This window comes from Cinclus cinclus, chromosome 18, assembly GCF_963662255.1.
Source record: "Cinclus cinclus chromosome 18, bCinCin1.1, whole genome shotgun sequence".
NCBI classification, from domain to species: Eukaryota; Metazoa; Chordata; class Aves; order Passeriformes; family Cinclidae; genus Cinclus; species Cinclus cinclus.
The window spans coordinates 7995442-8066404 of NC_085063.1; the positions used below are offsets into that span (position 1 = coordinate 7995442).

Genomic DNA, 70963 nt, shown 5'->3' on the forward strand with positions numbered 1-70963 from the left:
TTGCCCACATACATTTGCCATTCACAGGGCGTGGGTTGGGGTTGGCAGAATTTGATGGCGAGGTGGCTGATCCCAGCAGGGGAGGACATCTCCATCACTCACCCACCCTCTCAGGAGTCTGATTTTAACACCACCAAACAGCCACAGCACCAGCCCCAGCCCGACCCACCTCCTGCCATTGAGGGCACTCGATGTAGGGGTTTGAGGAAAGCACCCATGCCAGGCAGGAGCTGCAGGGACACCCTGGGGACTGCCAGCTCCATTATCCTCAGCCTCCAGGGACAGCAAGAGGGACACTGTGAGTGACAGCTCCAAGCCCAGCTGGTCTCCACCGCTCCCACACAACTCAGGGTGGGGGAGTCAGAAGCCAGTCAGGGCAGAAATGGCAAAAGACATGGAATTTTCTCATTTATTTTCCTGTTTAAGTTACTTTCCAGCTTTATCAGAGGCTTGATTCCCTTGCCTTGTGTTATAAATGAGAAACAAAAAAGTCTCAATAGTTATCAAAATTTAGATTGCTTTATTTGATATAGACAAAGCAAGCAGCTCTGGGGAACTCCATACTCCATCCAACCTTGGTTTGCAGCCTCTTCTTATAGTATGGGTTCTCGTTGCAATTTTTAACTTTGCCAGGTAAGCAGTGGTGGTCGAATAAACATCAGTAAAGTCTTTGGGTGATAGTCAGTCTCACAGATAACCATCTGGTCTTGGTAGATAAAAACCGGCAAAAGTCAGGAAGTCTGGTCTTTGTAGATAGGCAGCATTGATCAAACGAAGGCTAAAAGTCTGATTTTGCAAAATCTGTCAGATTATCTATCGGAAAGTCTGATTATCTATCTATTATCTATCTATCGGAAAGTCTGATTTGCAAACTGGTAGTAGATACAACTTATTTAGAAAACATAACGTTCATAACAGGGGGATTTAAAACAGAATTATTTAATCATATATTTTCCTCTATGTAGTGTCCATGCTTCACTTCAGACTTTAGTATTCTGGTTTATACAAACCCCAATACTTGTATGCTTGTATGATTAACACGAATCTTTTATCAATTATCACACCTTGTATTTTAATTCTGCCTCTTCCGAGCTTCCAAGCAGAGCCGAGAGTGAGGGCAGCACCGGGAGCTGCGCGCAGTTCGTGCACCCTCTACGGGCAAAGGCTCCGGCTCTGCCGCCTCCTCTGCCCTCCCCTGCCCGGCTCAGGAACCTCTCCTGCTCTGCAAACCTGCGGGATTTCCAGCCAGCCACCAGATCCCACACAGAGCTTCCTCCTTTCGAGAGCCCGACCGGTTGAAATTTTAATAACATCACCAAAACTAGTCCAGGCTCAGTTTGGAAGCGGGGGTTTGTTCACAAGTATCGTGCTCTTCCCCTTCCAAGTGCAGTTCCTCTCCCTTTCCTGGCTGATCGTGGGTGCTGGTGTAAGGATGTCAATCCCAAAGGAGCCCCATTGGTTCCTGTCTTCCAGAGTGGCACTGGTGACTCACAATCACTCAAAACTCTTTTACTTCACTCCTTTACAGCCCAACCTGAGCCCACCTCACCGTGAGGCAAGTTGAGCAAATTAAGGATGAAAATGTATCAGTGACTCACACTGGCCTTTCCTATTAAAATGGCCCATTTTAACCTTATAATGATAAAAATAACCAGAACCTCAAAAGGATATCACTACACAAAACCTCCTTAAGCTTCCATGTTAAATGAATGGATTTTCAGAAAAGGGTTTTTATTTTGCTATAACAACCTCTTTTCTGATTTTTCAGACTAGTCACTAAATATAAGCTAGAATTACTCAGCTTCATTCCTACTATTGTTGGATTTATTGCCATGTTTTTTCTTGGCTCACTGGAATATATCATAAGGTTTGGGGGTAAAACAGAGGCTCCGTCCCCCCCAAGCTCACAGTATCTTGTAACACTTTTTGAACTCTTTTTCTTTACCTGACCTTATCCTGAATTTCAAGCCTGGTTTTGTTCAGCTTCTCCTAAGGTGAGACCTTATGCTGGTCTGTGGGCACTTCTGCTTTAACCCACACAGCAGATCCTTCTATAGTCATGGTGCTGCAGGAAAAATGGAAAGGTGCTTCAATTTTGAAAGCTGGCTAGTGGATTGAGGATTTAAAGCACCGTATGTGAGTTTCATATTTTCCACTATAAATAAGGACTTGCAAACCAGGGAAAAACATTGTGGCACAGATTACTGGACTGCCAGTATCAGGCAGCACTGTTACCCAAGAGCCCAGGGCAAAAGGGAAGGGAAAGGTGTCTGAGAGTCCGTGGCTGCAACACGTGAGGCTGTACTGATCTGAAAGAGCCATGCTGGGAAATCAGCTTTTTCCACAGAAATTCCTGCTGGCACTTGCACGTGGGCTGGCACGCACAGGTTACCGTATCGGGAAGAATTCTTTAAGTTTCCAGCAAGTGTATGGGGAGGTTTTGGAATAGTGACAGGAGATTTTTGTCCCCTTTAGTGCTTGCGGAACCTCAAGAAGTGGTTCCTGAGGCTTGTCCCACCCATCCTGCAGCTGCCAGCTCCTTCCTGGCAGACGGTGTTTCCTCCAAAAAAAATCCTTGTGCTAGGACACCCCCACGGACACTCCTGGCCATAAGGGTACTTTTGTTCTGGTGCCCTCAAGACTTAATACCTTTGTGAGATCAAATGTGCTTTTTTGACAATCTGGTGCGTCTTACACAACGAGGGGATAATACACACCTAAATAAATCCCTATGGAGTGTGTGATCACATTATCTGTGCCTGGCTCTGGACAGAGCCTTGCACAACCAGCACTAGCAGGCTCCATGTGGGACTTGCTGCCAGCGGGAGCTGCCCCTAAGGGCTCCAAAGGAGAGGGAGATATCAGCAAGAGCTGTACCAGCACTGCATCACAAGCTCCCCTCTGCCCCCCACCAGTTGGGCATGAGAGATGGGCTGCAGCAGGGCACCCACGTGCACCCAGCCCAGTGCCCCTCTGAGAGGCTGGTTCACACCTGGTGCCACAGGCTGAGCTTCAGAAATGCCCTCTTGGGGTACCAGTTTGTCCTCTGAAGGCACAGCCTCCCCACCCATCTGTGTGCTGTGTGACACAGGGGCATGGAGCAGGCAGGTGTAGGGAGTCAGGAACACATATAAATAAATATCCAGAGAGGAAAATACTGTGACAGTGAGAGATTTTATTGCAAGAGCAACACGAGAGCAGCCTTTGTGCCTAAGAGCTCTGCTTCCTGGCTATGGATGTTAGAAGTGGCCACAGGAACCCCCAGACATCACCAGCTGAGCAGCTTTCCCCACCCTGATGCTGGCCAGAGGCTGCTGCCTGTCCTGCTCAGACCACAGCCACAGCAGAGGGCAGTTCTTGAGAGAAAGGAAGAGGGAGAGAATGGAGCAGAGCAGGGCTTGGGGTGCATGTGCTGCCTCAGAAAGGGAGCAGCATCGAGGCTCCTCTAGAGCAGGATTTTCCTAGAGTGCTCTGGCCAGAAAACTCGTCCACCTAGAAGAAGCAGAACAAAAACTACTCAGTTTTCTCATTCAGGCTTTCACCAGCTTTTTTCTGCATCACAGGTGAGGTTTTCCTGTGGGTCCACACTAGCAGAGGGAAACTGGGAGCAGCCCATGGGAAATGGGGTTGGCCAAGGTGGTGCAGGGCTGAGGGATCTGCGTGTCCCAGCCATGGGTGGGCACATTCCCACTCCCCAGGACACAGCACAGTGGGAAAACTCAATCCTTACATCAGTGATATCAACTTCAGCATTCCTGAGGTTGGTGTTGAGGACGTTGGGCAGTGGGACTGACACACTGAAGGCATCTGCAAAAACAGGTGTAAGAATCTCATCACAGGGATGAAACCTGGCATGAAGGCAGCAAGGGGAGGGAGAGAGCCTCAAATCCTTCTGAGTCTGAGATGAGAGAGGACCTTGACCCCCCATACCTTTAACAGAAGGTACATATACAGCTGTGAGGACCTTCTTGAGCCATTCTGCAAGCGAGGAGGCCTGCAGGGAAGAGGATGTGTCAGTAGCAGAAGAGAGCAATAGCTATTAGGCCATGTCAGTTGAATTTGCTATGAAATACAAGAACTAGGAAGCTTCCTTGAGTGAAACACTCCCAGGACTGAGGGTGGATATGTTGTTTGGGTAATTTCTGTTTAATTATTCCTCCCGCATTCCCAGCACCCCCACTGTGTTGTCAACAAGTGAGGGGAGACACCCAGGTGTCACTGCTGTAGGGCACAGGGGGTCTGCAGGGCAGAGGGCAACTGCCCTCTGCCAAGAGAAGTAGAAGGGTGAAAACTGAAGAATTAGGTTTTGGTTTTCCTCCCCTACACAGAGCCTCTGGCCATTGCATCACTCACTGCAGCACCTCGATCCAGTGCTTGCACTTACGGTGGGAGCGTCAAGACTCGGGGGGAACCGTGTCAGGTTGATGCTACAAAAGATAAAAACAAGAGTTGGGGAGTGTTGGTGCAGCCTCCTTCAAGCCTTTTCTTGGTCTGGAAGTTTTCTCACCCTCATAAAGATACAGGAGTTTAAAATGAGAACAACATTTTTACAACTCTCTCATCATGTCAACGGTGCAATTGATCTAAAGTTGGGGCTGGGAGAAGACAGGAGGGCTCCAGCAGCCCCTGACATCTTCATCATGTTTACATCCCTGTCCCCCACCAGTCCCATTTGTCCCCAGAGCTCCCCCACCCACAGAGCTGGGCTCTACCTGTCAAGAGCCAGGGAGGTTTGCAGTTTGCCATCAGAGACTGATGGGGTGATGTTCAGAACAATGTCCTGGAAATGGAACAGTGAAAGAAATGAGGTTATTCCCCTGCACAGCTCCCAAGACTGAAAAGTGTATTTGTAAATTACCCATTCTGAGAAAAAACACTTGTCTGTACCGAGAAGCCACATTTTTGTGACAGATGGCATCATGTATCTCTCTCCCCAGGGCTCGCCTTCCTGTCTTTATTTTGTGTTATTCCGGAAACATTTCACTTACACTTTATGCTTGGTTATGAGCTTGTTTAAAGGACTGGGGCATCACTGTTTTGATGATGCAGTAAATACAAAAGTACAAATATTGCAGGGCCAAGGGTAGGGCAAACCAAGGGGATGCCAGCAGTCATCCAGCCTCAGCCACTGCCCTGTTACAGGCATCTCATCCCCCGGGAGCTCACTCACCACATCGAGGGAGAACAGGAGCCCCTGGGGGGTCTGCAGGGCAGGACTGGCAACATCGATAGTGGCTTTGAGGGTGACAGTGGCTCTTCCATCCTTCACAGTCACTACTGGCTCGTTGTTTACTCGGACACGCAGCTCCAGTGGTAGAGAGCCAGGGAGGACCCGGGTGAGCTGCGGGGGCAGAGGAGGTCAGGGCAGGGGTGGGGTGAGTGATGGGGTTGGAATCAATGCACATGGAGAAGGTGACTGACCTGGGGGATGAAGGGGAAGAGGGCAGACATGGTCAGCAAGCTGCTCTGGGGAACCTGTGGGAACAGCACTGGTGACATCTCTGCCCAGGAAGGGTTGTGCAAAGCCCACACTGGGCTCAGCTGGACCCCACAAACACAAGCAGGCAAAGGTGGGCACCCTTGGGTCACCCAAGAGCAAGCAGGACACTGACCTGGCCTTGCAGAGGGGAATTGCTACCCATCAAGCTGGTGATGTTGAGGTTGAGGGCTCCCTGCCCCTGGACCTGCTCCAGCAGGGCGCTGAGGGTGTCCTGGGAGAGGCTGAGCTGGGCTGGGCTGCCGGTGGCCAGCTGCAGGCTGGCAGTGAGTGGTGCTCCCTGCATGGGGGACATCATGCCAGCCCCGGCATTCTCAGAGAGGAGCTGCAGGGGACAGAGCAGGGAGGGACATTGGTGGAGCTCAGAGGATTGCACTGGGCACCCTGCCTGCCTGGGGACCTCCTGGAGAGGCTCACATGAGGTTTGTCAGCACTTAAATGATGACAGTACTTAAATGATGACAGAACTCAAATGATGACAGCACTTAAATGCTCCAGGCTGCTCTGGCACAGGCAAGGGCTGCATCTGCTACACCTTCCCCACTGAAACATTGCCACATATCCTGATTGGAAAGACACATTGCTGATATTTTATGCATGATTCTGGTCCCTGTCAATTACCGAACTTTGACAAACCACTTAGAAACAGAACATACCTGTGAGCAGCGATTGTTGCTCCTGTATGAAATGAAACTGTTCTGATTAAAAACTACAAAAGTGCTACAATTATGCTTAATTAAGTAGCATCAAACCACTCTTGCTCATGCCACCATGAAGGATTAACAGGCAAAACATAAGGTAGAGACCCAGCAATGGCAATAGCAGGGATGTGGCTGGGGCAGACTCATCAGAACCTTCCTGTGAACACGTGTCTGAAGGCAACTGAAATCTGAGTAGCCTTTGACAAACAGCCACCATGAATCCCCCAAAATCAGAGGTTTTGGGACCAGGGAACACAGCAGAACTTACATTCAGATCCATCTGGATGGCATCACCACTGAGGATGGAGAAGGAGGGCAGGTCCCCCAGAGCCCCAAGTGGGAGCACCTCTGTGAACACAGGGAAGAAAGCTCTTCAGCTGCAATGGCAGGTGATGCTCCCAAATCCCATGGTCCCAGGAGTTACTGGAACCAGCAGCAGCTCCTGGTCAGAGTGTTCCCATCTAGAAAAAAACCACTAGAAAACAATAGATTGCAGCAAAAATGTTTCTAAAAACAACCATTCCTGTGATGGGTTTCTGGAGGAAGAGCTGGCTGGGACAGGGAAACCAAATATTGGGTTTGAGCTGGGAGTGTTGGTTTTAGAGAATCGCTAAAATATATGTATTCACCTAATGTAAAAAACCAAGCAATGCTGAGGGCAGGATGTCACGGGGAGGAGGGGAACATCAGGTGTCAACACTTACGGTTCCTGGAGCCGAGCAGGGAGCTCAACACCTTGAGCCTGGCGTTGATGATGTTGCAGCCCTGGGGAAGCAGAGGGGAGTGAAAAGGTCTGGGACCCACTGCACCAGTGGGTGACAGGGCACTGACAGAGCCAGTGACAGTGGGCTCTGCTGGGCTGCACATGTGGGCAGAGCTGCTGCAGGCAGTGCTGGGGAGCACACCCCATCACACAGGGCTCAGCATCTCGTGGGTGAGCAGCCCCTCTGAGCCACTGTGGGTCTCACATGGGTTAGTGCCTGCTAAACCGGCACCTGATTCTGTTTACCAGCAGAGCCTGGCACGAGTGATGGTGCTGGTGCCTTCCAGCAGGACAGGCTGACCGCCCTGCTGAACTTCCAGCTGTGCAAATATCCACATCCATGGGGCAGCCTGGCCTTCTGCCTGCCCTGCCCGTGCTGCCTGCCCACCCGGAGCTGTGCTGGGGGTGTCACATGAAGGCGGCTCTGCAGACTCACCAGATCCTGCAGGACATCACTAAGGAGGCGTTTCAAAGGCTCATCCAGAACTGGCACTCTGGGTCTGGTAACAGGAAAATAGGAAATAGCAAGTGACCAATGTTAATCCTGGAAAGTAAGAGGGACAAGAGAAACAGGAGGCCTCTCTTGGATTGTTCATACTCAGTGCTGAAATATTGCCATTCCCAAGCCCTCTGAATCCTGCCCAGTGCTAGGTTTGCCACACCCAGAAATGTTCTTTTCTTAGCCCAAATTTTAGGAAAAGGTCAAGAGTTCCCCTCTGAGCCTGACAGCTGGATCACCTTCAAGGCACCAGGCAGAAAAGTGCTGCCATCAATGACCAACAGCACCAAGGTGTCCCACAGCCACAAGAGCCACAGGCTGGTCATGGGCCACCCACTCACATGAATGCTACCTCACACCTGATTCATACCTCACATAGGTGTTTATGTCAAGAGTCTTGCAGTTCAGAGTGTTCTGGTGAGCCGTCCACGTGTCCTGGACCAGCATGGTTGCATCTACTTCCACCTGCTCACAGAGTGGTTGGCCCGGCACGCTGCCCAGGGGAAGCACAACAGGCAGTTCAGGACACTTGTTGACCATCTTCTTTCCCAAGAGATGGTGACCCCCTGCCCCAGGACATGCTGTACCTGCTCTCTACCAGCAGCTGCGTGTTGAAGTCCACCTGGTGCCCAAAGCCTGGCAGGGAGCGCAGACTGATTTTGGGGAGGGTGTTGTTCGCAATTCTCAGTCTGGATAGTTGAAACAAGGAAAAGGCAGAGAGCAGCACATTTGTACATCCCTGTAACCTGAGCCCCCAGCACTGCAGCTGGGCTCCTGGGGTCCTCTTCCCCCTGGGTTATCAGGCACCTTCACCAGCCAGGAGCAGTTTGTGGCACATACAAGGCAGAGGCAAAATGTCCCAGCAGATGAAGCCCCATTTATGAACCCACCCCAGGAGGCCCCAGGAGGAGCCTGTGTGTGCAGGCTCCAGAACAGGACCTCCTTTCCCCAGCATGGCTCAGACACCAGGCTGTTCAAGGACACTATTTCCCAGTCGCACTCACCCCATGAGTTCTTCACCATTTCTGCCAAGAAGGTTGCCAACGAGACCGTTTTTGCCAAGGAGACCATTTTTGCCAATGAGAAGCTCAAGGACGGTGTCAAGGAGAGAATCAATAAGGCCATCTTTGCCAAGGAGACCACCGAGGATACCATCTTGGTCAAGGAGACCACCAACTACACTGTCCTTGCCAAGGAGACCACCTAGGAGACCATCTCCACCAAGGAGGCCACCAAGGAGACTACCAACAGCACCATCTTCTCCAAGGAGGCCACCAAGGAGACCATCTCCACCAAGGAGACCACCAACAGCACCATCTCCTCCAAGGAGGCCACCAAGGAGACCATCTCCACCAAGGAGACCACCAACTGCTCCATCTTTGCCGAGGAGGCCTCCAACAACTCCATCTTTTCCAAGGAGATTGCCTACAGGGCCATCTTTGCCAAGGAGACTGCCAACAGTACCGTCTTTGCCCAGGAGACCCCCAACGACTCCATCCTTGTCAAGGAGACCGCCAAGAAGATTGCCACCAAGGAGACCACTTGGAGCTCTCTGGGGAATACCTTTAGCTGGGGTATCTCTCAAACCTGAAGAGCAGGAGCAGATGTCACTGTGAGCTGCATGGACTGAGCACACATGGTGTGCCAGCCTGGCTCTTCCCTCCCCTCCCTCGTCCCTTTTCATACAAAAGAAGTGGTGGCACCAGCCATGGTAAAATAACTGAAGTGCCATTCTCAAAGTGCTTTATAAATGTAAATTACCAGCATTGCCACTAGTGCTGGGCAGATCTGCACCAGCTTCTGATTTTCTGAGCATGGTCGAGAGACAAAAAGAGAAGAACTGGCCTCAAAAGAAGGATAAATCCTGTCTCTTCCATACACTTACCATTCATATCTGGTCTGGAAACCAAGGACGAGAGTCCAAGACCTTTTGAGGGGATCAGCAGGCTGTTGAGGAGGAGAACAGTCCACAACACTGACATCTTTGGTCCTGATAACTGTGGGAAGTGATTGTCATGAGTGCAGTGCTGGGAGAATGAGCACCAGCTCATGGAGGGATGAAAGAGAAGAGAGGGAGGAGAAAGGAGGGAGGAAGGAGAAAGAAGGAATGCCTGTCAGGGAAAACAAAATCAGGGGGGTGCTGGCACCTGTCCTGCCTCCTCATCACACTGGTGATGATGGACAGTAACCCTCCTGGTGGCACTTTCCTGCAGGAGGAACCAGAATGTCAGCACCAGTTAGTCCAAAGACTGATGGCCAGAGCAGCCAAGGGGAAAGGGAAAGGTTGTTGGGATGTCCCTGCTGTGACCCCTGCAGTGCTGGTGAGCAACATGACTGAGCTGCATGATCTGGGATGCATCCATTCTGGATGGGCATTTCTCCAAGAAACAAATCCCGCATGCCACAGAATGGGGAAACAAGGCATTTCTGACAGCATGTTTGTCTCTAGAAGGAAAGCAACAAAATCAACAGAGTACAAATGCACCAATGTATCTAGCAACCTCCAGAGTGAATGTCATGATTCCTGCAGAAATGTCAGAATCTGATGCTTGCCTCTGCATGGAAACACCTGATAGAATTGTAAGAAAGAGAAAGTAAGCTTTAACATTTCAGTGTCATTGAAATATTTCTGTGGGACCTACAACTTGAAGAAGCTTCTTTTTTTGTTTGTTTTAAAGAACCAAGGTGGACTTCATTGTTCAAAATCTATTTAAATGTAAATAATTCATCAAAAAGGGATCAAAACAAGTGTGAGAGGTCTAATTCACATTAGCTAGAAATATATGGCAGATAATCAGGTTATACCAAAGATAATTTAAGTGATAATTGTTTATGAAAACCCTGAAATACCCTTTCTTATGCAAGGACTAGAAATCCAATGAACCCGCGCATCTCTTCTGGAGAAACTTGTACTGAAAGGCACAATTTACTTCTCAGAGCATAATTCAGGCAAGCAGCAGGCAAGAATAATAATTTTTGTTAAAAGGCCAACACTCCCAAAGGAACACTGAGGGTTTGCAGAGGCAGAAGCAAGGAACACACTTTTTGAGGAATAAGTTTACTCTTACCTGAACAAACTCTCTCCAGTCAATGTCCCTGTCTTCTGAATATCACTGGGGTCTAGGATGTTCATATATAGAGCTTCACAGCAGGAAAAAGGCAGGTGATGTCATTTGGGACATCCAAAATAATTGGTGGGGAGCAAAACAAACAAAGTCTTGTTTCTGGTGACTTCCACTGCAAATATTTCCTTGGAGATATTAGGAGTTAGGTAAATCATTGAGCAACAACCTGTAGGCGCAGACTCAGCCAGCTCTGGGTGCCTGGTTTGGTACATCATCCTTTCAGCCTGTCAGGATGCAGACGTGGCTGAAATGTCATGCCCTGGTAAAATACCTTTCTTTTAAATATTTTTGCTAAATAAAATTGATGTTCTGACTGAAAATGTGTTTAAAAAACTGGCCACCCCTCTCTGTTCATACCTCTGTAATCTCAGGGCTGCAGTACTGAGCAATAAGCCCTTGTGTGGGGATGTGCCACACGTTGTGATAAACGAAGGACCAGGCATCACCTTTTCCAGTGTAAAGACAGACTGTGGAGATAGTAACAGAGCCAAGTGTTCCCCATCCAGGCCACCAGGACATGCCCAGAATTCCCATCCAAGTTGCCTACAGCCTGATCAGACATGACAGCCTCACAGATACCCTGAACTGACAGACTCTTGGGAGAGACACCACCTAACTGGGAAATGCTGCCCTTATCTAACCAGCATGGAATTGCTTCTGAATCCACCACCTCTGCTCAAAGTGCTCCAGAGGGCTGGAGGTGAGATGTGCTTTAACAAGAAGGCACTGTTGAGAGGCTGATGTCATTGACCTGGAAGCTCTCAGGCCAGAGTTTGTTGGTTTGGGGTATTTTTGAAGTTCTGGAAGGATTGTTGATCCCATTGGAAGTGTTGGGCACACCTTCCTGTCATACCAGCCCATGAAACAGATGTGCTGCAGCTGCCCAGGAAACACATCTCTGCCTCCTCCCTGCAGCTCTCTCCAGGTCCCTGCCCTGACTGCTGCCCAGGAGACACAGACATTGCAGCAGCTCTTTGGGAAATGAAAACAAAAAAGGAGAAGAAACCTTCCCCCATGGGCCCCAGACCAAACGTGGTCCCCATGCATGGAGCACATCCCGACAAGCACAGCAGAAGCTATCTGTGCTGAAGGGAGAAGGCACCAGCTGAGGGGACTGGGGTGAACTCTTCACTCTCTGATGTCCTCATTGACAACAGGAGTGGATGGCTGCTCCCCAGCTCTGCTGAAAAATAATCCAGAAAAATTGCTTGCTCAGTGTTAATACTTTCTGTAAACTTAGAAATAAATATTTCCAGCAGATTAGCCAGCTTTGGACACACATTATTTCCAGCTTTGAAAAAATACCTTAGTTAAAGGCCAAGGAAGGGCTGGCAAAGATGTCAAAGCGCTAAAGGAGTTGTCACTCTCCTTGCAACCTGATCAGCCAGGAGCTCTGGAGCACAAAGCCCGGCTGTCATGGTGAGATCATGACCTTTGATAAGATGGACGAGGGTGTTAACAAGATGGTATTAAGTTATCATCCATCCTGAATCGCTTCCTACTCCAGGAGCCACTGTCCAAAACCTGAATTACCATGAAGACAGCCCCGATACTGGTCAGTGCACAGGGAAGGGGCAGGGTGGCAGCTCTGGGAATAGCTCCTGTGCAGTGACCTTTCAGGCATGACAGTAACTTGGCCTCTCCCCAGCAGCTGCTGAATGCAGAGGTCTCTGACCATTGGATATTTTGGGAAAACTGAAGCAGATTCCCATAAAGAGAATGAAATGGTGATGTCTGGGTCTCGCTAAAGTGACTTTCAAAGCCCCAAGAGCACAAAGCCAAATTGCTGAGTGAGGACAGAAACATGGAGGAAACCAGAACAGATTTGGCCAAAGGGAGAAGAATAGGACTTAGGGTGTGAACAGACATGTTTGCCTCAGTTCTCTGTGCTTGGATCACCTGAAGTGAAGCTATCAGGCAAACAGTAAGGGGCACATATTCCCAAAAAGAGTCTGAGGCCTTGACATTAGCAGGCTCCAGTCAGAGCAGGCTAGGGCAAATGTCCTAGCAATAGTTGGAAAATGAGGTGGATCTGCTCTGCTCTCCCACTGATGGCGTCATTCAGACATGACCTGTCTGCCTGAGGAAATGAAGGTGTGACCTGCCATCCCTCTGGGACCACTAAAAGACTGGTACATCCCTGCTGCTTAGGGATCAGGGCTTCTGGGTCCATTAGGGCTCCAGGGAACAGCACTGGACAGGGCTGCACATCCACCCCAGGTCACCACTACCAGGGACATGATAGTGCGCCTTGGCAGCAGAGCTGCTTCATGAAAAATTAACCAGGTGCTCCCTGGGATTCCCAGCCTGGAATCTTCAGGGAAAGCTGGGGACAGATATTTGGATTCATTTTTTTTTTTTTGCTCTGCTCAAAAGATTGAGACTCAAACCATTTAATTTGCTTGTGAGCTAACACAAGAACAATAAGGGAAATCTGGGCCAGGCTTGTAGTGACACGAAGAGAGGCATCACAAACCCCAGTTTTCATGGAGAGCTGGTTTTACAGCTCCTTCCTCACTGTTAAGAACTTCCAAGGGGAATGATTCCTTACACAGGATGCAGAACAAATCCCTGTGGAAAACAAACAGGGTTCTCAGAGCCTGCCTCCCCAGCAGGTTTTCCTGGGAGTAATTTCCTAAAAACACAACAGCCTTTCCAAAGATATCCTCAATTCAGTGCCAGCTTCCTGTCACCTGGAAAAGATGTTCAAATCATGTCAGCTCGATGAATTCAGGATCAAAGCTGTTTATTGACTTACTAATGACAAGAAATTATCCAGGAGTCAGTGAGTTACACACTCAGGATCAATATCAGTGAAGCTGTTGATAAATACCAACACCAGCCTGAACCTAACTCCTTCTGGGGTCCTAATCCCTGGGCACACTCCCCACCCCTCACAGTGTGTGCACCCTGGGAGCAGGGGGTCACTTTCTTGCACCCCTGTCTTTTGGGAAGTGTGGATGATGCATCCTGGCAGTGCAAATGTGATTTATTTAGGGATCAGCTCTTTCAGGACACTCAGCCTCTGCCCAGCCATGCCCAGCTGGCTCGAACAGTGCACAGCAGGACAGTCTCACTATGGGGTCATGAGGTCTCTTTATTTCAGTCTGTGGAGTCAAATTCTTGGAAAGCCAAAGAGAGGAAGAGACACGCCAGGAACTCCAGCACACCCTGCTGCTCCCTCCCCCATCCATTCCTGAGTCCTGGCCACAGTGGGGATTGGGGACTGCAGCCACAGGGTCCCCATCCCTCAGGTCTCAATGACAGGCATGTCCAGCATCAGCACATTCTGTGGATTTAACAGCAAAAAGCGCCTGGGTGGGATTTAACAGCTGATTCTATGTGTGTGATGGACTAATGGCACAAAATCCAGAGGTGGCCCAGGGTATGGCAAAACCAGCACAGCAGCACCCTTACCTTCCCCCAGTGATGTTGTAGGTGCTGCCAAGCAGGTCAGACAGGATCCCTGGACACAGCACCCCTGAAACCAGGAGGAGACACTGTCAGAGACATCTCAGATGTGGTGGGCACTGCCAGCATCTCCAGCATTTCCTTGCCTACCAAAAGATTTTTTGAATACTCAGAGAGAAAATCAACAGGGTGGGAATCCTTGGGTTTTTGTATTTTAGTGTAGTCTCTGCTTTTGGCATACATCCCACACGAATTAAGTAGATAAATGGATGCTGCAAGGTGGGGAATTTTGCTGCCTTTTCAGCTGGGTTTAGGCATGATTAAGGGAGATGTGTTGGTTCTTGGAGATTTCAGAAAGGCAAAGAACTGTGATAGCAAGGGGGTTTGATTCTGAGGACAGGAAGAACGCTCCAAGAGGCTTCAGAGAAGCTGTCTGCATCCTTTGCAGTAGCTCTGTCCATGCAGGCAGGTCCCTCCTCCCTCTGAAGGACTGGGCAGGCAGAACCCAACTGGAGGCACTGCCCAACACTTCCCCCCTCCAGGTCCACTGCAATGGGATGCTTGGCAAATGACTGTCCTAGAACCCCTGGCGGTCCTGGGGACAGGAGGAATGTGCCAGGTTCCCACCCCACAGGTGCCACCAGGAGAGTTACTGGTAGCCAAAACACTCCCACAAATGCACATTTTACATTGGGAGCAGGGATCACTTCTGAGCATTTGTGCCTGTGGGGAAATGGTTTAGGAGGCTGATGTATCATTTGTTATTCCTTGAAATAACATTTTTATTTTCAGGATACACTTCTGGTGGGAGCAGAGCTTTGAGGCTTCCAGACCAGTGTAGATCCCACCCACAAATATCAGGAGCCTCCACTGTTGGTTACAAAAACGAGGGCTTGCCTCAGTTTTCTCTGTTCCTGGCTGAACTGGGTTATTCTGGATTAAACCTGCTGTAAACTGAGTGAAGAGCAGGGCCAGATCCCCACAGGTATCTGACTAAAATGGACTGACTTTATGACATGTTGGGGGGCTGCAAGTCTGCCCTTTGACAAGACTTTGGGAATCGGGTGCTTAACACAAAGGGCAGCTCTGTCCAAGCATCACATCCCTACCTGCCAGGCTGGGACAAGGAGGCTTCCAGCAGCATCAGTTCGTTTGCTGCATGAACCCAGGGATGGCTGGAAATTCTGCTTTTCACCTGTCTGAAAGCTCCTTTGTGTGGCAAAACTGTGAAATCTGTTACAGTGCACTGAGAAGAAGGAGGAGGTGGAGGAGGTGGAGGAGGAGAGGGAGGAGGAAATGATCTCTGGGAAACAAGGATGGGAGGAGGATGGGACTTAGCAGAGCTGGCAGCACTTTCTGAAGGGTGCTGTGAAGGACCTTGCTCATGACTTGGTTGAATGCTGGGCAGGGAGAACACGTAACCCTCAGAGCCCTCATGCACCCAGCAATAATTATTTATTGAAGATCAAAAGGTGGTAATGTCACTCACTAAAGAAATTGATCTGGTATGGATTAGGGCAAAATTTGCCTCATGTCTAATAAAATGTGTTTTCTGTCATTGCAGATCTTTTCTCAAGAATGCCATCTTCTGGTTTTAAATGAAGCTGAAGATTTTCATCCCTAAAAGAAGCTCTGACAGTCTGGGTGTACAAAGCAGACAAATATGCACATTGCATGGAATAGCACAACTAGAGCGTGTCTGAATTTGTCCATAAAGCCTTTGTTTAGTGGAGAAAAAGAACTGCAAGAAGTATTTGTGTCCTGTAGAAATCCAAACCTGAAGACTACAACATCTGAGAGTGCTGTTACCTGTCCCTGAGGAATTGTCAATCCCAGTAAACCAGCAATGTGTCCTTTGGGACTTACCTGCTGGGGGGGTAGGTTCTAACACTGCCAAAGGTGATGTGGGAGTTCCTGGGGTGCCCATGGTGTCCTGCCCCAGCCACCCTCCAACCATCAGGTTTGCAACCAGAGTGATTTCCATGTTTCCTTCTGTAAAGCTGCTCAGAGCAAAGCCCAGAGATGAGCAAGCCCCCCCCAGATCCCCCAGCCATGCTCCCTGTGGGCACTAGCTCCCATTTACCTTTTCCCAGTGATTTTCATTTGGACTAAGACATGAAGAGCCCTGAGCCAGGGGAGAGCACCAGAAAGATCACCAGGAAACAGAAACTTTTCCCCTTTAGCCTGAAGGAAAGACAGAGGAAAAGAACTGGGTGAAGGGGAATAGGCCCTGATGCCTGGGATTTGATGTTTACAGCAAAGTCACCTCTTGCTGATATTTTCATTACCTTTTTCTTCCCCTTCTTGTTCAAACTTTCCATTTAAATCTACTTTTAAATTTAGAACCATGTTTCCTCCCAATGAAAAATCACACCATCTAACTCTGAAAAAAAATCAGTAAAAATTTGTTTTGGCATTCAAAACATCTCCAGCATGGATCTGGGGGATGGAGGGCTGACTCTGATCCCCCAGAAATTCGGGGGTTTCACTGGGACATCATGGACAAAAGCTGTCCACACACTGCAGAGCTCTTCACCTGTCCCAGACGGTGCTGAGGCAGGAGCTGAAGCGCTTCGTTGCCTTTAAGTTACAGTTTCTCCATGTGTTTGTAGACACAACCATGCAGAAAATCACCAGCTTTAATATCCCACTTGTTAGTGGGGAGTGATTCGTGGCTGCCTCCGGGCTGACACTTCCCAACCTCCCACTTTTATTTGCTTGTCCCCGGTTCCGGGCTCGCAGCGTGAAGCTGCGGCTCATCACTCACCCCGAGATGCTTTTCATGGGCTTGGGTGTTAGGCTTTTTTTTTTCACGGCTTCCTCTGCCTTTTTCTGCAGAGCATCACTCCCATTTAGAGCTACTGGAGAATTTGCAGAATATGAGGAGTTCAGCACGAACCCCCCAGGGAAGAGCCTGTGCTGGAGGGTGAGGTGTTGCAGGGCTACCTCTGTATCATATTAAACATCTTTATTAACATATCCCATCCCAACACACCCAGGACCCCTGCTCATCTTCTGCAGAGAGGTAAGGAACTGTCAGCCTATAAAACCTGACTGAGAAAGAGGAGAACCAAAAGAAATAAAGGGCTGGGTGATATTGTTATGTGAGCTGGTCCCTGAGGGTTTCCAACATCTGCCAATACAAATAATTTCACTGATCAATCTGAAAGTCTGGCTAAGCTCTCAGTCTTGGGTCCCAAATGAGAGCTCCCAGCCATCAGCCATCAAACTTGTGCACCAAGTCTGAAGGACAAACCTCATCTGCTTAATGACATGGTACAGACAGAAGTGGGAGTGAGAAGAAACCAAAGGTGGGCAGTGGTAAATTCTGCTCTTGGAGAAACACATGTAATTGTGACTCTTGGAGGAGCAGCTCCCCAGAGGCTCATGGGCTTGTGCAAACACTGGGGGACAACATGGGCTCAGCTGGGGGATAACCCAGTGAAAATTGTGTTAACCTCAGTAATATTCCTTCTGATTTCAGGCAGGGTTAGAGTGAGGATGGGAAGAACCTTCACCCACCCAGATAATGGGTTCTTCAGCCCCAACCCTGTCCTAATTCCACGTGGGAGATCCACACATCCCAGCAGACTGCAAATAGGCTGCACAGAACCCTCCTCCAGGCTGCTGCTATCCCTTTGGCTGCCCCTTTGACTTGTGGCCACCACTGTGTCCTCCCCATCCCCTCCTGGGTACCCCACCCAGCAGAACCCCGCTCTGGGAGCTCAGCCTAGTGAGGTAATGCAGCACAAAGTAATTTATTTCCTCTCTTCATTTCTGTATAAAACTTGTCATGAGGTTTAATCTGTCATTACCTCCCTCCCAGAGCTGTGCTTGGTGGCCTGCTGCTAAACCCAGACAAGGAGATTTACATCTTATCTAACAGGAGTGTAAGATTTATGGATAACTCCCAACGAGGAGCACATCAGGCCAGACAGACACTTTTGTGCTAGTAACTTGATCAGTCATTATGCTGTGAGTTGACATCTAATTAAGCCTCCACAGGCATCATCAGGTCCAGAACAGCTCTTCAGGAAGAGAAAATCCTCCTCCAAGCACCGTGGTGGCAGCTTATCCCCAACCCTTGCACTGCTGGAAGAGATAATAATGCTCCCCAGAAAATCCCCAGTCTCAGGGAGAGCTGGTGATATCACCTGTACTGGAAAAAGGAACCACAGGGGTAAATTCCCAACTGCTGCTCTATAACACAGCAAAGACTCATTTCTCAGAGGCTTTCCTAGGCTGTATCCATGTCCCTACCAATGTCTGATCTCACAAAACACCTCCAATGGCTACAGGGGACTCATCTGAGGGTTACAAACTTCTCAGTGGATTTGCTTTTCTGAACACATTTCTTGCCTCTCAGTGGGCTGCCTACATCAGTGTGGAAGTGTAAATCCTCCTCTCCCTTGGCAGGCTGCTCCATCTTCATATTTCCTCTTGACACTGCTTCCAGGATGCCTTGGATGGAAATGCACAGCATGGCTGGAATGCTGCTTTTCTTGGCATTTCCCTGTCAGGCTGAGCAGGAAAGTAACACAGTGCTGGGGAGAGCCAAGGGCTCTGAATGTGTCAAGATGCACCTGGAAGCAGCACCAGTACCTCACGTCACCGATGACAAAGGACAAAGGCTGCTGCCCAGGCTGCAGGTGTTTCAACAAGCCCTGAACACCTCAACCTGCTGCCAAGGCACTCAGACCAAAATGGGCAACTCAACCCTCTCTGGGAGACTGGTCATGCTGAGGTCACAAGATTGGGGAGGGTTGGAGGAGGTCATAACACAAAGGGGACCTGGTAAAGCCATGCAGGGTGTTTTCAGGTAGTCCATGCTCTGTCCTCCAGGCCAAAAGGAAGCCAGAAGAAAATGATGGACACCAAACACAGGAAGGAGAGGAACTTCTACTCCTTCCCATGAAGGGTTTCACTGTTTGTAGAGATGTTATCAAAGAGGGTGGATGCCACTGACTGTTTTTTTCAGCCAGTTGTAATAAATATTCCCAGTGGCATTTGGTAGGGAATGGGTTTAAGAGAGGAAGGGATTATTGCACATGGGCCATTTCAGATCTTCTGTCTGGTCTCACTGAACCCAATAGAAACATTTCTGTTACCCTCAAAAGACTTACCCAGCCCTGATGGAACCAGAGAATGTCCTTAATAAATTGCCAGGATCTCCTTCAGGTCATCATGATCCTAGTCTCATCCTTTCTGGTCTGAGCTGCCCAGCCAGGAGAGTGACACAAACCACAGCAGCTTCTCATAGAATCCTGAAATAGTCTGGGTTGTGAGGGACCTTAAAGCTCATCCTCTTCCAAACCCCTGCCATGGGAAAGGACACCTTCCTCTAGACTTTTCCAAGTCTCATCCAGCCTGGCCTTGAACACTTCCAGGGATGGGGCAGCCACAGCTTCTCTGGGCAGCCTGTGCCAGGGCCTCACCACCCTCACAGGGAAGAATTCCTTCCTAATCTCTAACATAACCCTGCATTCTGTCAGTTCAAAGCCATTGCCCCTTGTCCTGTCATTCCATCACCTAGTCACAAGTCCCTCTGCAGCTCTCTCGGAGCCCCTTTAGGCACTGGAAGGGGTTCAAAGGTCTCCCTGGAGCCTTCTCTTCTCCAGGCTGAACAATCTGAGCTGTCTCAGTGTGTCCATAGCAGAGGTGGACACTGAGCTGCTGTCCCTGTGGTGTTCAGAAGAAAGGGTGGCTGCAGAGCAAAGAAATCCACGTTTGCTTTCCAACAATGTTTGATTTCTTGGCACCCTCCACCCAGAGGCCTTTCTTTGTGCTCCTCAGGAACACCACAGGGAAGGCAAGCTGCCCCAGCACCTGCTGTTCAATCCTTCACCTCATCAGGTCAATGGCCAAAGTAATCAGTTCTATGGGGAAACAATAAAAATGGTACAGAAAACAAAGTGTCCCCCCAGTGTCCTGGTTCCCAGCCCCCCTAGCCAATTCCTGCCCCATCAGCTTTGCTTGGGAGGGTATATAAAACCAGCAGAATGTCTCGGTGTGGCTACAGCAAGACACAGACTGAGTCAGAAGAATGGGAAGACCAGCCAGGAGAGGTAAAGATGCTTTTGCAAACTGAATAACTTGATACAGGCATTGCTCCTACTTTTGTGTGTCTCCATAAGGGTCAGCACTCACCAGAAGTGACATTTTCTGGAAAGACTGAGATAAATATATATGTTTTCTGTAGGTTAAACTTTCTGAATTACTTGTTTTCATAACATTGTAAGAGCATTACAGACATTATAAACGATTCTCAAATGTTTTTCAGAGACAGATAACTAACATTTTCACCTTTTCATTTGACTTTGTAACTCCTCCATAACTTCCATTCCTTCCTCCATTAATTTTAGCTTGTGTTTATTTGCTGTTTTTATTCCAGTTGTGGCCATTCTGTGCTCCTCAGTAAGTGAGATATCGCTGCAGGCACTGTTCTAGCTCACAAGATTGCAGAGGCTCTTCAAAGCTGAGCCTTCTGCCAGTGCTTTTAAGACACCACACAAGAGCTGTGGGTTGTATTGCACCAAAGATGACAAGCTCCACACCACAACCCCAGTCAAGGAGCAGATCTGTGGCTCCATGCCTCAGTGGCCAGGCAAGGGCCATGTTGTTCCAACCAAGCTGCTGTGGGTGCCCTCTTCCTCCCCCCCTCCTCTTCCTCTTCTTTCTCCTCCTCCTCCAGGTGCCAGCATGGTGATGCTCCGCCACCTGAGCATCTTCCTGAGCCTCCTGGTCCCAGCTCACACCACCAGGTCACCAGACTGCGGTGGCATCCTCACCCCCTCTGGACTGAGATACCGTAAGTGCAGACCCACATCTCCCCTGCCAGCAGCAGGGAGGTGAGGCAGTGACATCTTCCACTCTGGTGGTGAAACACCAAACACTGGCACCAGAATCTCATGCCACTACTCAGCTTACCTGCCTCACCCCCAGCCCATTGTTAGCAGCAGGGGCTAGTAAGGGATGAAAATGGGTTTCAGTCTGTCCATCAGGACATGAGCTCCAGAGGCTCTCATAAAACATCTGCCCTGTTTCACAGTTGCTGAAGTTTCAAAGCCACATGCAGAGTCAGTCCTCAGGAAGGACCTCATGGCCCCGCCAGCGCCAGACCCATCTCCTACCTCTCCAAGCAGGTGAGTTGTCCTCTCCTGCCCAGGCTTTGCTGCCACACCCCTGGTTCACACTGGTGTTTGAATATTGTCACAAAAGGCATTTTGCCAGTGAGAACAAAAATCCTCCTGCAGACCAGGAGGTTTAGGAATGATGTCCTGGCTCCTTTGTTGGTGTCCAGCAGTAGCAGAACCAATGCTGCTCTTAAGGCGTGGATTTATCTGTGCAGATCTCATGAATTTTGGGGTTTCTTAGAGTCTGTGCTGGTCTTCCAACACCTTCCCTTCTGCTCCAGCAGGAACCAAATTATCTCTGTCAAAGTTGACAAATTTTCCCTGACCCTGATCCCCGACACTGGGATGCGGCTGAGCATCGAGGTGGATCTTGGCATCACATCTACCCCGTGAGTGCCAGGGCTGTCAGGCTGGACCCAGCCCAAGCTCCTGGCTGAAGTGACAAGGCACCTGCAGAAGCAAGGGTAGCCTGGGGGGAGTGTGGCCAGGAGCATCCCCCAGCTCCAGCCTCCTCCTCTCTTCCCTGGCATAGCTCAACCACCAAGGAGATGAGGCTGTCCATCCTGGCAGACCTCCATGTGGAGATGAACCCCGAAGAGAACCTGGAACTGGTCACCTCTGACTGCAAACCCACCCTGGAGGAGGTGCAGAGCACCGAGGAGATGGACAGGTCAGCCCCACAGTTTTACTCCTTGTGGGATTTGGGTAATGGGTGAAAGAAGAGACTGAGGCACAGGTGTTTCTAGGCAGGAAGGATTGAGACTTACTGCCCTCAAAGCTAACAAAGGACAACAGTAAATCTTTATCGTCATGGGAGGAACTTTGCTCTACTTTTGGAGTGGTTTCCCTATTTTAAGAGAATTTTGGTTTACAACAAGGGAGTGGTACTTTTAGAGTTGTGCAATTCGAATGCTTTTAATGCACGTCCAGTGGCAATTCTCCAGTGGTTTGAGATTCAGAATAGTAATCACAGTTTAACAGATGATAGAAACAATGGTAATTCTGTCTCTGGATGCCTTTTGTGTCAGATAAAGACACTCACCCACCTTTGGCTGATCTGGTTTTCTCCTGACTTCTGTTCTGTTTTTTTTACACAGCAAGTCCTCGGGATCAGATATCGACAAGCAGATCAACACTGAAAAAGTAAGATAAAATTTGTAAAGGCATAAGACAGCATTTTACAGATCTGTAAGAATTAGAGCACTTTATGTCTACCTGGTGCTTTTCCGGATTTCCCCACTGCTCCATGCTCACAGGACACTGCCATCATCCCCTGGCTCCTGTTAGCAGCCAATGGCAACACCCACCTCAGAGGCTTTCCAGGGCCACCCAATGCCAACAGAGCCCCTCTCTTTTTGTTCTTTATCCCATAGATTTGCCTGGAAGTCTTCAAATTGCTGCTTTTTCCAAATGAACGGCTGATGTCTCTGGCAGGTGGGCAGCTGGCTTTCAGTTCCATTGTGGACTGAGGGTGTCAAGGAGCATTTTGGAGCAGATTATGAGGTGGGACAAATTCCTACCCTGCAGCAGTATAGGCTCTGCTGCCATCATCTCCCTGGGGACCTGCTCTCTCTGCCCAGCTCTTTCCCTGTCTTTTTTACTCTGGAAAGCCAGACACTTCTTAGAGCCTGTCACTCCTTCCCTCCTCTTCCTGAGCATCCCTGTGCTCCATTTGCAGCTCCATTCCCCATCACACCAAGCTGCCAAGTCCAGTACCTGCCCCTGGCTGCCCCCATGTACTCCGAGCAGGGGATCATCATCTCTTTGCAAGTAAGTCCTCACTTTCCAGATCTTACAGCCCAGCTCCAGTCCTTGGAAGAACTGTTTCTACTGAATGCTACAGCCTTACAGGGACAATTGCAATTAATTTTCTCTTTGTCTGTGTCCCTACAGACAACTTTCCAAGTGGCAGGGACAGTGATCCCCCTGCCAGTCAGCCCTGTGCCTTTCAGCATGCCCGAGCCAGCAAGATCCAGCCCTTCCCACCTCATCCTGGCCTTCTCCGAGCACTTCTACACCAGCTTATTCTCTGCCTTGGAAGAGTCTGGGGCTCTCAACGTGAGTCTCCTGGTGAGTGGAACAAGGGAGGAAGGAAAGAGTGGAAGATATACACTTGGTGGGACAGCCCTGCCCCAGGAACGTCGTGGAAGAACCACAGGCCCTATATAGAAATGAGAGTGTGTCCAAGCACCTGCAGAAGTCACAGCCTCTCACTTCCAACCTCCTAAAAATATTCTCGGTCTAATGGAGCATGGGGAGTTTGCCATGAGGAGCAACCTGCACACTGCTCCTGGCATAAGCTGGTGTGAGAAGGGCTCCTACACCTACCCAGGGGTGGGATGGTGCTCATCAGAGGGGCTACATGGCCATTCTGGACACGAGCCCTGGAGCAGCAGCCCCAGGCAACCATGGGTCTGATCATGAGCTGTGTTTTGTGTTTCAGAGCTCACTGACCACTGCTACCCTGGCTGAGAGGATCACTCAGGTGTGTTGCTGTCACTGAACCCCAAGAGGCACAACCCCAAGTCAGGCAGTGCCCACTCCCCACTCCGGGGGCCCAGGGATGACTGCCATGCCCAGAAACAATCCTGCTCCCTCGACAGATGGGCTCCCTCTTCCAAGAGGATCTACCAGTGGTGCTTCAAGCTGTGACCCGCAGTTCACCTCATGTGGTGTTGGAAGAAGACAAAGCAATCGTGAAGCTTTTCCTTACTGCCCAAATCGGAGCAGGATCATCCCTTTTCCAGAGCTTCCTGAGTGTGAACGTGGTGAGTGTGTAAGCATGCCAAGTTTGGGAAGCGTGTGCTCTGAGCGTGTCCCTGCTGCCCACAGGCACTGCCTTTTACTCCAAGCCCTGGCCCCAGTGCAGCCACTGCAGGGGCTGATTCAGCCCTTTCCATCACAGTGCTCCTGGTCTCCAGCAGCGTTTGCCCATGTGGCATCATGCAGGATGCAGGGAGCACACTACAGGAGGCAGTGGATGGGTGCATCACACCCCACCAAGCCCAAGGGGGACTGTTTCCTCACTGATTCTCTGTTTCCCTCACAGGATGTGACTGCCAGGCTCCACCTCAGCGTTGCTGACACGAAGATGATCATCTCTGTGGCAGCCATCGAGTAATGACCCCATCTGCACTGCAGGAACCCAAAGGGGACATGTCCCAGCCACAGCAGGGAAAGGAGAGGCAAAGTGGTCTGGGGAGGGCTTTAGCTTTTAAAGTTTGGGCATTGCATACATGGCTTCTTCCCCAGGGGAGTGTAGGGAAACAGGGGAAACTGCTCAGTACAGCCCAGCACCAGCAGCTTCTCTGCTCCTCTTTGTTTTCCAGGGACATCGAGCTCAGCCTGGCCACCTCTGATGTGGGTCCTATACTGGTAGGTACCTCCAGCTGTGGCCACTCATGGTACCATCCTCTAAGAGCCTGCTCCTCTTCAGCTGCCCCAGCCATCCTGGGCAGTGGATGCCAGCAGGGAAATATGGAAATACTGACTTTGGGTGCTTGCTGCACCTGGTGGGAGGGACAGTTGAGTCCTTGTGGGATGGGAAGAGGTGCAGTGAGCATCAAGACCCTCTCACAGGTCTCTGCTCCTCTTCTCCTGCTTTAGCCCCACACCATGAGCTGAGCCTGACTTTCCCCACAGGCTGCCTTGCTGGAGGAGTTGTTCCTGCCCACAATCCGTGAGGAGGTGCCAGCCCAGATAAACGGTGAGGAGATGGGAGCTCTGCAGGTGCTGCCATGCTGGATGCTCCACATGGACCCAGGCAGCACCCAGCTGGCAACTTTGCCTCTTTCTTTCTTGCAGTGGTCCTGAGACAAGGTGTTTTCCTGCCCCACATTGCCAGTTTCACTTACACGGATGTCAACATCACAATTCACAAGGTAAAAAATAAGACATTTAAATTGCTCCCTGCTGTGCTTGATTTAGAGGAAGCCTGGGAGCAATGCTAACCTCCCAGCTCCGGAATAAATCAGAGCCTGATTGTTCAGCCCTGGTAACTTGCAGGACCAAGTTCCGTTGCCTTAAATAGGCTGAGCCCATCTTTAGCCCAGTGAACACAGTGTTTGGGGCTGTGGGTGGTGATGGTGAAGCCCTGTGTGGGCTGGTGGAGCCACACAGGCACCATGCTCAGTCCTCCTTCCTTCCTTCCTTCCTTGCTCAGGATTATGTCTTGATCCCCTGCAACCTCCAGCTAGAAGCAAGGACTGGAAAGGCAAGCACCTGGCAGTGAAGTCCAGTGTCTGGGATAAAACAGTGAAGAATCATTCAGTTGACTTTCACTTCCTGCTCCTTGGTCTGCCACTGCATGACATGTTGAAAATCTTCTTTCTTGACTCACTGAAACATCATGGTTTTATATTCTGGATAGTAACGGTGTTGTACTAGCACCTTTCTCTTCCAGCCCTGCTCCTGGTAATTTTGTTGCACAGAGAATGGACTGTAACAACGTTCCATGCTTTAATTAAACATTTCTCTTTAATTCTGCATTTGCTGGTGTGACTATTGACATTCTTCTCCCCTCAAGAATTTCTACCTATAAACAGAAAATTTTTTCCCATCATGTCCAGACCCTATATTTAATTAATTCCACTCATTTACAAAGATGCAAAACATACTCCTGCCTCTCAGCTGCAGAACAACATAGCCCCTACAACGAGAGATATTTCATCTGCTTTTTACTCCATGTCTCATGTTACTATGGGAACATTACAGCTGGTGAGTTTCCTGGGTCAGAAAGAAGAGGAGGGGGAGGAAATCAGTCTGCAGAACGGTTTCTAATTTTAGACCTGAAGGCAGTTATATTTTCAACACTTTGCTTCTCAGAAAGCTCATCACAGAGAAAATGCTGAATGAAGGTGACTGAAGGCGTCAGACTGCGCCGGCGCCACGGTCGTTGGTGTTGGGATGCTCTTTCTTACTGACCAAACACATCTCCCAGCTGTTCAGGGACATAAAGGGGGGGGGGAAACACCCACAACAGACACAGGCATCCAAAAGGGGAGAATGGATGGTAACAGAGCTTCAAAAGCTACCCCAGTCACTCAGTCACTGGGTGCTGTTGGCATCTACCCCAGACTGGGTGAACCTGTGGCTGTGCTGATGCCCAGGAGGAGAATCCTTGTCCCTGACCATGCAGCCCCAGAGGAACATCCTCATCCCTCACTGTGCAGCCCAGGAGGAGAATCCTTGTCCCTGATCATGCAGCTCCCATCTCAGCTCTCCCATGGTGATGCTTCACGTAACACCCCAGCCATGAAACCTTAATTACATCTACATCTGCTTTCACTTGCTACAACTATACCCATCATTTCTACCCTCTGAAGCTGCTGGAAAGCACTTCAAAAACTTGTATTTCAAAGGCTCAGAAACAGGAAAGCAAACAAAACAAGCCAGGCTGATTTACTGCAAGAAGTAAAGAACCCTGAAGGTTTATATGCCCAGAGTGGGGACCTGACTAATGATGTTAATGCCTGAGGTTGGCCATGGCAGAAACAGCTCCTAATAAAAGTTTCCTGGTAGAGCTGCAACCATTATTCTTTGACTAATATATGTTAAACCAGTTTCCCAAGAGGAATAAGCTACAGTAGTGAAAAGATACATTTCTTTGGCAGGGAATATTTTGGCTCCAAGCTTCACTGCATGACTCTGCCTCTCCAGCACAGGGCTGGAGTCTCAGGAGCTGCACCCACAACTGCCAGCCCCACATGGGAATAGCCCCAGGCTTAGAGCAGAACTGGCTCATGCTGGAGAATGAGGGTCTTCTGCTTCTCCTTCCAGTCACCACATTTACTGGGACCCCCAGCACAGCCAGGGAAAAGGAATGCCGAAAAAATTGTTTGCATTAGCCCCTTTGGCAAACACAAAATCCATCACTTTCCTGGGCAGCCCTGCAAGAAGAGCTCCCTGGTTCCCCCAGCTTCCCTCACTACTGGCACATGGAGCAGCATGCACTAGCCAGGTGGTTCAAACGCTGGAGCAGGGGGAACAAGCCCCTTCTCCAACCCAAAACAGCAGAGGTGTGAAGCTTTTACCAGGGGCATTGCTGGAGCAAGAGCCAGAGATCTCCAACAAACCCACAAACCACAGGCAGCACAGCCAGTCCCTGGCAAACCCTCCTGCTGCTCACCCAGCAAAAGATTTTACAGCCTGTCAAGGTTCCAATGTTAAAGAAACTTTCCTAAACAGGATTATCCCAGCTCTTAAGGGTTCTGGATTGCAGTTTCCTGCTCTGGGTGTACTGCTGAAGCCACTAGAAATTCAGAGCATTAGATGTACAAGCTGCAGAAGCGACAAGTAACACTGAGAAGATGCTGCCCTTTCCTTTGGAAAAGGCTCCTCTGCTGCTTCCTCCTCAGTCCCATGTGATGAGCAGCACGATGGAGGCCAGATCCCAAGAGGAAAAGCCTTTTCCAGGGGTACAAGATGACTTTTCCACTCTTCTGTGACCCTGGGCTCGCTGTGCCAGTGCTCCATGCAGCAGTAAGATCTCATCACATGTTCTGGCCAGAGGACAGAGAGGCAAAAAACAAGCAGAGGCATGGGACAGTGCCAGATCACAGAGCCCTCCATAATGTTCCAGAGAAATGAATGCCTCCCAGTAGAGCAGAATACACACAGAAGTGATGGCCAAACGGGAATGAAAAGAGGGCCTAAACTTTACTTACTGGCCAGAAGGTGTTTGCTCAGGAACCAGAACAAAACCTTGTATCAACACAGCCTGTTCTGCCAGCCTGTGGGCAGAAAGGATGGATGGTGACACCAAATCCCAGCGTTGCATTGAAGTGGCACAAAGCAGATGTCAGCACAGCTTGCTGGGGAGTCATCACTCATCCCATCCTCCAGGTACCAGGGTCACACAAACTCCCAAACCCTGCTCTGCCAGCTCTGAGGGTGTGAGGGTGTCAGAGAACATGAGCAACAGGATCTGAGCTCCCTGCTGCTGGCTCCTGAGCAGGTTCCAAAGCTCCACAGCACTCACTCTTGTTGGCACCTCACTCCACAGGGGGTTCAGCTGGTGATGGGGCTGTACCCAGCTGCTTTAGTGCAGCACCCCATCACTACACAGGAGCACCACTCCTGCCTAAGGACAGGACAAGGCTTGTGTCACCAGCAGCTGAACAGTCTCTGGGGATCACAGCCCCACAGGCAGCACCAGCCTGCACCATGCTGGGAAGCAAAGGAGCTGTTTATACTCACCAGGACACCCATCTTCAATGTTACCATAGACTTCAACCCACCCAAAGCCTTTCTGCTAGACACAAGGCAGGCCAGCCCTGGTGACAGTGCGTGACACCAGGCGTGTGCTTGACACAGCTCAGGAGAGCACTGGCCAGTTCACACAAAGAGGGACCCCCAAGGGGTCCAGCACCTTCTCTGCCGTGTTCAGTGATTCCTCTGCATCATCTCACAGCGATGCTGGCAGCTCATGCAGCAGCCACAGGTATGGGCCCCACAGATACTGAGCTATTCCTACCTTCAGGTAGAAATGCAGAGTGGAATTTTGCCCCATCTCTCACCTGGTCAGTGCCAGACTGCCACAGCCTCTGGGGTAAGTAACACCATAGTAACACCCAGTGCTGGAGAAACTGGTGTTGGAGAGGATATTTAAAACCTGAGATTTGGTTGTTGTTTTTGCTCTTTTATGTGTGTGTGTGTTTTGTTTGTTTGATTTGTTGTTGTTGTTGTTGTTTTGGTTTTGTTGTATTTTTTTTTTTTAATGCAGAATAATTTGGGATTTTAAAAATCCAGAATGCTGAGATTCACTGTGACATGCAGAGACCAACAAGCTGTGACATCAGCCTAAGCAGATGTGGCTCTGGCAGGCAGATGGGTGCTCTCCAGGGCTATCAGACCTCTCAGTCCTGTGGTAAGGAAGTTTTCCCTCCAGATTCTATTAGGAAATGTTTCATGACCTTTGGAAATTCGATTTAATTTTGATTTCTGCTTGTGGATTAGCATTTGGTCAGCAGGTTATCAGGCCAGCAGGAACCACTGAAAGTTCAATTTCTTTCTCAGGAAGTTCAAGTGGGAAGAGTTTTCAAACCCAAATTCAAAATGTTACAGAGGAACCAGATCCCCAAATGGAGGCAGGACAGAAGCTCACCCCAAGAAGCATCAGAAACCAGAACCTCATTCCAAGCACTAAAAAAGTAGAACATTTATTAAAAAGAGTTACATGACAAATGTATTCTGAGATCCCACTCAGCATTTCACACCCTCCAGGACAAGGATGGGGAGATTCACTTCCACAGGCAACAAATTCACCTTTTCATTCTATCAGGAAAAATTTTACCTCAAAACAAATTTCCCAATTCCACTGCAGCACCGCATTCAACTGCTCTGACTGTGACCCCAAAATCACACCAACTTCTCTAAATAAATATTTGTACACAGAGCTGCCTGTCAGGTTTGGCTTACACAAGTGTCAAACTGCATTCACATATGCCAATTCACTTTAAAGTGTCTTAAATATTATCAAGAATATTGAAGCAAGTTTGGTAAAGAAAAGCAGATAATTCTGGTCCTGGGATTCCATCCTTGCTGCCCTCATCCTCTCTCTGCCCTCACAGTCCTCTCCATGCCTCAGGCTCCACAGCTCACACCAGAAACACCATCAGGCCCTGAAGGAGAGCAAGGAGAAACACAAACACATATCTCCTGTCATGGGATATTGGTTCACAACATACAGAACCCTCCTGCAAAAGTCCTCATGTCCAGTTTGTAATAAGGAGGGCACAGAACTCTGAGAAGTGTTGGGGAATATCCTGGCTTCTCCAGGACACCCCCAGAGTGAACTGGGCTGGAACTTGGGGCAATTCAAGACTCTTTGAATGGTGCCACTGGAAAGGGCTTTCCTGAGTGCCTGGATCCACATTGGAGCTGCTCCCACTGAGTTCTCCAGAAAGAAAAGAGGGCCTGGACAGGGAACTGGGACCTGCCCCAGTGTCTGAGCACTGCCCACCATCACATCCTCACATCAATAGCATTCCCCAGTCTGAGAGAGGTCAGACAGAGCAGCCCTTCCAGTCTTTCAGGGATTAAAATCTACAGCTCTTGCACACACAGCCACCACTCAGTGTCCTGTGAAAAGCCCTGGTGCCTTGCAGGAGGGAACAGCCCATCCCAGCACTCACCGTTTTTATCTGAAAATCCACATTCACCAAGGGAATACGCAGCACCTTTGGCAGCGGGATCCCGATGCTCAGGGCACCTGCAGGGGACAGACAGATCCTCACATGCTGAGCCAGCTCCCACCCATGGCAGAGCTGCTCCAGGGAGGGCACAGGGAGCAGCTTCTCAGGGCCATCTGTGTGCTTGGCTTTCCTTAGCTTCTCCATCACTGACTGTTGCTAGAATTGATGCTGAGGTGGGATGGTGCAAATATAAGGTTGGGCTTTTAACTACATCCTCAAAATGGGGATTTCAGGGTTTTAATGGCTCCAGCACTCTTAGTACATCTTGCAAACACACACACACTCACAACCCCCTCTTCCCTCCTTGCCCAGAACTCGAAGTGCTCCCAACTTTATAGCCATCCAGGTTACCTTACCATTGATCACAGGCAGGAATGTTTCCACAAGCAAACTGCTGCAGTGGGGCTTCAAGGTGGAGATCTGAATCAAAGAAAGAACAACAGGTAAGCAGCAGTGCCTGACTGCCTGGCCCATGCCAGCAGCAACCAGGACCCTTGGGACTGTAAACCACTGCCCACTGACACAGTAAAAGAACAAACCCTCTTCTCTTTAAAGTGAATCTACTTCTCTTATTCAATTGGTTTTCAGTCCTCCGTTTAGAAAAACTTCTGCCTCATGATGCTTCTGCTTCAGTTTGACGTGAGCTTTGCCCAAGCAGAGGTGAATAAACAGATTTCAGCTTTACATTTTCTTTATTAGAAAAGGCAGAAGGGAAAAAGAAACCCCAGCAACAGAGGAATTGCTACAACCTACATCACAGAGCAGCTAACAGCTCTGACCCTCAGCAGGCATAATCCATCACAGCATCCCACAACCACTGCCTGCCTCACTCCCTTCCCAAGAGCCACAGGGTATCACACTTGGCTGCTAGCCCTGCCCAGTAAAACCCAGAGTAGTGTTAGAGACTTACATTACTGATGCCAACATCAGAAGACTCCAAGGAGAGGGAAGTGCTGCAGAGAAAGGAGAGCAAACAGCAGGTCAGACACAAGGCACTGGCCAGAGCTCACAGCCAGACCTCGGCCACCTCCAACCACACCCTGCCCAGGGGCAGAGACCCACTAAGGGACACCTTCATTGTAATACAAAAAAAACAGGGACTGGCACACTCACAAGAGAGAAAAGAAAATAGGAAAATAAAAGCTGAACCTAATTTTAATTTGCTTGTCAATGATGCAGCACTGCAGCAGGGCACACACAGCTCCTGGCTGTGCCTTCCCTCTCCCTACCCAGATTATTCACTCTCAGGAAGGAGGTAGCTCCTGGCCAGCTGAGAGCAGAGCTTCTGGAACCCCGTGGCAGGGAGGCTGGAACTGGATGATCTTTAAGATCCCTTCCAACCCAAACCATTCTGTGAGTCTAGGTAAAAGCACCCAGCCTGGATTTAAGGACCTGGTGAATTTGCTACAGCTCCTCATCTATCACTGCAATCACACGACTACCCATACCTAAAATGGATGCTTTATTTCCACTTTCAATTTCTCTTTTCTACTTCTATTGAATCTTGTTATACCCTTGTCTATTGAATTAAAAGCCTTTTGAAGCATTTCTATTCCCTATATCACTGCATACAAGCTATGCCAATTTTGCTTCTAAATCCAGCTCTTTGACAAGCTAAATGGCCCCAAATCCTCAAACCTCCTGCTATAAGGAATGCTCTCCAATCTTTAATCATACCTTGACTGGCATTAATGACAGCACTTTCCTTTACTGCTTTATCATTCATGTCCAATATCAGGCATTTCGAACCACTGCCCAGGATCAAAGTCAAGCTGACAGTCTTACAATTATTCAGGTTACCTCATTCCTCCTTGTTATAAAACTGACACACTTTTCCTCCAGCCTCTTAAAACTTTCCAGCTGCTGCAATCCTTCCTGAACTACCCCATCCACCTTATGCCATCAATCAGGTATGAAATTCTCACATTCAGAAGATGAAATGTCTGGTTTACAGACACAGAAAACATTTCAAGTCAGGAGCCCCAGAGCCAACATTGCAGCACAGAGAATATCCCCACCTGTAGGAGGGGACAGCTCACCTGCCCAAGTCCAGCTGCAGCACCAGCCTGCCCCCAACAATGGACACACGGACATTTAGAGCAAGGTCCTGCAGCAGAGAGGGAAAGGATCAGCACAGGGAAACATCCCCATCCCCATGCCAGCCACCACTCACCCAGCACCCCTGGAGGCAACTCCATCAACACTTACAGCCTTCAGCAGCAGGAAGTTGAGGATGGATCCATCCAAGTGGTTGCTGAACAGCTGAATCAGGACTGAAAGCTTGACACTGGCTTTGTTTTCTTCCAAGAGGATGAGTGGGTTCCCTCTCAACACCAGTTTGATGCTCAGAGGACTAGTCCCACTGCAGGTGGAGCACTGTGGGAATTTGGGATGCATGGAGGTGGCTGCTGGCACCCCACACACCAGCCAGGCAGGGGACTGACAGTCCTCAGGCAGACTCTCACAGCCCCATAGCTCCACAGGGCCTCCCCAAGGTCATGTACACTCTGGACAAAGCCAAATTTACAGGACGAATAGGTCTGGCAGCACAGATCAGCTCTCCATGCTGAGGACATAAGGGGCTGAGGAAGGAAAGGTGGACACAGAGAGGCTGTGGCTGTCAGAGGGTGCCCAAGAAATGGGATATACCAGACAAGGAAACAGCAGATATTTATTGGCTTCCTATCTCAATGGCTACAAGCTGGGAGAAGGCTTTCCCCTGGCCAGGGAGCAGGAGAAGGCTGGAACAGACACAGGAGAGCAGGTACAGAGCAGGGGCTGTGCAAACCCCCAGTGCCTTCTCCCACTCCCATCAGCTGGTCAGGCAGCAGGAGAGGCTCAGGCTGTGCTGGTGCAAGAGGAGGTGAGAACAAGACTGGGGACCTTTGGCCCATGTGCATGATGGCACATCCAGGTGTATCCTGGAGAGGTTTACACAAACCCTTGTGCCAGAACAAGTTCCTCACCCCAGCAGGAGCGATGGTCCCCACGGCTTCGCGCAGGCGGCTGGCACCAGAGAACTGTGAAAAGAGAAGCACCAGCAGCCCTGGTGAGCTGATTTCAACAAACCACCCTGCCAGGGCCACCCCATTACACAGCACCCTGAGCCCCCCACCCGCTCCATTGTTCCCCAGCTGTCTGGGTGACTCCTGGTAGTTGTTAAGGTGATAGATAGTACCCAGGTGTGGAAGGTGATGTCCCCCAGAGGCTTTCAACACCTGCCAGTGTGTGGACCCCTAACATTTCCCATTGGAAGTAGAGATCAGAGGCACAGGAAATGCTAACACCCAAGGAATGGCACCACAGACATGCAATGTCTTTTCTCAATGGCACTTTGCAGACTCCTTGGAGTGGGTCACAGCCTGTAGGAGTCCACCGGACAACCAGTACACAACTGGTCTCAACTGGTGTCCCCGGGGTGTCCTTACAGACACGAGCACAGCTGGGCAGTGCAGGTGCTATTACAGATCTCTGAGAAGGGCAGGAGGGAGGCAGCGGGCACACACACAGTGCACACACCCAGGGACAGGCACAAACAGCCCTCCCGAGCAGACCCGAGGCCAGGCTGATGCCTGTCCCTTGTCACTCGCTCTGGCATGAAATACAGGCCCTGCTGTACTCACAACATCTGGCGTGCAGGGGAAGGTCTGCGGTGGCAGCTGGAGCAGGAGGGACAGGACTGCGTTGAGGAAGCTCTGGCGCATCACCAAGAGCAGGAGCCTGTCCATCAGAGGAGGCAAAGCAGAGGGGGATGAGTCGTGGGGGATGGTGCTGCCTCCCACCTGCTTCACCACACCCTGCAAAGAGAGGAGACACAGACTTCAGTCCTCAGAGCCCCGAGGCGTGTTCAGCTCCTCCGGAGGGCAGAGCGGTGCCAGCTGCACAGCTCTCCCTCCTCTCCTCAGGGCTTCGGGAAAGCACCGGGCTCGGAGCAGTTCTCTGGTGGCAGGAGCTGGTAAAGCTGAGCCTGAGTAACTGAGGTGTTATTCTCTAATTACACAGTTTGTCCAAATCACAAATCAGTGCTTCACTTCATCCTTGAGGTCTCACTCCAAGCACCCGCTGATCGCAGACCTCCCTCCAGCTCCACAGAGACCCACGCTGACACCTGCTTTTTGCTAAGGAGATTATTCTGCCCATCCGGGAGGCCTGGGGGGCAAAGGCTCCTCCCAATGAAGTGCTTGCACCAAAGCCAGTGCAGCAGCATGGGTTTCACAGGCTGCAGTGTTTGTTATCAGCCCTTGCTTCCCTTTACTGCTCATGTCCCACTTCCTTCTCTCCAGCGGCTTGCTTTCTTTCAAGCTCTCCTGTTTGCAAGAAATTTGCTTTTTGCTGCTTTTTTCCCCCTCCACAGTGAGACAGAAGTAAAAAATACATCAGTTAGCCTGTTTTAGCATTCACCCATCACAGAGACTGCACAGCAAAGGCAAAAAGCACCAACACCAGATCTGCAGGGCAGGAGTGATGAGGAAAACTGCGTGAGGGAGAACTGCTCATCCCAGCATCCACATCCAACTCACACAGCCTGGGGCAGACTCAGGGTAAATTGGCATACAGAGAAGAAGAAAAGCACACACAGTGCTTAGTGGTGATTTGGATAAAGATCTAAGCACTTAGGAGCTGCATTTCCAGGACAAGTCATTAGCTCAGCTCCTCGTGGAATTCTACAGCTCCCTTGGGATGAGGTGAGCACACCGAAAGGCAATGCACAGCCACGCTCCCAGCATTAACTTACGTCTAAATCCAGCCCAAGGAACTTGCCAGAGGTGTAGGGGATGCTGGCCAGCTGGTAGTGGATGGTTCCTGCTGTGCCGACCGGGATCACCGCTACACACAGGGAAAGGATCGTTACAGCTCCAGGAAATCAGCATCAACACAACCTCCCCTGGCCCCAAAGGCCACCAGACCCCACACACCAACAGGTCCAAGCATTCGGGACTGAGGGGTGCTTGCTGCTACTCCAAAAGGCCAGAACATCGCCAAATTCAGCTTGGTGGGATCTGCCTTTAGGATATAGCACAAAAAGAGCACCGAAGATGATAAGAAAATCCAAAGGTGATGCACAAAAATGGAATTAGGAGGGCCCAGGTGAGAGCAGTTCACTGGAATGCTGGGATGTGAATTCCAGGCTCAACAACAGCCCTTCAGAAGTGCTGGGCTTCCACTGATGCACTGAGGGACTTGATATGGGAAATGGATCTTGTTCCCACTGTGGGAAACACAGGGAAACAGTGCCTCACCCTCCACAAGCAACGCACCATTGAGAGTGCTCAGGAGATGGATGTTCACGAGGTTCATCACGATATCGACCACGGGGCAGAGCTGCAACACAAAGCAGGAATGTGACTGCTCAACACCCCTCACCACCATCACCCACAGCCTGCCCAGACTCCCTCCTTTCCCCTCCAGGGAAACGCATGGCAATAGACACAGCCGGGATGCTGTGAAAGACCTGGGGCAGTGGAGCATCCCTGGAGCTGTGGGACCACACTGAAGGTGGAATGTTTTGGTCTGGGGAATATCTGAGGCATCAAAGGCATCAGCCCTGTGGACACCCCAGCCCCATGGCCCGTGCCAGTGATGTGGGAGAGCAGCACAGAGAGACAGTGGATCTTGCTGTGGCCTTGTAACCAGTTTTTTCCCAATATTTCTGTGTTTCAGCTGTGAAAGGAGGACAGGCCTCAGGCATACCAAAGCAGGCAGAGTCGCTGTCAGCTGGCGAAGCACCAGCTCGTTCACTGACAGGGTGAGCAAGCTGGAAAAGAGAGGGGGGAAACTCCAAATCAGCACAAACAAAGCTCCAGGACAGGAGACAAAAAGACCTCCAGCTTTCATTTTACGTTCTCCTACACCCTCAGTCATCCCTTCAGGGCCAGTGGCTGATGCTCGCCAGAGCAGGGGCTGGAGATACAACAGAGCCACTTACCCCACTGAGGAGAGAATTCGACTCACTGCTGAGAATCACAGAATCATTAAGGTTGGAAAGACATCTAAAATAGTCAAGTCCTCCCATCAGCTCTGCACCACAACAATGTCCACCACTAAACCACATCCTCAAGTGCCATAGACACATTTTTTAGCACTTCCAGGTGTGGTGTCTCTACCACTTCCCTGGGCAGCCTGTTCCAGTGCTTGGCAGCCCTTTCTGAGAAGAATTTTTTTCCTTCAACTCTCAGGCAGCTTTCACTACATGAAAAGAATGAACCTCTCACAACCTAACCTTGTGTTTGGTATCTCCCTCTGGTATTTAAATCAGTGCTGTAGTTAAGGGAAGAGGGAGCTGTTAGGAAATATCTTCATGTTAGTTACTGGGAACAAACAATTTGCATCTGGAATAACAAGAGGAGAAATCTGCTGTGTGACATTTCCACACTGCTGCTGAACAACTCACTCAGGACGTGCTGTGCCTGCAGCAGCACAGAGGCAGTTCTGTCTGATAATCAATATATTTCTGGACTGTTGAGTTGGCAAGACACAGACAGCAGCAATTCATAGAGCACCTGTTATTTATGCCCAAATTCTGCCTACAAATGCATCTGAGGAGCTGCCATTAAGTCATTTGTGTATATCTACACTCCCCTTGCTCCCCCTCGGAGTTCACTTCCTGCAAACCATCACTTTAATCCTGCTAAAAATTAAAACACGACCCCCAGAGCAGATGAGTTGGGTTCCTCTGTTCACTCACACAGCATTTTTCAAAGCAGCTGCTGCACAGATTGAAATATAATGCATAATGCAAAAATTAATTAGGAGAATTTCGATGAGCCTGAAAAGTGAGTAATTCAAAAGCAATATAAGAAAACATTTCCCATGATCAATTTACTGCTGCGTTCATCAATACATGAAGTCAGCAAATCCTTGCTGTCAAGAATTTAATAAGACTGAGCAAGAGATGGGACATTTGCATGGAATTACACACAGCCACAGCAGTCAGAGGGAAACTCCACATGCTGGGCATTCTCCTGGGACAGCAGCCAAAGGCAGAGTACAAAACCAGGGAAAGTAATGGTCCTGTTTTCCTGGAATTCTCCCAGCCCTATTACTCCTACCCTTTGGATATCAATTCTCTAGCTAAGTCTAGAGAAAATGTGTTGGAAAAGGTACCAAACTTCATGCTTCAGATCTTAAAATTTCCACAGGCAAACAGGGCAAATTAACCCTCATTCCACTGAAGCAATTGGCATTGGCAATAGGAAAGAAATTCCATCCCTGAGGCCTGGCTCTGTATCAGCTGAGCACCGTCTGTGTCCTGGCACACTGTCCATATTGTTGGATAAAGAGGAGAGGATTGCACATAACAGAACCATAAATCCACAGGCACTTACCCAGAAAGGACCTTGATCTTTATGGCCCCAAGAATGCAGAGGCAGTCTTCAGTGACAACCTGGAATGTGCCAGATTCAAAATTCGTACATTTAATGTTTGCAGTAATGTTCACCTCCACTAAGATATCAATGAGTTCTGAGAGCAGGCCAACCAAGCTGCAAAAAAGCAAATGGGATTATTCCTTCTCTCAGCCTCTACACAGAGAAACTCACCAAAGCCAAGAGAAACAGATTTCTCCTCCATCTCCTGCAGATCATTACCAATGCCACAGGGCATCTTCTGGTGTCTGTTTTGCTCTGTGACTTTATTATAGGTAAGAAACACCTCAAAATCCTTAAGAGATGCAAAATATGTCAGGGTAGGGATTTGCCTCAACATCCATCCTGAATCCCCCACTCACCAGTTGCCTCTGAGCTGCAGCTTTGCCCCGATGGTCAGCTGGACCCCGATCCCTGGCAGCAGCACCACTGACAGCCTGGGCACCCGGACCTTGATGAGATGCAGGCTGTGAACAACAGCAAAGGCTGGCACAAATTAAAAACACCTTCCAGCAGCCAAGCAGCTGTACCCAGGGAGGAACCTACAGCACCCCAGCCACCTCCAGCTGCAGGCACAAGGATAAGAGACAGCTGACTACAAGAAGGCAGTCTAGAACCAGACTGGGGTGGAAGCTGACTTTGAAGAGCCATCTGCTTTTTCCCTCTGTGGTCCCTTTTCCCTCTCTCAGTGCTGTCAGACATTAACAGCACCCCCAGAGCTGTCATTCTGCACCTGCACCCATAGCCTGTACCCATATCCCTTGTCACCCACACTGTGACCACACAGACAACGTTATTCAGGTCAGAATTTCAGTATCATGATAAAACAAGGGTAACAGCCCAGGCCAACCATGCCAGGGGCAGCTCAGCTTGTCTTTTCAGAGCTGATGCTGAAGGTGCAGTCATAGTGAAGCACTTACTCCGTGATGCTGGTGGGAGAGTTCAGCTGACTCCCTTCACCCATGATGTTGGGAACCACGAGACCCTGCAGGTGCTGGTGGATGAGCCCATTATGAATTATGGCATCTGAGAGAACTGGAAAACATCTACGCATGAGGACCAGCACGGGCAGCAGTGACCTGTCCCCACTCAGGCACATCTATCCTGGCACAGCAAAGCCCCTCCACTCCCCAGAGTTCCTCATGGAGACATCAGCTGTCTCCACGCAGTCAAATAACACAGGGATGGTATCTTACAACTTTGGTGCAGTAAACCAAAGCTGGCCTTGGTGAAGTAAACAGGAGGGGCAGCAGTGGAAAGCATCCCAGACTCCAATTCAAATGTCACAGTTTGGCTGTGCACTACCAGGAGCCCCAATGACCCCACTCACAGGCTGGCCTTCCACTCACAACTCACTTCCCCTTTGTCAAGGGGTTTTTGTTTGTTGATTTTTGCCTGTTTATTTTTGCTTTTGGAATTTTTTAGTAAAAGCAACTTGAAACAAGCCTAAACATTGCAAATATTGTTATGTCTGCTACTTTGCAGCATTTGTTGGTCAAATATCAGCTGCTCCAATATGGAAATGAGAAACTGAGACAAAAAGAGGAAATAACCCAGATCTAGCCTTGAAATTCTTTGTGGCTGCTTGGAGCTGAACCATGCCCCAGTTCTGGAGCAGAGATTTCCCTGACCCATGAGCCTGGTGAAGGCTCTCAGGGGCTCTGAGCAAAGTCTGCAGCACTGAGGAACTATGAAATAAAGATGAAGATACTCAGGAAATTTTACTCCCCATCACAGTCCCACAGAGCTTTCAAAGCAAACGCAGCCCATGCCTTTTTGTAGTTACCATTCTGCATTGCCTGTGGGCTGACAGCACAGGACAGGCCAGACAAGACTTCCTGCGAGGGTGAGAGGAGGCCACAGAAAAAGATGACTCCAAAAAGCTTCAAAACCATCATCTCCCCTGCTGGTAAGGGAGACATCAGAGAGGACAATGAGGGAAAAGACTCTCAGAAGTGACCCTGGTGTCTTTATGAGGAAAGAAGTCAAGAAAGGAATCCCTCCTTTACTCTTTATCCTGATCAAAGGAGGCTCTGCTCAAGCCCAGAGCAACAGAACCTTCTTCATGTCCACACACATGGACAAGCTTCACGTGTAGGTCAATAAAAGCCCTTTCCTCATCCCTTGTGACTGGCCCAAAATATTCACACAAAAGAAGCCAAACTTGATGTTTAAGTTATTTCTGTATCCCTGCAATGCGCAGTTACAGGTGTTTTGGTGAGAGACTTTGCCAAGGGAAGCATCTGAGGATTATCTGTGTTCCTTCTACCTTTCAAAAGCAATAAACTAAAGCACAAGTGATAAAAATAAGCTAGCTAGAAGTTACAACTTAATAATTACTAGCATAAAGTTAATTATGCCATAGCAGACATAGGGAGGTGATCAGGAGCTTGGTGCCCAGCACAATCTCCAACTAAAGCAGTCAAGCACTTCCAGACTGAGGTCCCTGCCACTGCACCTGTCACCCTGCCACCACACAACCAGTGCACAGAGGATGTTACCTGACTCAGCTGCAGCCAGCTGGGATGGGCTCTTGGCTCCACTCAGGCTCCCCTGGACTCCTCAAGACTCTGCGATGTCCCTTTTCCCCCCACAGCTGAGATGAAAGAAGTGGCCCTTATATAAAAGCTGCAGCCAGGCAGACACACCTTTTCCACTCAGCCTCGCTGGCCCAGGAGCAGCCATCCCTTTGCTCCTGCTCCTTGCAAGCAACACCCAGCTGCCACCTCCCTTGATTGATACCAGGCAACGTCACCGCTGCCTTGAGCTGCTGCCATTCCCCTCTGTGGCCTGGATCACTCAGATGCTGCTTTTTTCCCCACCCCCAGTCTGTCTTTGAAAGGATGCCCTGCAATGGTGGATCCAATGGGGATCCCCATGCTTTGAGGAAAACAACTTTTTTAGGGAATTGTAAAAGTTACTGAAGCATCTGAACCTGGCAGAAGACTGAAGGAGCTGCCTGTGCAAGGAAGCAGCACACAGAGCACAGGAACACGGGTTCAAGGAGATTTAGAGAAGGAAACTATCTACTTTTGCCAATACTTGAGGAAGTGTGAAATTTAAAAGACTCATTCTTGTTTCAAGTGGAGTCCTGGGAAAAGATTTTCTTGACAAAAAACAATGTGGAGAGTTGCAGAGATCTGATAAAGGTTGGCATTTAAATTGATTTCGGATGGATCTGTAAAGTGTCATGAATCCACTGTGAAAAATGAAGTTGTATTGAAATGCACAAAGCCAACAATAAACAGAGTTTTGAATAAGCAAATACATTCATATAATATACTTATGGTAGCTAAACACTGGTAGAAGGAACATGGATTTCAAAGGAAAGTCTCATCCTGCAGGAACAAGACTCTCACCCCTCAGCAGATGCCTTGGCTGGGCTTTGCAGAAGTTTCCATTGTGCAGGGCCCCAGGAAGATCTTATCTGGGCACTTTGTTTGGGTCTGGTCACCCGTGTTCAACTGGGATGGATGTGGGGGGAAACTGGGCAGCAAAGGGCTGCTGAGAGAGCTGGGGAGCCAGAGAGGGCCCCGTGTGCTCAGCCTCATGGAACATGGAGCAGCAGAGATAGAATCATTCTCCACAAACATAGGAGAGGAGAGAAGGAGGAGAGATGCCTGGGCTCAGGGATAGGGCTGGCACAGGAACAAACACAAGCTGATAGATTCAGGTTGAAGTTAGGAGAAAGCTGCTACCACCACAGTGAGTTTAGGGCTAGTTGTCCCCTGGGAATACAGAAGGCAGAAAAATATACTCAGGATGCTTTTCAATACTGCACAAGGTGTGTTCTTGCAGCAGCAGCAAAGTCCTTGCACTGAGTCCCTCAGCATGTGCTGCCCTGGGCTCAGGTTCAATGGAGTAAACTTGTGCTTGTCACAGAAACTTGTTTTATTTAACACTCAACCAGGACTGCATTTGATGTGTTGGTCACAGTTCTAGTCCCAAAACCAGGGGTTGAACTGGATGATCTTAAAGGGCAACCTACCCACGCTGCTCCTTTTTTGTCACCTTTCAAAGATCCAAATGCGTCAGGCTGAGCAGTCACCATGAGCACACCCACAGTGAAGTGTTCATGAGACTGCTCCAGCCACGTGCAGGCTGCAGGAATATCACTGCTGGCAAAACCCAGCTGCTGAGCATGAACAAATGTGGATTTCCAGCGGGTTTCAGAGTGCCCCTGTGTGTGCAGTAAGCACCAAGTGACTGCGTACATGCACGGCACAGCCACGCACTCCCAGCAGATCCTCTCGCTGTTCCATGGCAAGAGGCAGAGATCTGTGTCCATCACACACATCCTGAACCACACCTGAACCACAGCAGTGACAGCAGCTGTGAGGAACGTGGCCCATTTCACACACCCTGTCCATATTTCTTCCTGCTCTGTGACTTTTCCTCCTCAGTCACATCCCTTGTCTCCCCTCTCATGTGCCCATATTTCATCCTCTCCTTGCAGCAGTGATTTAGATATCACTTACTGGGAGGCTGCATTCAGTCCTGCAGTGACAAGGGGAGATATATTAAAATCAAGCATTGCAAGAAATTGTAGAAGAGATTGTCTCAACATAACTGCTGGAAAGTAGAAGGGCTCAAGGAAAAACCAACACCCACAGAGAAGAAAAACTCCAGAGCAGCCTCTGGCATCCTGCACTGCCCCAGGCTTAGGGTTCTGCAAGAAGGCAGGTTTAACAGCAACAGGATCTTTAGAGGAGTAATATTAAAGCAATTAAATATAATAATTTATTAAATATTATTACATTAACTGATTTTTTTTCTCTAATATTCAGAACCATGGAAGCCTAGGGAAAACTTAGGAGAATTGCACCATATAGGTCAAATTAAAATGCCGAGCAATGCTGAAGATGAAATAAAGCCAGAATATTTGCACTGCATTTTAAGGACAGATAGTGGTTTTGAGATATTCCAGAGGTTTGCAGGCTACAGGAGAACAACTTTTCTTCACTGTTATGTGACAAACAAAAATAAAAATTAAAAATTAAAATGAGTAACCTCAGACTGTTAAAATTCTTTAATAAGCAAATATCAACTCCTTATTAAGAGTATATATAAACTGAATCCTCTCTCTTGATCTGAAAAGCGTAAATCTGGAAGCAGATCTTGCAGCCTGTGATGGAGCTGCTTTGTACAGATGTTCAGCCTTTTCCCTCTCAGGGACACCTCCTGGGAGTCTGTGGCTGCTTCCAAATGGATACTGTGAACATGAATGAACTGCTCAGCCCAGACATCGATGGAAGTGACTCCCTGATGACAACAGCAAGGTGGTAGCTCAAGGGGAAGGAAAAAACACTTGGGGAGGAAAATGACCCAGCAAACTGCTGTGCTGGAACAGAAACTGAGAAAGGGCAGGGGGGAACAAAATAAGTTTTTAAGTGCTGACTGCAGCTGGGCTGTGAACTCCCAGCCTGGTCTCTGAAATGCTGAAGTTCAGGTGATGAACTGTTTTCCTCACCAGGTATTTTGCTGGGGTATATGGCAACGCACCAGATCTGCCTTGGGAGGAGGTTGGGCACCTCAGGCAGGGGCAGCTCAGTCCAGGGGCTGGAAAACAGGCACATGGAAAAGTGTCACTCCCTGTTGTGCTTCTGCCTCACTGCGAGCTGACTTGCTCAGGGGAGATTTTTTTTCCCACTCCTGTTAATGAAATTGCTCAGGGAAGTGGAAGGAAGGAGCTGTCTCTGAGCTCCCCAGTGCAGTGTAACACACTGAATTCAGCACCAGAAACATGGCATTAGTGCAGCACTGCCCCTATGGAGTCACCTGTGTTCTGCCTGGTTTGGGATGGATTAATCCTCCCAGAGCCAGGCTCCAAAACTAATTTCTAGCAACAGGATTTGCCAAAACATAAACTAGAGTCTCTTAGAAAGGACCTGGAAAGTTTTAGTAATAACTGAAGGACTCAAACCCTCCTCAAGTTTTGGGACTCGAGCACAGGATTGACAGAAACCCACAATCCCCAGGGCCAGATTTTACAGCTGGTTTAGCAGCTCCCATTGTCAGCAGCCCAGGAGGGCAGAGCAGCTTAATTAATGCCCATCACTCCTGTAGCCCAGCCAGCCTGGCCAGGCTCATGCTGACCTGGGGCTGCTGCTTGGCACACAAACCCTGGACCCATGGCAGGGTGTGCGTGGGCAGACGTCAGAACCCTCCTTTCCAGCTGTGCCCGTGTCTGATCACTCAGCCGTGCAGTTTCCTACACGGGGAACCTGAGAAGCACAAACAGAATCTCAGGAAAGGGTCACACAGAGAGCCCAGGCAGGGAAAATAGGGAGAAGGACGCAGAGGCACAGGCACAGCTCCCAGGAGCTGCCTGTCAGGAGGAGGCAGAGCAGCAGCATTGATTTCTGGAAGCATCCGCAATGCCGAGCATAAACAGCAAAGCTGAGTAAAATCACTGCCATGAGACAAGCACAAATCGATGTCTCCAGGAATTTTATAGACAGGAAATTTTCTTCTTCTGAAATGCGAGCGGAAGCAGGAGGAACATAATGTTATCAGCCCCCGAAAAGGGAGAAACTTCATTAGGCAGATGCAGCACAGTGAGATGGAAGAGGAATGCACAGAGAAGTGTCACTTGCTGGACATTCTGCAGTGCAAAAATGGAGGCAAATGGTTCAAACCTTGCTCAGAGTTCCCCAAGACAATGCTGACAGCAGCACAGGCAGGAGGGCTCACAAGGACAAGTCAGGGAAGCCGGGGCAGCCTTGCAAATCCTGTCCCAGCTGCTTTGGGCAGGCATTGGCTTCACCAAGTTTTGCAATATTTCATCACTATCTGTCACTGCAAAGACCATAGTGTGGTTGAAGTGCTGCCCTGAGCACCTTTCTGGGTGGATATTTTGCATCTGGGCTTTCAGGTTTGGCCCATTCCAGGCTTCCCTGGGGCATCCTTTCTCAGCTGGCCTCACACAAGGCACACTTGGTGAGCAGAAGAAGTTGTGACCTTCCTGAAGGACTGCCAGGAGCCTCCAGTGATGGACCATGGGGCACACACCAGCTGTCTGCCCTGGGTTTGGGGTGCACATCCAGAGCCATCCCTGGTTTCTGCAGCAGCTGACCTACACCAGCATCTCTCCATCCATCCATCCATCCATCCCTCCCTCCCTCCCTCCATTCCTCCCTTCGTGCTGCTGCCCAGCACACCCCCAGCAGAGCCACGATAGCCTGGGTTCCTCAGTGATGCAACGTGCACCTCAAAGTCAATTCTATTCCTGTGTTTTAAGCAAATGAATCCCTCTCCTGCTTTCTTCCCATCACTTCCAATCACTCGCACTGCGAGTGCTGTGAACGCCTCAATTCCTCCTCACTCTTCATTCTTCCAATTTATTTTTTTGCCTTCCTCTCAGTCTGGAAAATGGATTTCTGTCCATTTTGTTGTCTCAGAAAGTGTTGGCACTCTGGTGCCAGCAAAGACTTTTTAAATAAAGACAGCTAATTCTATTTGACTGAAGGATAGTGACACAGACTCAAAGTCATGTTTCTGCCTTGCCTGTGGTTTGGGGAAGCTTTACTTTACAAAAAGAAAAGCAGTATTGAGTGAAATTGTCCTTGATAGTCTCCATTAATCCCTGGGAAGAATTAGCAGCAGCTTTATATTACATTCATACATCTTCTAGAAGCAAAGATTTCAGGCTTTCTGTCTTATTCACAGCTTTTAATAGAGACTTGACAGGGTCTCTTCGGACACATCATCAGCACAGGTGGCAGAATTAGTGCCCTGCTTTGTCCAGATGCTCCTCAGGGGATAAATTACAGCCCTGCAGGCAGACAGGGTTTGGAGTCAGCGTTATGGAAATAAATGCTTATATCCAGGAAAACACCGACTGCTCTAAAGAAAGTGCAGCTGAAACCAGAGAGTGAGTTCATGTTAAACAAATCTTGCTGATGAGTTAATTAGCCTGACGAGCATGGTTGAGGTCGAACTCACCCGGGTGCCGTTTCCCTTCTATCAGTTTGGTGATGGTGTGTCAATCCTGTCTCCGGGCAGAACCATCAAAACAACAGACGTGGTTCTGAAAGGAGGAGACAAACAGGCATTAAAGGACGAAGAGGCATTAAATCCCGAGCAGGCTGGAGGGCAAAGAGAAGGGTCACACCAAGCAGGTGAGCGTCTGTCCTGGCTCTGACCCCGCAGGGCTCAGCACCCCACTTCACCCCAGATGCTGGTGTTTGTGAGCACCCATCCCGTGTCCTATGCACCGAGGAGATGCCTCATATCTCACACATCCTCCCTGAATCCCCATGCTGCCACTCCGAAGAGCCATTCCAACGCCAAGGATGGGCGAGGGGAAGCAGAGACGGAGCAGGGTCCAGAGCTAACGTGGAGACGGGCCTGAAGGGTTCTGTATTTCTGCTGAAATACACCCACGTAGCTCAGAGAAGCACCAGGGAGAGACCGCGGGGCAAACTCGGGGAGCGGGGAGAGCGACCCGGACACCCGGAGCGGGGCTGGGACCCGCGGGACTCGAACCCGGGGCCCCTGGAGCTCAGCGTGGCTCCCTTGGGCTGTAGCGCCCCCTGCTGGCGAAGAGCGGCCCCGCGGGACCCGGCCCCGCCCGGGCAGGGACCCCCGAGCGATCTTGGTGACAGGGAAAGGGGAAAAGGGAAAGGGAAAACGGAAAGGTGAAAGGGAAAGGGAAAAGGGAAAGGTGAAAGGGAAAGGGGAAAGGGAAAGGGAAAGGTGAAAGGGAAAGGGGAAAGGAAAAGGAAAGGAAGGGAAGGGAAAAGGAAAAGGAAAAGGGGAAAGGGAAAGGAAGGGAAGGGAAAGGAGAAAGGAGAAAGGGGAAAGGGAAAAGGAAAAGGGAAAGGGAAAAGGGAAAAGGAAGGGAGGGGAAAGGGAAAAGCGAAAAAGGGAAAGGGAAGGGAAAGGGAAGAGGGAAAGGGAAAGGGGAAAGGAGAAAGGGGAAAGGGAAAGGAAGGGAAGGGAAAAGGAAAGGGAAAAGGGGAAAGGGAAAGGGAAAAGGGAAAAGGAAGGGAGGGGAAAGGGGAAAGGGAAAAGGGAAAGGGAAAAGGGGAAAGGGAAAAGGAAGCACTGCAGGGCAGCAGGAGCGTGTTGATGGAATGCTGGGGTTTTGGAGCTGGAATGGAAAAGGTTCATGAAGGGGATAAAGCTCCTTAAAGTTACTCCCAATGCAGGCAGATCGATTCGTGTGCATCAAATGCAATGAAGACAAACAAGAGAGAAACAGTTTAACTCCCTAAGAAGAGCTATTTGACATCGACCCTACACATGGCAAAGAGTGCAATGCCACCCCTGAGCACGGACACAGCCCAGGGGCTTGGGGCACATGCCAGGGCCAGGTACCTCACACTACAGCATCACAGACACAAACTCAGAGTGATGGGAACAGACATTTTAGCAGGGTCTTTTGCCTAAAAGAGGGAAGAGTTAGACTAGAGATAAGGATGAAGATTTTTACAATGAGGTTGGTAAGACACTGGCTCAGGTTGGCCAGAGAAGCTGTGGCTGCCCCAACCCTGGAAGTGCTCAAGGTCAGGTTGGAGAAACCTGGTCTAGTGGAAGATGTCCCTGCCCAGGGTTGGAAGGGAAGCTGACAAGGGGGTTGGATTAGATGGTTTTGGAAGGTCCCTTTCAACCCAAACTATTCTATGATTCTAAATTACAAAAACAATGTTGGTCAAGGCTGATTTCCCTTGCACAGTGAAAGCAAAACTTTGATAGCACAGATTGATCTGTTAACAACATCCATTAAGAAGCTCCACAGCAGAGCTCCTCACATCCACAAAAGGACACACTCATTGGTACAGCCATGCCAAAGGTCCTGGCCACCCCACATTACGTGGGAAAGAACCATGTGTCCCTCACCTCACAGCAGCAAGGAAGGCGTCATGGTTCAAAACTCACTGCAATACTAATTAAAACCTAAATAAGCTTCCACAATTGCTTTTAGCATCCCATCATTGAGAAACACCCTTTGTAAACATTTGAGGGTACAAGTGCTTACAACTGGAATTTGTGTGTGAATTTACCAGGTTCTCTGCTAAGGTGTTTCAGATGGATCTACCTGATACCCAAACCCTGAACCACAGCATTCAGCCCTCCAAACTGTCTTCAAAATGAAGAATGGGGTTTTTCACTGCATCACCAGGATCTTGTAATTTCCAACAGCCTTTCCTGACTGCAGATGCTCAGACTGTAAATAATCACCACAGGTTTTTGCTGCCACTGATATTTTCTCGCCTGAGGCAGCCGCTCGCTGTCCTGCCTCTGAGATAAGGCTGGGGAGCTTCACAGGGTTTGGGCGCTTTGAGTGGAATCTTCTCAACATCAAAGTCCCAGTAGGGTTTTTAGTGAGGCTTTAGAACCAAGTTAAGGATTTTTAATGTGCCATACAGCACCCGGCATCAAAGGGACAGCGTCTGCAGGGGCCTGCTGTTAACAAAGTCACCAATAGCATGGAAATGCAGCCGAACTAAACAGCTCCATCACCACTATTTTGAGCAACTTTTATGTACAGGAGATGAGCACTCTGGAGGTTTACTGAGGGCAGAGAGCCTGAATAAAAAAAGCTGACTCCCCTATTGGCCATGTGAAATTAGTCAGATGGAAATGAGGAGCTGGGAATCTTTGAGCTTGTGCAGTGCAGATCATATAAATATTCTCATTGAATTATGACACTTTGCAAGCCTCACACACAGAATCAAGGTCAGCAGCAGCAGTTGGCAGGAGAGCTCTGCTCCTTCAGCTTTGCTTTTCAGGATGCAATCGGTTTTTCTCTTCCAGCAGAAGTCATAATAAGCAGAAGCTAGCTGGGCTGTCAGAGGAGGGGTGTGTTCAACACGGCCATGGGCAGCAGGAGTGTTGCTGTGCGTGAAATATGCCGCATGTGACACTCTGGTAACACCAGCACCCTGCGAATCCTTCCCTCCTGTTATCCATTTCTTCTCAGGAGCCGCAAGTATCCTGTCACTCGCACTGAATTCCCCACGTGCCTGTGGCACAGAGCTTTCCAGAGCCACTGGTGAAGAGGCTCGTGAGGAAACCCCAGGACCGAGGGATGACAGTGCTGCCTTGACCAAGTGACAGCGAGGGCAGCACTGCACCTCCAGCCCAGTGAAGGGCACTGGTTTGGCAGCCAAACACAGCTCACACACAGAAATCCAGCCCTGCTTCGGCACTGTGAGCTGGAGCACTCTCAGAAACACAAGCTGTTTTTCTGGGAGCTGGAGCAAATACACATTTTCCAGCAGTTGCCTCTATTTTTTAGAGAATAAGTAAGACAAGCAAGGGCAAAGCAACAGCCTGTGGCAGAGCAGGATCCGAGGGGACCTTGCAGCATTCTACACCAAACCTGCTGAAAAAGCTGCTGCCTCCCCCAGGTGAGTGGACATTAAGGACATAACACAGCAAACACCATGGCAGTGGCTGTTTATCCCACTGCAATACAGTGGCAATTTCACAGCCACAAAATTCTTACTTATTTTCGCCAAACCCTGATGCAAGGAGGAGACAACACATCTTGAGACTTTATTTATTTTTTTTTTAAGTAACAGTCTCCAGCATCTTTTCAGACTAGTAGGAACCATCCCTACAGATGCTGTCCCCATTACTGACCATGACACCGACTGCCTTTGTGCAAAGCAGATCTGAATTCAGAGGCTTTGGACAGCTTCTCCCCAGCCCTCCTGCTTGGCCAGCAGCAGACATCTGCTGTGCACCACGCCTGGGTGGTTGCAGAGCTCCCAGCTGCCACACAGCTGAGAAAATCAAACTAATATTATTAAGTTAACGCCAGCCCTGGGTGCCTCCACCAGCGATCAAAGCCACCTTCGGCTACACCGACACACAGTGACTTGTAAAAGGCTGAGCTGAAACAGTATTTCACGGCTTGAATTGCTTCAAATCCCCCAGGAACAAGTGTCAGGGCTTTCAATAGCTATAGTGCTAATAATAAAACAGGGACCTCTTCCAGTATCACAGCACAAACAGTAGTTATTTCTCTCTCAAAGCTTTGATTCCTAAAACCTTTCTTACATTCAGCGTGACATCAAAACACCCATCTCATTCACTCAGGCTGTCACAGGAGAGTTGTGTGCTGCTATTAGAAATAGCCCTGAGGTGAATTAAGAACAGTCTGTAATGATGTTCCACTACAGCAACTTTATTTCTACCAAACCAAATAAATGAGCAATATTTTATCTGATGTGCCTTGGCTCAGCAGAGAACGGCAGCTGCTCCCCTTATGATTTATTGAATGGATGTTTTCTAAATAGCCAAAGCTGGTCTCTCAAGCCAGCCACAAAATCTCCCATTCCTAACAGCCCAGCAGAGATAGGAAAGGAACATTCATGTTCTGGATAGTGGCAAGTTTGGACATGAACTCTTTTATTTGCATTTTTCTCCATATAAACAAAGTGCACAAACAAGAAGTTATATATTTTTTAAAAATTATAAATATTGATGCTCAACAGCTGGCAGCAGATACAGGGCACAGAGAAAGCTCTTCCTGCACAGCTGCAGAAGCAACAGAGTCCAGCAGTCAGGGGAGCTTTGGGTGCTCTGGGTGCTGCCAGGAGACTGGAATGGGGGAAAGGAAAGGGTGGAGGGGTCACGGAAAGATGGAATTTGGAATGTTTTTGGAAGTGGTACAGGCAGCACATCCCAGCACTGCAGACACCCCAGGGCACAGTGGGTCCCTGCACCCATCACCCCAGAGCAGCAGCCCCAGCACCACAGTGAGGTGAGCAGGGAGAGAAGCAAAATAAAACAATCACAGAGGCACCAGACCTCCAGCAAGCAGGACTGCAGCAGACACAGCTGAAGGGGGATTTGGGGCTTCTGGAAAACTGGCAGGAGGAAATGGATGTTCACATCAGTGATTAAAACATGGGATACTCCGCCAGAGGACGTCTCCTAAACCAAGAAGCTGATGAGATGCACAACAGGTCTAGGCATCCACATGGACACTAAGGACACAGGGAATCATTGCAGGAACAGCAACACATTTCATGGATATCCCACTTCAGGGATACCCCACTTCAGTGGGCTCTGGCTCCCAGAGACTCCAACACCAACAGTGAAGGGAGGCAGGTGGGTGTTTTAACAGGTACTGCAAAGTGCTGGTGCCTCTGAAAGGCCTGACAGCAGAGCTCCAGTGAGGAGTGACAGTCCCAAGGGACAGAGATAATCTGTTCAGGGTGTTTTAATTATTTTAATGCCAGAGCAAAGGGAAGCTGATCAGGGCAGAGCAAATCCTGACCAGGCAGCAAGTGCTTGGTGTGGGCACCACTGGGATTCCTGCCCTGAGAGAGGAAAAATGCCCCAATATTTATAGTCCGAGGAATGCCAAGCACTTCATTCCACACACACTGGCTGAATGTTTGCTCCAGAAGCAGAACCAGGAGCAGTGGACTCTGGATAAGGGAGTGAAGGGCCTCCAGACCATACTGGGAAGACACCAGTCCCAGGAGTTCCCATCTGTGGAACTGCTGATTAAACACACCCAGGATGGGGGAAAACTCCAGAGCACTGCTTTGTTGGAGTTAGTCAGCACATCAGCCCTGTCTGATGAAACAGAGAAGCCTTAAGGGAAAACAGCTTAAAACCTTCACAAAAATCTCACAAAAGCTTATCCTGATGCCAGTTCAAGTCCCTGTCAGCAGATTCCCAAACCAAAGCAGCCTTTGATGCCAGCTGGGCATACATTCCCCACAATATTTCACTTGAAGGCTATAAAAACAACAACAAAAAGAATTTCTCTGATACTTTGCCCTTGACTAATGCACGCTTACTGAAATAAATAACCACCTGGTCTTGCCATTGAAGAGCAGCACAAACATTGCCACAAGCAGATTATTGACCAGAAATACAGAAGCCAAGTTATAAACAGGTTCGTAATTCAATAAACAGAACTGTAAAGCATTTCCAAACAGACCATACAAACCTCACTCTACCTGCCTCCAACAAAGGAAGTCAAATATCTATTTATGAGATTCTAACTCCCTATTTTCTATGCCATTCAGCACAAAGAAGAAAAAAGCATCTAGATAAAGAGAGGGCATATTTTAGCTGTACAGGATTTATTCATTCAATTTACATTTGAATCAATTATCCAGGCAAAGCTCGAACACTGCCAACGTGATTCAGGTGGCTGAACACACATCATAAATAGTGCAGTGTTCAAGTCATATAATCCGTGCCTGCCACTCCTGGATCGCTCCATAAGCAGGAAGAATATCCCAACTCACAGCGTGCCATTATTTCCAAGTAGGAGTGTGCTTGGCTACAGCTTGGAACAGAGCCTCTGAAACCTCTCACACAAAGCCCTGGCTAACATCCAGCCCGGAAGATTAGGGATAAACCCCTGGAAGGTTGGGCCAAGTCCCCAGGACTGAGCAGGGACCCAACCTGGCTGGGCTGGACCTTTGTCCCTTAAGGAGCACTGAGGTCTGTGATGGCTCCTGGGTGGGAGAGCCCCTCCATCCTGCTGTGCCCACAGCAAATGACACAGAGCTGCCTCTTGCAGGTTGTGGCAATTCACACTCCACCTCAGGATTCCCTTTTTCTGGCTGTAGTTATGGCACACAATGCATCAGTCTGAGAAAAAACAGATGAGAAAACTCAACTCATTTCACAACCAGAGAGCAGAGCCTCTCCTCTGCTCAGCTTTTCTCCAGCAGAACATTTCTGCGCTGCAATGGAGTTTAGCTTTGCACAAACCCAAGAAAGGAGACAAAGAATTATGAAGCCACATATCCCATTAGCATCCAAATGCAGCTGTGGAGGCAAGGGGTTTTTCTGAAGATAAGGTGTTTTTTGAAACAGTACTAGGAGGAGGAAAAATTTCTTTTATGAAACACATTTTTCACAGACATGAAATCCACAGCGCATTATAAAACTGAATTTGTTGCTGTTGTTTTTATTTTAGAGCATTAATCACTAAAGGCTTGCTTAGGTGGGCAGGAAAAAATCCATTTCCCATTGTCTTAACTTCACACAATTTAAGAAGCTTTTCAAGGCCCACATAAATGCAAATAAACACTCCCAAACCTGGCTGGTCCTGCACTGCCCAGGAACACAGATGCTGGAAGCACATCAGCTGGACTTGCCTGACACTCCAGAGGTGGAAAGCACTTAAATCCTGGAGCTCCATCACCCATCACTGGGTTTAAAGTCTGTAGGAAATGAGCTTTCCCAGAACACCATTTCCTCTGGGACAGAGAGGAGATTCAGCCTCTATCCCAGAGGATTACCTGTGCCATGGAGGAAGCAAATACCCTTAGATCCTGAATGCTGGGATCTTTCCACCTTTGAGAGTCTGTGAATTAACAAACGCAAAAACTCATTTGGCCTCCCCAGTCCCACATTTAGATTTCATGAGCACAAGTGCACAGGGTGAAGGGAAGAGCCAGAAAGGTTCACTGAAGATATTTAACAAAACTCTTTTGTATTTGCTAAAGCAGATGTGCAGTTATAACACTGAACTGTTACCCCAGTGACAGCAGACTGCCTTTAGTAAATTCTTAGTAAAATTATCTTATTTGAATGTGGGGAACAGACGGATTTGGTACATCATCTGGAGATAAACACACCCGGGTCAGGTGTAGGCAGAAACACACATCAGTGCTTTGGAATTTTACTGCTCACTCCCCCAGACAACTACATTTTCATACATATACAATATACATAAACACTGTTTTGGCACATGAACAGCACAGCCTAAGAGCCAAACTGATGGTTGTGTATATGCAAGGTTCCTGATGCCCAGCTCGACTTCTAGGAATCAACACAAATAAAATATGGGATTGCTCCAGCAAAGAACAGGCACTTGGACTGCTCCAAAAGGGGAATTTAAAAAAAGAAAAACAACAAAAACAAAACAAAACAAAAACCCTCTTGGTTTATATAATTTCAGTTTTGTATAAGGAGCAATCAGGGAAGAAAACATCCCTGTGGACTTGCAATTGATTTCCAGAACAAAAGCTCTCAAGGGATCTTAAAGGAGGTTGATCTGAAAAACAAAAGATGACCTTCTAGGCCAGTCACAAGAACACATCGCTGCAATCCTCCCCCTGACATCCAGCAGGAAGGAGAGTTGTTGGAGAAAGGCTTTGCACATCATTGCCACGTTAGCAGGAGCTGGTGTGAAAGCAGTTCTGGCATTGTCACAGCTTTGTCCCCCCCTGCCCCAGCCTCTGGGAGCAGCTCTCACACAGCTGCTCCCAGAAAATGTCAGGAAACTGTTGTGAAACTTCAACCTCACACAGAAACTGAGCTCACACTTACCTCCCCAGGCATTTCAGAGCAGTAATTATGGGTGGCTTGGGCACACACATGCTTTCCCCTTTCTGAAACGCAATTACAGCTGCAGAGAAACAGGAGAAGATTTATGGAGGGAACACCAGAAGAATCAATATATCAGCCCAGGTGAAAGACCATGATTTTGAGCTGCTGCTGAACTACACTAAACCACCTAAATTAACTTAATTAGGTGTCAAAACAAGTTTACTTGATATAGAAGAGATATTTGTTTTTAAAAACCTCTCGGCTCAGTTTAAAAAAGCAAGCTTAGCTCTCAATCAACATAGTTCCTCCAATCAACTTTAAAAGACTGCATGTACCATGAGACACAGACGTTTTATAGCTCATCTCAAAGTTATATTTAGATAACAGGCATTCAGCAATTTACAGACAAAATCAAATCAGAAATATCAGCCAACTGATTCAAGAGAAAATAAGGAGGCAGTCTAGGATGAAAGCTAACCTTTACATGCCTAAGCTTCAGTACTGCCACAATTAGCTGTTCATATATCTGGATGGTGACAGACACTTTGGAATATATTTTATGTATATATGTGTGTATATATATATGTGTGTGTATATAAGTATATATAAAGAACTTAGTCTATTCCCTCCTTCCTCTTTTCCATAAGTTTTTTGGACAGCATTTTCACACCGAGTAACTTGTCTAAACAATTAGTGAACACTCCACCATGGTAGGCTCTGTCCTGAAACTGGTGACAGGAGTGAGTGCAGCTGGAAGAGGCACATTGCAAATGGGGTGCCCACAGCACTGCAGACCATTACAAACACCCTGACAAGATCAGGAAAGCACCAGGGCGCTGCCCACCAGCATCGCCAGGAACATAAGGACACCTGAAAAGAAGCATCATTCACAATTTCTATGGTACAGCAGCTCCTGTGCCCAATGGAGAAGCAGCTGGAAACATGAGGATGCTATTTATTGAATTTCAGGCTCAGAGATTTAGGCTTAAATCAGGGAGAAACCCAGCCCTAATTGTTTTCCTTTTCGAGGTGGCAGGTCTCACCTGTGTTGTCACGCATGGTTTCAGAGAGGCTGTGATTCATTAGCAGTGCAGACAGAGTGGAGCTCTCCTGCTGCTGCAGAGCTGGGGCACAGAGGATAACACACTGCTCAAATACAGGCTGCTCAGGAGGGTGCAGGGTGTGGGACACACCTACAGCTCCCACAGGGACCCTCCTGATGCAGCCCTGGGCAGGTGACATTCTCACAGCCAGGGAGACAAACCAGGGTCCTGCCCTGTTCCAGAAGAGGCTTTGTAGAAGGCATCTCAGGAGCACACACTCCATAGCTCCATCACGGAGCTGAGTGAGAAAAATCCCTCTTCTCCTCCTCATGGCTCCAGGGAATGTCATCAGAAATGAGCTGAGCCTTGGTCTGTAACTTAAACAGGATGTTGATGCTTAATGTGCTGCCACAGTTGTATCAACACTGCTGCAGACAAAGCGAAACTTCTGTGGAACAAAACAAACCATTAGCAGACAAGAGCAATTAGAGAAATCATCAGGAGACGACTGGAGCCCAATTTAGTGTTTTGAAGGGCTGCCTCAGGAGAGGGCAGCCTCAGCAAGCAGATGGACCCTGCTCCTCTCCCCGGAGCAGGGAGCACACAGAGCACCCCAGGCTCTGTTTCAGGGCCATGGTGACCAGCGGAGGTCACAGCCAAAAGTCTGCTCCAAATCCTTGCCCAGAGCCTGCTGCCAAGCCCAGGGTCTGGATCCAGGGAGATCCCAGCTGCCAGCCTCACCACCAGCATTGCCAGGGTGTGTTCCCTAAGGTCCTGTGCCACAGCTGGATCCCAGCTTTCCTCTGGAATAACCCACCCAACATCTGTGGTTGCAGGGACCAAAATAATTTACAAGATTGCTCTGAGTTGCTATTTGAAGTACACGTTTAAGCAACAGGAGTCTCTATTTTTACTTAACACGCTCCAGTCTGCACAGGGAACACTCCCTTACGGTGGGACAAAGCCAGAGGTCCTTCCCTAAGACAGCTACTCCAAAATCCAGCTCTGGCAGGAGCTGCTCACAGAGCAGCCACCCAAATGACACTGGGTGAATGCACCACTGGGTGTGCCTTGTCAAACCCAACCCTGCTCCTCTGTGCAGGTGTTACATCATGTGTTGTTACGATTCTCTACTCCCCAAATCATGAAGGAAAGATCATAACATACAAAACATCCATAACCATAATAATACGGTTACCATTATAGGATATTACTGACTTCACCTGCTTTATTCCTACCTCTAAGAAGGAGAAAAATGTGCTTAGTGCTGGGAAGATGAGTGATAAGGTCTGGATACAAACAGAGTGCAAAGTGCAAAGGCTCAGGAACATAAAAAAAGAAATCAGAAAAATACCCTGAAAAATGTTAGTAAAAATAGAATGCAAGTCCCATGAACTAATGCACCTTCCCAGAGGCACCTCTTGGGCCCCTCTTCCTCCAGGCAAAGGCCAAGGTCACCTGCAGACCTCCCCAGCTGCACCACCAAGCCAAAGTCCTGCCCTCTCCCACTAGAATGAGCCAATAAACATGAATTAATAAAAAACCAAAGGACAGTACACAGCATTGTTCCACCACTGGTGTTTACCTTTGTATTCACACAAAGTAAAGCTCAGGCTTAAGATTAGAAAAAGCAACACGAAATTCTTGTTAAAAGCATTTACAAGCATCCTTTTATTTCCTTACAACCATGCAGACAACTTGGGTTCCCAGGGTGATCCCCTGTCCCCCAAAAGCTGCCCCTCTGTGCCTTGCTGGGGGAGCTGCTCCCCCTTCCCTGTGCTGCCCCTTTTTAAGCTGCAATCCAAGCCTTGCTGGTGCTCACAGAAATGATGAAGTGGAAGCTGACACATGTTTAAGCTTTCCTAATTGTCCCCTATGGTCTACTAAGTATAATTACCAAATAATGCCTGGGAACACAACCACATCCTTGGCAATTAGGGTGATGGCACAGAAGGGCCACCAGCCCTCCCAGCATCTCCTGCTGCAGGTCCCTGGCCAGCCACTTCATCCCAAAGCCTCAGCATCCCACAGGCATTAGCAGAAGAGCACCCAACATTCCACCTTCCTCTAACCAGAGTGGCTGCTCGGGATTTCAGGCCATAAAAATAACAAACTGCCAGCATTCTGAGGATCAAGGGCTCAGAGGAAGGATGATGAGCTTGTACAAATGGTTTATTTGCACTTCATGCCAGCTGCTCCCCCTGTACAAATGCTCTGGCCAGGTCTGTTCCCCACTGCCCTGAGTTTCACCTGTGGGTCTCGTCCCTCAGGTCCTGTGGCCCCATCCTGCTCCAGAGCCATGAGATGGAGGTGTGGCAGACCACCACCCTCAACACCCACAATACCACAGAACCAAAATGAAGAAGGGAACGAAGCCAGAGAAGACTGCACAGGAGATGTTATACCCACTGCTAAAAATAACAAAGCTTGTGCATCCTTTTCTTACTCTCAGATCTCTGCTCTTTCTGGCAATCCTGTACCTGCCCTCAACAGAACTCCTTCTCAGACAAGAGGCAGTGTCATGTCTGCACAGTTCATCAGCTCTGAGCAACCTGCTCAGCCAGTTCTCAATGAGTTTTGGTTTTAAATTACCTATTTTGAGAAATGTCTCCGCTTTCACTGGGAGGATGGAACACCCACACCAGGCACCCAAAAACCCTGCCAGGAGTGGGCAAGGCTGCCGTGACTCCTGCCCAGTGGTGCTGGCATCCTGCAAGAAGTGCATCTGGGAATGTTCTGCTGGTGGTGGAGGCTCCAGAAATTCCCTGCTCCACCTGCACCCTGGGCTCAGTGGCCAGGTCAGGGCACCTTCACCAACAGCTGCAGTTATTGTAAACATGAAGATTGGCTGTAAGTATTCCTGGTCAAAAATTATAGTGTGAGCTGATGAGAATTGCAGCATTTTCACACTGATTTTAATTGCATTTTGGCCAGGCTGAAATTAATTTTTATTTGATGTAACTCCAAAATGTATCTGCCTCTAAATTGAAGCTGAACCCAGATTTGTTTGCTCATGAGCACAGATCTAGCAGCATCTTAGGAGATCAAAAGCTAGAGGCCAAAATAACTAACTCTTTTGGGACAAGGCAATTAAAAACAAGCAGAGATAAATATTTTTTTTTTTAAATCTACTGTAAGGACTGTCAGGGACCCTTAAGGACCATGAGCTGCTCTGCCCCTGCCTTGCTACAGCTCTTTCAATGTCTGCACAAGTCCAGGACTTGCTGGCACCTCAGCTGGGCTCCAGTCCTGCTCCTGAATTCCCACAAGTGACAAAGACCACCATTTGGTTGGAGCCAGGCATCCTCCCACACTTTCAAATAAGAATACACAGAGTACAAACAAATCACAAGTTGATTATAAACCTGGTCATAGCAGCTAAGAAAACACTGGAAGGTAAATATCTGCTCAGGTGAGATAATTCTGCCACAGAACCAGTGTCCTACTCCACAAAAGACCAGTTCCTATTAACAGGTGAGTATTCTATGAGGTTGTATCTGCCTCTCTTCCCAGGAGCTTCCACCCCCTGACATCACAGCTGCTGCTGAAGTAATGATAAGCCTGAGAATTTTTATATACAAAATGTGAGATACATTCTTCCAGTGACCCTCCAGGATCTTGGGAGCTCTGAAGGGATGAAATCCAACCACTGGCAACCTGCTGAACAGATGAAATAAAATTAATTCGTTCAGATTTTCTCTAAGGACAAGCTCAATGATTTATGGGGGTTCTTGACGCTTTACCATTTGCAACTTTAAGAAACAGCAAGAAAGTGATCTGTGGGGGGCAAAAAATTTTAAAAAGAGAAAGAAGGACTTTGAACACTTCAGCAGTGGACAGAAGTATCAAATTATTTTAGTTCACAGCAAATCTTAGACAAAAAGTATTAGAACTCCTCCTTCCTCCTCCACTGATGGAGCAGGACCACAGCCTTCCCAAGTGCTGACAATGAGGATGGTGGCGCCAGAATTTTGCTCACATGTCTTTTGTAAGATCACCTGGAAGGGAGGATGCAGTGACTCATGTACTGTCTGCTCTCCTTCCCCTGTGCCCAGTGGGTGGGCTGAAGCACAGGACCAACACTTACCACCTTTTGTACAGCTGCTATTTCACTCCTCAGACTTTTCTGCCAGTTTTGCTCATTTTGTTTTTGTTACAGCTTAAAATTTTTGCAGCAGCTCTCCGGGTCTTGAGAGAATCAGCTCTTGACATTTTCACCTTCTGCTGGTGGGGTTGTCTGCAAATGTCAGAAGCATCATCACATTCCTAAAGCTCCTACACTTCAAATCACACCCCATGGACCATCACAGTCCTGCTTTTATCTGAAGTACATTCAACATGTTTAAAGTCTGACAGCACTTCTTGAGGAGCATTACTTCTTTTCAAGATTAAGCACAAGAGAATGTCATACAAAGACAGATTCTGCAGCCACTTTATGGGGATATAAAATAACCAGAATTAGAAAGTTAGACTGCTGTCCAAGACAAGGCAGACAGAGAAGCAAGGACAACAGGAGGTGATGCTTCCTCACTTCTGAAAGGCCTTTGTGGCTTTGGAGCAGGATCCATGGAGAAGCAGTAATAGTGCTGGGACAGTGAGCAGGGTTTGGATTGAGCTTGTCTTGGCTCCAGCTCTTACCCAAAGCCCAGAACCACACTGGGCAGTGTCCTCCTCTGGGCTTTTCATGGCAAGAAAAGGCAAGTCTCTGCAGAAGGAAAACAGGAAATGGGAGTCTGGCTGTGAGAGCCCACCCAGCACATGTTCATCCCAGAGCGCTTGCAGCTTACACAAAAACTTTCTGTTTCTTTTGAATACTTCTCATGGATTCCTCTGGATTCTCAGTAACTGTCTGAGCACTGGATATAAGTCGTGTTTCATCATGAAAGCCTCTATTATTTTTTTTTCTACTATTTTTCAGCATGCTGCATTTAATACCACCCATTAGTTCCAAGAGCACTAAGGGAAACAGAATCCACTACTAGAAGCACTCAGAAGTCAAATCCATTTTTAGGGAGATATGTGGGACATTTCCATTGGAGTCAGCTTCTAATGGCTCCATAGGGAACAGAACAAAGCCATTAGCTCAGAACAGGATAAGCTCCACATCCTAGCAATATTCATTAAAATACCAAGAATATTAACTCCTCCCCTACTTCCCTCAAAACCAACTGTTTGTGGAAATGTATGGCAAACAGCATGATGCATTTGCAAATAACAGCCTCACTCAGGTGCTGGCAATGCCTCTGGAAGCTGGAAGAGATTCTGAACATGTACATCAGAGCATTGAGTCATGATCAGAGCTTTAATCTAAATTTGTTCCATTGATGTGGCAGATTCGTTCTACAGCAAGCTGTTTACATTTCCATGTGCAAGTGAGTAGATTTAGCTCATATTTCAGTCTTCTAGAAAAGTCAAAATATTTCTTAGAAACACAGTCCATTTAATTATGTTTGTTCTTTGCTGCTGGAATACTATTAAAATGCATGCTGCTTTTATTTGGATACCTTCCTATCACTCTTCAATTCATTTCTAGTGGGCACTGCTCCAAAACCATAATCCCCCATACGGGCAATTCGCTTTGGAGTGGGGCTCGATGATCCTTGTGGGTCCAAATATTCTGTGACTCTGTAACACCTCTACAGACATTCTCTGTGGTCCCAGCCAAGAGAAGGTCAGAGACATCCTGGACTGTAAAACAGTGATAAAACACAATGTAGCATAGATCATCTCCATGTGTTAATCAGCACTGATGAAAAACAAATTTAACATTTTTCAAATCCTTTAAGTGTAAGCGCAATTAGATGGGCTGGACAATGTGTAACTGGAATGTCTGAATCAACAAAAGCTTCCATCAGAGCTGGTGATGTCACAGCTCAGTGAGGGATGAGCAGGTGCCATCAGGGCTGGAGAGATGTCACCACTCACCTGATCCCATCAGGAGATCAGCTCGTACTTTCAGTGCTGGAAAACCAGCACCTTGTACAACTCATCCAGGGTTGACAAAGGAAGCTTTGGCATCCCTGACAGATCATGTGGCTGGGGCTCAGGTGAGCCACCCCCAAGAGGAGGGAGCACATCCAGATCCCATCAGCTACACAACAACTCTTTATAAGGTACAACTTCAGAACTGCTTGTTAGACAAATCCACAAATGTGCAAAAAGAGCAAACCCATAACGGCTCTGGCTGGAGACAGGCTGTGATTGCCATCAGACAGGTGCAGGAGCATGATAACTGGATTAGGAGACCCATAAATGCAGCTTGTTGGGATTGGAAGCTCTGTAACAGTTTTAAAGGAGAAAGGAAACAATGCCCCAAAGCCATCTGTAGTGCCTGTGAGGAGGAAAAGACCCTCAAAGCCCAGCACATACTGAAATCCTGGTACGTAGAGCCCAAATCATTATCTCCTTGCAGGCACACTGAGAAGGATTTCTCCTCTCACCCATGTCCTTCTCCCACCAGGAAGGTGAAGCACATGAAGGTGCTCACTGTACTGGAACCAGCATCAACAACAGGACAATGATCCAACATATTCCTGCCAGGAATTAATTGCAGACAAAAGTGATCCATCAAGTACAGCCCAGGAAAAAAAATACATTAACATGCAACAAACATCATGAGGCCAAAAATACAAGGAATCAGGAGGCAGAAAAACTCATTGCATGAAGGCTGCCTAATTATTTTTAAGGTTACAAGAGAAGTCTGACAAAATATGGGCTCAATACAGCAGACATTACAGAAATTTCTATCAATCTTATCACAATTCTGCCCTCCTACTAGAGCAGTACAGCCATGAATGCTGACCAGCATCAACTGACTGATTAAGACACAAATCTCAATATTACTAATAAAACAGCAAGTGCCAGAAATAATAGGCAGTATGAGCATGTTAAGTTTCAGCTGCAGAATGGAGAAAAAAAGAACTTTTATGGTGTCTTGCCAATAAATTCATCTCTGGGGAACCATCAAAACAGAGGATGCCTTTCTGTAAAGCAATCACTGATGGCCTATGAGCAGAGAAAATATCCAGCACTGCATAACAATGACAGCAGGACATGAGCCACAGAGCAGATCCTCAGCCAAGCCTGAGTGGGACAGGTCCCTGTGTCTGACAGGCTGCATGGAGAAGAGGAATTCCAAGGCAAATAAAGAGGGCACAAAAGGGAAAGTTATAGAAAATCAGAGCATATTAAAGAGGAGAGGTTAGATAAAAGAAAAAAAAAAAGGCAAGGCAAAGAAAGGAACAGAGCAGAGAAATTTATAAAAGTATCCCAATTTTGAACCTCTGCAGTGGTCACAAATTCCTGACCTAAACAGATTTAGACAGTGAAGCTCAATCAATTAGATCCACTACCAGATTAAAAAAAAAAAAAAATTCAGAAGAGCAAGGACCATTCCTGGCCTTCCTGCCATGCAAAGCCAGTGCTACACACAAGTGCTGTGCAAATCCTTCACTCTGCCTCGAGAAGGAAAACCAGAGAAACGTGGCACAGAGCTGGTGCTTTTTTCTGAGGAACATGGGAGGAAAAGGAAATCTCCTTTTGCAGTGGGAGGCAGTAAAATTTTGGGAGCTGTTAAAAATTGCAAGGAGAAGGAAAGACAAAGATGCATGATCCCATAATTCATACAGAAAAGGCAGCAGAGAAACAGGATTTGGAAAGGATTGCTCAGGAGAAGGATGCACCATGTGCTCTTCCTGCAAGCAGGAAAAACTGGGAAGCAGAAGTCAAATGCAGCTTCCCTTTATACAATCCCTTGGACAGGACAGCAGCCAGGCCTGGGCTGTGGCAAGTCAGTGATTTACAACCTAAAATCAGAGAGTCCTAATAGAAAAATAACAGCCTGTCAGAGTAAGTGATGGTGCTTGCAGAGACCTGTCAGCCTCCTGGAGCAGCTGCTCACTATGACCTGCAGGGAATGGGAATGACCAGGAAAAAACAGGCTGTTCTGCCAGGAGGGATGGGGGATTTCTCGGTTTACAGGTCCTGGACAGCCCCCTGAGCAGGATGCTCAGACCTCCAGCAGTGCTCTCGAGATCAGCAGCACTGGGCACTCTAATGGAAGAAACACACTTTCTGCTAAAAACAAGAATAACAGTGAGAAATTAAGTGAATGCTGTAAGAACAGATGGAGAAGGAAGCACGGGGACGGCTGATTAAAAACCAAGATCAAATTTTGGTTTTGAAAAGGGGCCCAGGCAAGAATCTCACACCTTAACCATGTACCAAAATACCTGGAAATTAGTGCCTCCCTGTAGTAGAGAAAACTGCTTTGCAAACAGAAAAGGCATTTCTAAAAGGATCCTCTTTTGACCTTCCCTCCATTCCCTTGCCATGGAGAACAAAGTGGGGGTGGCTGAGGAGCAGCTCTGGCCCTGCAGCACCCTCACAAGTTTGCTCGGTTCCTAAAAATCCCAAAACGACCTGTGGTTTGAAAGGATTCAGGAGTACACATTAGCAGTAGAAAGGGAGCCCAAAGAAGCAATTTAAACAGCCAAATTCTAAATATTTGTGAGTAGCCAAGAATTTACAAGCTGCCCATGGGCTGAAATTCCCCCATATGCAAAGCTTATGTGCAAATAAGCAAATAAACCCAAAAATTTCCGCAGAGATGACCCAGGTTAATCCCACCATATAATCCCATTTCCCAGCTCCTTCACTGAAAGCCTTACACAAACCCCAGGCTGGTCAGAGCACAAACTAAAGCCCAACATTACCACCTGGTGGAAATCATCCTCTGCTACAGCCACAAGCAGAAAAATTATTAAATTCACTTAGCAGAGTAAAAGAAGCCAAGTTTAGACAGTGGCAGTGTTACACCAACATCGAGCTCAGTCCTGCACACCACGGGCTCTGGGTTTAAAAAAACACAAGTTTGGCAGCACAGAAAAATTATTTTTTCAGAGAGAAAGGCAACAATCCCACATGCAAAGCAGCCTCCACATGCCCATGTCATTTCCCTTGAGTCCCTCTATACAGATGCCAGAGAAGATGCACACGAAGGATTTTTTTTTTTTTAGCAAGATTAACACAAGATTTACAGATAGATAAATCAGGAGAGCCACAGAAAACTCAACACTACCCTATCCACCAGCATCAAACCCAGCCATTTAGGAGCCAGGTGCCAGCAATCAGGATTTTGGACTCTTGGAAGCAGTGATTTAATATTCACATCTTTTGTTATTGCAAAATTGTTTGGACAGGAGAACCCCTTGTTGCAGAGAGCCCCAATTCCCAGGCACACATTGTTCAGCCTGTGTTGTTGAACAGCAGAGCACAGCCTAAAGAGGGGAAGAAAACAGGGAGGAAACAGCAAGGAAAACAGCATAAACAATACAGCTATAGATGCAAAAAAGGTCAGATATCTCCCAACTTTATGGCAGCCCAGATACAGAACGCTGTTTGGGCAGTTTCCAGCATCTTAAACAGCAACCATGGGGCTGGCTCCTTGCTGGATCTCATCAGCGTTTGGGAGCTGGTGGATGGCTGAAAACAGCACAGAAGGGGGATGGGAGAATGCAGAGACAGAGAGGAAAAAGGTAGGAAAAAGGAATGAGATGCACAAATAGAGACACAATCAAGGAATATGAATTTCAGAAAGAGAAAGAGGTGGGAGGAAAAGGAAAAGGGAAGTTCAAATGCTGGGGAAGTTGGGAACTGGAATGTTCGACTTGGAAGGAAGTTAAAATCCCAGCAGCATGGCCTGATTCCATTGTGCAATGGAGAAATCCCAGATCTGAGGCACAGACCTGTCCTGCAGGAGCCTGCCTGTGTGATTTTAATGGGAGCAAAGGAAGCACCACGGATCTTATCAGTGGCTGAGCAGGAGACAAGGCTGAGCTGAGGAATGAACTTTATCTGGTGGTGCCAGTTCCCAAGGAACGCCTGCAAAAGAGGAAGGATGTCTCAGAATGAAGCTGTGGTTGGAACCTCAGTGCCTGTGAATGCCTTGCTCTTGGGGGAGGATATGGCAGGGGAGGCTATTTGGCTTAGCTCATTGCTTCTGCTTCCTCAGGAGAGCCCAGTGGGACATAAACAGTACAAGGTGAGTCTGAGGGAAAGCAGAAAATGGGAGGGAACGGAGGGGACTGACCACTGAAGGTGCAGAAAGGATACAACAGAAAGGATAAAACAGAATAAAAACCCAAAGGGGAACAGAGGAGCTACAGTATTTCTGTGCAGACAGAGTTTTGGGACAGACAGAAGCTGAAGGTGCATCCCTGGCACTGAAGAATGGCCATGAGAGCAGCAACATTCCCCCAGGATTCCCCACTACACCCCAGAGAGCAAAGGTTGTGTGAGGACACACAGCCTCCAGGGACAGTGCCAGGACTGGGTAGAGCCACAGAAGGATCATGGCCAAGGCTCTGCTCTCCAGAGAGCAGAAGGTGCAGGAGCATCAGCAGCCAAGTACAATTCCCATTTTGATATGGGAAGCTACAGGGCAAGGAGAACAGTAGGAGTGCCACTGGTCCACTGCTATCTGTATTTATATTATGCCAGTATCTTTGAGCAATAAACATATCCAAGGACAACTTTATAGACCAGATTCACAGCCCATTTGAGACACAGCCAAACAAATAACATTTTGCTACACTGTCTTACATGAGGCCTTCAAAGTCCAGAGCTCTTGGAGACAATCTGTGAAAGACTGTCTCCTGGCTAGAGATAAATGCATAGCTGCAAGCCTAAAAGAAAGTTACAAATGGTTTATAAACCATTTCTGCATAAAATAAATATATTTTAGATATATTTAATTGTCTCCACATATCATTCCACAGAAAATAGTGGAAAAAAAATTAAATAAACTTATAACCTGCAAAGCACAGATGAGAAATGAGTGGTGACCTGAAATACTCCAAGAGTAAGAAATTTGCAGAGTTCCCAGGAGCTGCCAGCATTGGTTTACACCAGGGAATGCTCAGGGCACCTCCCAGGACCCCTTTCCCAAAGGGAGGCACAGACTCCCAAGGTCTTGGTGCAAAGGAGGCATTTAACCCTTTGGAGCAGCATCCCACCCGTAATCCAAGGCCATGGCACAGCTGTCCCTCCCGCGAGGGAGGAGATCCTGACACATTTGTTGTCACAGATATCAAAGAATTTGGTGCCAGGTCTGCAGAGGGAGATCCTGTGACACAGCAGTAACACCGTGGTGGCTTTGCACACTTTTAACCTCAGGCACCCACAGCCATTTCCACGGCATGCGGGGTCCTGGATGTGCTGGTTACACCCCTAAATCACAAATCAACTGACAAAGGCAACATTCCTTTGACTTCCAAGAAAAGGACACTGCATGGCCCCAGAACAGGCAGAAATTTTTGTAAACATCACAGAAACACTGTCTGGTTGGAATGAATCTTAACTCTCCCCTAGTTTCAACCCCTCTGCCATGGTCAGGGACATCTTCCACTAGACCAAGTTTCTCCAAGGCCTTGAGCACTTCCAGGAATGGGGCAGCCACAGCTTCTCTGGGCAATAGCTCCACCCAGCAAACTGACATCGCTCAGAGCCACATTTTTTGCTGATTGATTAATAGCCCCTGATTAATGTCCCCAGGCTGCAGAGAAGAAACAGGTTGTTTTCAGAATTCAGGCAAAGGCTGCCACCATCTGCCTCTCCAGACTTCACTGTCACCTGAAGTGACAAACAGGTTTCTTCGTGCCTCTGCTCTTGGATGAGCTCTGTCCCAAAAGAGCTGTAAGTCAAATGTTTTTCAGCCACAGTAACCTTTAGAGACAAACTAAAAGTTCAATAAAAACTCCACAAACAATGTTAGCTTGAAGTTCACTGATGCCAAAAAGGAGAGAAAGAGGAGTAAGGGGTCCAATTACACCACTCCAAAATCCAACCTTGTGACCTTGTGCTTAGCCTAGAATGCTTCACTCAGCCAGCAGGAATCTACATAAGGATGAGATGATCCTGTTTAAACAGAGCATGAAATTAATGAAAAAGTGTTTGTTCTCCACCTCAGCTTCTAAAAGGCAGCAATACAAATGAAAAGTATTTCTCTCAGACATATTCAACCATCAATCCCATGCACACTCCCACCTTGTGACACACTGCCTTGTCCCTGCTATCTCAGCAGCCAGGTGTGCAAACCCTGAAGTCTCCTCCAAGGGTTCCACTCTTGATGAAAAAGAGAGAGGTAGAAGGCCAAGGAACCTGGGAGTGGGATGAAGTAGGAGAGGAGATATATCATCATATTTCACCTCACTGAAAACTTTTGTAATCCCTAAAGAATCAGAAATGTTTGGTTTTTGAAGCACAGAATCAAGAATGGAAATGGAGGGATCTCACAGCAGAGGGGTGATGCAATCCAACACCTACTTATGGTAGAGCTAGAATCTTCATCCTTCTGCTTTTATGCCTCGCAAACTTTTGCAATTTTCCTCAGAAATTCATGCTCTAGTCCTGCCCTGACTTTGGTATTAGAAAGGGGAAAAAAGTGCTCAATGTGGAATTTAATTCCATGAGTTCATTTCACCATGGACATAGACCGTTTTTGCAAGAGGCTCTTACAACTTTAGTCTCCTCCTCCAGCCCCAGGGCAGTCCCTCTCCAGGTTGGATTAACCTCAGTTCTTTCAATCTTCCTGAATAGGCTATTTTACCTCTAAATCCAGACCCCATGAAGGAGAATAGCTATCATAACTTATATCCTGATTTGCCTTTGTAACAAGTACAATCTTCTACATTCATGGTCTCATATACAATTGCCTAACCAGACTGGTTAAACCTAAAAGAGAACCCATTTGAAGGAGGCATTTATCACCAAATCCATTACTTTCTAAGAGACATTCTTAAATGAGGAACTGGTTTATTAAGCCAATTCCATCAGGGAGGATGCTGATGTTTTCTATCTGATGGAGAAATGAATGCTTGAGGAGCAGACACATTTCCTGGCAGCACAAGAGAACCAGATAAAGTGGAAGACAAGTTCCAGCAGCTCTGAATGCAGGGTTGGGCCTCAGAAATACCCTAGAATCAGAAGGGCTTTCCAGCATGGGATCCCTGCTTCTGAATTTGGGCTGCACATAGTCCAGTGACATCATGCGCACAGCACCAAAGGGAGCAGAATTAATTACTGAGGTTCTGTGGTGCTGACAGGAGGAACTATGGAAGATGATCATGAAAATAAACACTGCCTACCACCAGTTAGAAATGGTGCTCGCTTTCTTACTTTTTCCGTTTTGTTTTTTTTTTTTAAGTACATCAGGAAATTACTTTTGCAACTGTTACTCCTTCAGCTTCATCTTTCATCCCAGAGGACAGTGTCATTAGCCAGACTGTGAAGCATCACAGACAATGTCAGCCTTCCAAAAGTGTCATCAATGTCTCTGTTGTTAATATTATCTACAATTTCTTTCGCTGCCTGCAGAACCTATTCAAACCTGTGGAAACAAGCATTGTAAATTCAGACCTAGACTTAACCAGGTAATTCATAACTGAGAAAAAAAAATGATAAACATGGCAGGCTGTAATAGATGTATCAAAAGTGAACCCCAAAAGAACCCTGCGGCACATTTCCAGAGTTTCCAAACCATTTATTAGAAGCCTGAATTGTGCAGTTCATGGCTAGACAGGTATGACAAACAGTTATTTTTAAATTGGCTATTTGGACATGCTGCTTTCCAGTTTGCACAAATATCTGCAGTGATTTTGCACATAGAACAAACCACTATGTAACTGACATATTAAACTTGCATTGTGATTACCAACTCACTAATCAAAACTTTCCTAAATTGGTCAAAAGGGAATCACAGGTTGCAGCTGTTAACTTGCCTTACTACTGGAAGCCTCAAGTCTGAATGCTATTGCCTTTAAATTTTGAATGTTTGAAGAAGGAAGCAAAGGAACATTTTTCATTAGAAGCATATCATAAATTAGGAGGAGAGGAAATTAATTTCCTCAAGTATTTCCAGAGATGTTTCCCAGGCAGTTTGTTGTTTGCTGTAAGTGATCAGAAATAGTATCTTCCTCTTGTTGAGCATGAGAGGTATCTGTGAAAGGCAGTCATTGACCTCTGTCTGAGAGTTTCCTTGACTAAAAAACAGTCCAATTCCTGAATGGATCACGTGGAGTTTGACAGCACAGGGAATCTCATCCTTATATCCTGCAGAAAGGGAGGAACAGGGCTGGTACAGTAAATGTGCTGGAAATGGCTTCTAATTGTGCCAGGGGAGCTTGAGGTTGGATATTGGGGGAAATTTCTTCCCTGACAGGGTGACCAGGCACTGACACAAGTGGCCAAGGACAGTGGTGGAGTCCCCATCCTCAAAGAAGCTTAAAAGCTGTGTGGATGCAGCACTTGGGGACAGGGTTTAGTGGTGGCCTTGGGAACAATGGGACTCAATAATTCTGAAGGGCTTTTTCTACCCAAACAATTCAGTGATTTTTACAAGGTCACTCTTTCTGACACTCTCTCTGAGGAAAGGCCTTTTCTTGCAAAGCTTTAGCACCCCAGGTAACCCCTCACAGCTCCTGCCAGCATGAAGATGCTTCACACAGATCAGCCTCACCTGAAACAGAGGAAGACCAGTTACCATCAGCTCTTTGTGTCCCACACTGCAGCAGTGTCAGAGGGAGATGGTTGTCACTTGCTGTGGTGCCTCTCACCCTCTCAGCAGCACATTCCATCTGCTCCCACCTCCCTGTGCATCCCTGGCTCACAGGGAGAGGCTCCAGGGTGGCTGCCCCACCTTCCACCTCTGCTGTGGGGCTTCCCCTCATCCTGACAGCCACTGCCACAGACCTCTCCTGCCACTTCCCTCCCCACTCTCCCAGAAAGCCCTTCCTTGAGAGAAAAGCCAAGATTAAACACAGGTTTATATTCAAGTCTTGGAAGCAGACCCACCTCCATCATCCCTCATTTTAATCTCATCTGCTCATCACTCCATAAATATCCACCTGCAGAGCTTTGGACATGTTAAGATTTATATCCATGCTGTCCCCTGAGATTTAATGCCTCCTGAATGTCCATTCATCCTTATGCATACCCTGGGGACAAAATCAGAGTCAGAGAAGATTGACAGGCAACCATTTCATGAAATATTTTTAAGAGGAAAATGTCCGCAAAACATCTGTTGGACGTGAAAACAAAAATTACACCAGTTCCTGTGTCCTACAGTGCTGACAGGTCAGACAAAAGAATTTTTTATATATAAATGCATCTATATATATTTATATGTAAATAATATAAATTTCTATAACATAGCTATAGTTAATATGTAATATTATTGTATGTTGTCATACTGTTTCAATATTTATGTATAGTTTAAATAAATATTTATACCTATAAAAATATATATCAAAGTTAAATATATTTTATCTAAAGGCCACAGTTCACAAAGCCAGCCAGCTGTGTTGAAAAAGAATCATTTTTAGAGGGAGGGGCTTTTGCCTCCTCAAAGCTGGGGTTGCCTTCTGAATACTTCCTTTATGGTCTTAGAAGTTTCAGTTTAGTTTAACTTTGTTCCTTCCCTATTAAAAAGAAAGGAAAAGATTAAGTGGAAGATAAAGATTGTCTTACTGACAATTTACATCTGCATGGCCTCAAAAAGACCCTTTTATTCCAGAGAGCCTGATTCTTCAGCTTAAGAGGTATTGCTCAAAAGTGAAACCCCATTTGTTTTGCCTTTCTTTGGCTGGACTTTGCCCATATCAAACCCAGCTCCCTTCCTGCAGCACAGCCAGACCCCTCTGTCCTGCCCAGTGCTTGTGCACCCATCCCTCCCCTCTAGCCACTAAACACTGCATTCTTCCTTCCTTTCCCTAGGGCTGTCTTCCCACACCACACACCTTTGCAGTTTTCCCTGTACCACTCTATGGCACGATTTTATTCTTGTGCATTTATCCTTTTCTGTTACCACCGCAACATTCTCGAATTCCTACTCCATGCACACCCACCACGTTCTCTGGTCACACACACTGAACATCCCTCCTTCCAATGACTCCATGCCCATTAAGTCCCCAAA

General features: G+C 48.1%; 2 protein-coding genes across 2 annotated transcripts; one reads left to right on the top strand and one right to left on the bottom strand.

Moving 5' to 3' along the window:
* Nucleotides 1–16111: 16111 nt before the first annotated feature.
* Nucleotides 16112–25360, top strand: BPIFB2 (BPI fold containing family B member 2). The gene is made up of 19 exons (XM_062504954.1): nt 16112–16209; nt 16835–16922; nt 18517–18645; nt 19790–19862; nt 20688–20804; nt 21045–21138; nt 21414–21518; nt 21662–21799; nt 22227–22272; nt 22503–22563; nt 22808–22899; nt 23023–23199; nt 23573–23614; nt 23733–23897; nt 24179–24246; nt 24459–24504; nt 24772–24835; nt 24934–25010; nt 25292–25360. Exons 1-19 carry the CDS (start codon nt 16112–16114, stop codon nt 25358–25360), a joined length of 1749 nt encoding a protein of 582 aa, XP_062360938.1.
* Nucleotides 25361–29726: 4366 nt separating this feature from the next.
* On the bottom strand, nt 29727–39585 carry LOC134051282 (BPI fold-containing family B member 4-like). The gene is made up of 15 exons (XM_062504955.1): nt 39474–39585; nt 38608–38722; nt 38050–38154; nt 37649–37804; nt 36015–36078; nt 35582–35645; nt 35059–35150; nt 33947–34120; nt 33290–33343; nt 32532–32699; nt 32363–32430; nt 31234–31276; nt 30680–30743; nt 30264–30340; nt 29727–29750 (listed from the first exon to the last, which is right to left on the bottom strand). The coding sequence occupies exons 1-15, from the start codon at nt 39583–39585 to the stop codon at nt 29727–29729; spliced, it is 1380 nt and encodes a 459-aa protein (XP_062360939.1).
* Nucleotides 39586–70963: the final 31378 nt, after the last annotated feature.

What these genes read in the sequence shown, in the direction of transcription:
- LOC134051282 (XM_062504955.1), bottom strand. Translation starts at nt 39,585, where the DNA reads ATGATGGTTTTGAAGCTTTTTGGAGTCATCTTTTTCTGTGGCCTCCTC. An exon ending in TCCTTGGGCTGGATTTAGAC is followed by an intron (nt 34,121 to 35,058) that starts GTAAGTTAATGC and finishes CTCTCTTTGCAG; the next exon opens with GGTGTGGTGAAGCAGGTGGG. An exon ending in CTGATGTTGGCATCAGTAAT is followed by an intron (nt 30,744 to 31,233) that starts GTAAGTCTCTAA and finishes TCTTTGATTCAG; the next exon opens with ATCTCCACCTTGAAGCCCCA.
- BPIFB2 (XM_062504954.1), top strand. Translation starts at nt 16,112, where the DNA reads ATGAAGAGCCCTGAGCCAGGGGAGAGCACCAGAAAGATCACCAGGAAA. An exon ending in GCTTCCTGAGTGTGAACGTG is followed by an intron (nt 23,898 to 24,178) that starts GTGAGTGTGTAA and finishes TTTCCCTCACAG; the next exon opens with GATGTGACTGCCAGGCTCCA. An exon ending in ATCTCTGTGGCAGCCATCGA is followed by an intron (nt 24,247 to 24,458) that starts GTAATGACCCCA and finishes TTTGTTTTCCAG; the next exon opens with GGACATCGAGCTCAGCCTGG.